The sequence below is a fragment of the Phodopus roborovskii genome, unplaced genomic scaffold (genome assembly GCF_943737965.1).
Source record: "Phodopus roborovskii unplaced genomic scaffold, PHOROB, whole genome shotgun sequence".
Lineage (NCBI taxonomy): Eukaryota > Metazoa > Chordata > Mammalia > Rodentia > Cricetidae > Phodopus > Phodopus roborovskii.
In genome coordinates this window covers 8958968-9029168 of record NW_026126578.1, presented here as the reverse complement: position 1 = coordinate 9029168, position 70201 = coordinate 8958968, and the positions used below count along the sequence as shown (strand labels likewise).

The 70201-nt window shown below is 47.6% G+C and overlaps 4 protein-coding genes across 8 annotated transcripts in view; 3 read left to right on the top strand and 1 right to left on the bottom strand.

The window, feature by feature from the left end:
• Tmem72 (transmembrane protein 72) overlaps window positions 1-2168 on the top strand; it is a 20309-nt gene extending 18141 nt beyond the window's left edge. The window contains exons 4-5 of the mRNA XM_051203639.1: window positions 153-292; window positions 1603-2168. Coding sequence (XP_051059596.1) covers window positions 153-292; window positions 1603-2081 — 619 coding nt within the window. The 3' untranslated portion in view covers window positions 2082-2168. The remainder of the gene's footprint in view (window positions 1-152; window positions 293-1602) is intronic.
• A 16789-nt stretch (window positions 2169-18957) lies between these two features.
• Window positions 18958-54702, top strand: Rassf4 (Ras association domain family member 4). 3 transcript variants are annotated; one of them, XM_051203590.1, is made up of 11 exons: window positions 18958-19090; window positions 31709-31802; window positions 33880-33955; window positions 44051-44193; window positions 45704-45786; window positions 46378-46535; window positions 49816-49917; window positions 50148-50199; window positions 51200-51321; window positions 52048-52145; window positions 53280-53420. In XM_051203590.1, exons 2-11 carry the CDS (start codon window positions 31741-31743, stop codon window positions 53338-53340), a joined length of 957 nt encoding a protein of 318 aa, XP_051059547.1. In that variant the 5' UTR covers window positions 18958-19090; window positions 31709-31740; the 3' UTR covers window positions 53341-53420. The 3 variants fall into 3 exon arrangements, with proteins under 3 accessions (XP_051059547.1, XP_051059548.1, XP_051059549.1); XM_051203591.1 differs by lacking the exon at window positions 52048-52145 and having other exon boundaries at window positions 53280-54702; XM_051203592.1 differs by lacking the exons at window positions 18958-19090; window positions 31709-31802; window positions 33880-33955 and adding an exon at window positions 37859-37937.
• Depp1 (DEPP autophagy regulator 1) lies at window positions 39175-41147 on the bottom strand. Its single transcript, XM_051203593.1, has 2 exons — window positions 41068-41147; window positions 39175-40267 (listed from the first exon to the last, which is right to left on the bottom strand). Exon 2 carries the CDS (start codon window positions 40260-40262, stop codon window positions 39645-39647), a length of 618 nt encoding a protein of 205 aa, XP_051059550.1. The 5' UTR covers window positions 40263-40267; window positions 41068-41147; the 3' UTR covers window positions 39175-39644.
• Window positions 54703-63339: 8637 nt separating the features above from the next.
• Window positions 63340-66800, top strand: Znf22 (zinc finger protein 22). 3 transcript variants are annotated; one of them, XM_051203716.1, is made up of 2 exons: window positions 63340-63444; window positions 65178-66800. In XM_051203716.1, the coding sequence occupies exon 2, from the start codon at window positions 65264-65266 to the stop codon at window positions 65975-65977; it is 714 nt and encodes a 237-aa protein (XP_051059673.1). In that variant the 5' UTR covers window positions 63340-63444; window positions 65178-65263; the 3' UTR covers window positions 65978-66800. The 3 variants fall into 3 exon arrangements, with proteins under 3 accessions (XP_051059673.1, XP_051059672.1, XP_051059671.1); XM_051203715.1 differs by lacking the exon at window positions 63340-63444 and adding an exon at window positions 63451-63672; XM_051203714.1 differs by lacking the exon at window positions 63340-63444 and adding an exon at window positions 63451-63684.
• Window positions 66801-70201: the final 3401 nt, after the last annotated feature.

The following is a 70201-nucleotide window of genomic DNA, read 5'->3' as shown; positions in this document are numbered from 1 at the left end:
TCAAAGTAGACAATGCTTGTCTTCTCAGACAGGAGGCACTGCAGAGATCATAGATTCTGCCAGGCTCAGCCCCAGGCTCCCACAGCCTTCTGTGGAGCCCGCACTTTCCTGGAATACTTTCTACTAACCTGCTAACCTGATCCCCTCCCCAGGTGTCAGCCGGGGTCTCTGGCACACAGAGCAAGGGAGAGGGCCCACTGGCTGGGCTGCTTCCAGAAGTTCCTAGCCTACATGCTGCTGTCTGTGGCCTGCTTCCTACACCCCGTCCTGGTCTGGCATGTGACCATTCCAGGTAGGAGCACCAGGGGTAATGGAAGCGTGTGGGCCCTACACAGATGTGCTCTAAGCAGGAGGGTCAGGTCCTGTCTCCCAGAGCCCCCACCTGCCCCTCTGCCCTCTCTGGTCCAGTATGTGAGAATGACTGCCAGATGTCCACTGTGCTGGCCCGCCAAGCAGCAGGGGCGTCCTGAGGTGCAGCCTTCCTGTACACAGCCATCTGGAAGTTGGACACTTGATGGGGCCGTGGTTGTCTTCTCACTGGCCACTTTCAGGGAATGAGGTGGCTAATCCTCAGCCCAGACCCTTCTGCATCTCCCCAGCATCTGCCCATTCAGCCCTGAGCTCCAGGCTTGGGCTGGGAAGGCACTCTGTGGGACCCCCAAACAGCATGCCAGCCTTTCTCCCATTCCTCCTCCTAGTCTTGCATGATGACTCAGTTTCTCACCCCAGAACCTCTGCACTTGCCTCTTACCTTCTTTTCTGCAACACTCCTCTTCCTTCTTCATTTATACAAGCACTGTGTCCCTCCCAGAGCCCATCTGAAATACCAAAACCCTCCCCAGACTAAACAGAAGGAGAATAAGCTGTGCTCTTCTTTAGCATATGGACCATGGGTCCTGAAGAAAGTCATTGGAGGGTTCACCCTGACATTGAGTGAGCCACAAACCCTGCCCCCTGAAGAGGCAGACTTAGAGACCCTGGAACTGGTGGGCATTGGCAGTCAGGTTCCTGGATTCCCGTAGGTGGGCTGTGCTCCTTGCAAGAACCATAGCAGAGAGTCCACGGGGTAGTATGGATGAGCCATGGCCAGTATTCTCTGTGCATTCTCCTGAACATGAGAGATTCATGTTTCCCCAAGATTACTAGGTGGGGACTGGGAATATCCACATATCTAGGAAAAGACAGCCAACAGGTTCGATATCCACAACAGCACCCTTGTCTAGCAAAGCACGACATGCCTTGCCCCATGACGTGCCTTGCTCCACAATCCCCCCTGAGAGTAGTGATGGAAGTCAGGCAGTCAGTATCAAGACCAACTCTCCATACGAAGGGACTTGGGGCACAGAGATCAGAGGGATCCCTCAAGAGGCAGACAGAGCCCTCTTTGGTACCCTGATCCCATAGCACTGGACCTATTTTAACCTTTTAGCCTCGCCATGTCGTCATGGTAGCCTGAGTCTGATGTGGGTGTGTAAAAGGTGGACCCATTGGGGTGCTGATCATGGTACAACAGTGGCATTGTGGAGTGAAAGGCTTTCCCAGCCTCTAGGTTTCCTCCACGGCCGTCTCTGCAGTTATCTTGACCTCCCAGATCTCTTGCAGGCTCCATGCTAATCATCACTGGCCTGGCCTACTTCCTGCTGAGCAAGCGGAAGAAAAGCAAGGCTGCCCCAGAGGTGCTGGCCCCCACCGAGCGGTACACCGACCCCTCCAGCAGCACTGTGAGCACCACAGGCTCTGGGGACACTGAGCAAACTTATACTTTCCACGGGGCCCTCAGGGAGGGCCCTGGCTCATTCTTCATCCACATGACGAGCATCCTGAAGGGAACCAAGAAGCCACGCGTTCCGCAGCCCCAAGACACCCTATTGGAACTGTCGCTGGAGCCAGCTGACCCCTTGGCCAAGAAGAAGCAGGTCCACTTTGAAGACAGCACAGTCAGAATCATCCCATCCATCACTGAAGGTCCGGGTGATAGTGACAGTGGGCCGGAGGAAACGGCCTCTGACACCACCCCCATCATCGCTTCCTCCCGGACCCCGCTCTTCCTGCCTTCTCTCATGGCCACTGACCTGTGCTGAGCTTCTCAGCTAGAGTCCACAGATAGATGGACCTGCCAGAGGACTCCTACTAGTCATGGTCCCTGTAGAGAACTCAGGGTATCCATTGGCCAGCGGCTGTACACTTCTCAGTGGCGACTGGAATTTCAGAATTACTAGATAGTGTACCAAGCCAGATCTGTGGAGACCTCCAGGATGGCACAAATGAGAATTAGCCACATGGAATCAACACAGGCTCCTCCTTCTTGGCCAGGGGAAGGAAAATAGATTATGGCTCCATTCTCCACATGGCTGCAGACCCAACTTGCTAAGCCCTAAAGGAACAGAACACAGAAGCTCCACTTCCCTTGCACCAAACAGAGGGCTCAGCCTTCAGTAAGGACCCTACGGTGCATTTGGGTGTGATGCAGCCTACTGGGGCTGATGGCCCAGGGATGTATTGGTGGTGTAAGCATCTCAACAGAAGGTATTGGGTGACATGGCCATGAATGCTGAGCAAGATTGCTCAGGGTAGATACGGGAAGGTGAGAACAGCCTGGCAGCAGGCTGCATTCTCAACATACTCTGGACCTGGGCTGGGCAGCAGGCATTGCAGAATCACCCAGGGAAATATTGCCACTCTGTGCTCACTGCCAGGAAAACTGGCCAGAAGAGCATCTCATTCCAGAAGGATCACTAAGGGCTTCTTCCCACCCCCACCGCATCCCCGCTACGTGGGCAGCGTTCAGATTCCAAGTAGATGGTACAAGCTAAAGGGGTCTGAGAGCCTGTAGCAGGAATTACCAGGATGTAGCTTGGAGCATTCACAGTAGGTCAGGACCCAGGGGTACTGTCCCCAGAGAGCCACACAACACAGGGAAGTACATCTGTCGTGCATAGGTGCCAAGGGATGGGATGAGTGATAAGCAGATGTTTAAAATAAGGAGGAGGGAAGGGAGAAGAGAGAAGGGCACATTGGGAAAGGAGAGTGAGCAGGCAGTCATGCTCTCCATCCCGGGTGCAGGCCGGGGGGAGATTTGAGTTAGGTATCTCTCAGTAAAAAGATATGCAACATACCTTTTTGTTCTAGATAGTATGTTTGGTCCACAGAAATAGGAAGAACAGACATGTTATTCCTCTTAGCTGACCACAGTGCATGAACAAAAGAAAGGAAGAGTCCTATAGTTTGTGTCTGGGGAGGGGACTCACTTCAGGGTTCTCTGAGGACTGAGCCTCAGAACACACACATTATAGTACCGTAACATGTTCATTGTATAGTTTTTAGCATCTACGAGATTTTTTGGGGAACTGTGTGGAAATGAGGTGGCATCAGCCTGGTACTTAGCACAGCCAGTGTTCCAGACAGTCAGAAGGCTGCTTGTAATAGAGGATGTCTTTGCTCAGACTGTAGAGTGAAGGCAGAGAGCAAGCTAGGAGGGCTGGAGTAAGTAGGCAAGTCAGACGCTAGGTGTCTGATGGATTACTATAAGCCCACAGGGGCATTAAAGCTGCCTCTTTGACTTTTACCAATGAGGGCCGTTAGATGTGCGGTCGGTCAGGGGAGAGTAAAACATGGCATATGGGTGAGGGTGGGAGTGTGCCTTTACTACAGGACCTCATAGTGAGGGAAGAACAAGGAAACACCATCATGACACCCTGAACCAGTCTGAGGCCAGGCCAATGCAGACCCAAGAGACCACCTTAACATTTCAGGGCCGGAGCCCTGGGAACAGAGCTTCCAGCTGACAGAAGACAACGGCCAGAGGAAACACATCCCATGACTGGGAGGGGCCACTGGCCTTGGTCCTCTTCCTGTGCCTCTGTATTAGTTACTTTCTGTTGCTGCAATAAAGAACCATGACCACAAAAGCAGCTTAAGGAAAAAAGTGTGGACGTGGCCTACAGTTCCAGAGAGCCAGAGTCCATGGATGCAGCAGGAGCTAGAAGCCAGTGAGTCACACTTCATCCCCACACAGGAAATGGGAGGGGGTGGCAAGAAGCACAAGAGGCTAGGAACCCTAACCCCCCCCAGTGATGCACTTCCTCCAGCACAACTGCGCCCCCTAAAGGTTCCATCACTCCCCGAAACAGTGTCACCATCTGGAGAACAAATGTTTAAACACATAAGCCTATGGGTGACATTTCTTCAGCCCTCATAGATTTCTAAAAGCCTTTGGTTCGTGCTTGGTTGGTTAGCTGGCTTTTCTTTCCTTAAACATCTTTATTAAAATATAATTCACTGTCATAAAAATTGACCAACTTGAAGCATACAGTTAAATGGGTTTTAGGGTATTTGTAAACTGAGTTCATTATACTCACTGCTAATTTATTTCATAATATACTCATCACACACCCCCAAAATGAAACCCAGCCTGGTAACCATTGAGACCTACTCCTCACCTCCCAGTTTGTCCTATGAAACCACTAATATGTCTGTGTCCTTGTAGCTTTGATGGTTCTAAGTACTCATAATTTAAATCATCTAATACCCTATAACACTGTCCTTTTCTTTCACAATATCTTCATCAGCTCTCTCTCTCTCTCCATCATTCTTTATTTTTAGTCTTTATATATCATTTATTTTAGTTCCCTGAGCAAATATATAATAGTAGTTTTGGTGTCCTGGTCAACTATATCCAACATCTGGGGCTTTTCAAAAGCTAGGTCTCTTGCCCTCTTCATTTGATCATGTATCATATTTTTCTTGGTTTTGTTTTTGTTCGTTTGCTTGCTTTGTTTTTGCTTCGTTTTTGTGCCTGAAAATTGTGTTGGCACCTGGACCTCTTGGCCATTGCACGCTGCAGCTGTGACAGCTGGTTCTGCCTTACTCCTCACCTGGTATCTGGCTTCTTTATCCATTTGGACTGGGCTTTATCTATTAGATGCATTAGTCCTGTAAAGTCAGTCTACTTTTTCCACAGTGTTCAACCTTTGCTGTCCCTATTTGGATTTTTTCCCCTTGAGCTTTCAGTGTGGTTACCTTGGCATTTCTCCTGGGTTGGCAAAAGTCATTTATTGGTTAATATTGGTTAATCCTGTGGACCAGTTAGATACCCTTTGTCACTGAAATGGCGGGGGGGGGGGGAGGAGTTTGGAGTCATTCTGTTATAAATCAGGTTTACACTTGCCCCTGCCTTTAGTCATGGACAAATAGCTCTATAGCCTCTGTCTGACTCCTAAGAGGACATAACCTTGTGTGCTGGACTATCGGGCAGTACTCAGTTTAGGTTTAATGTTTGTATTTTTAGGAATTGTTCCTAATCCATATTTGGCTAGAGACTGTGCTTAGCCTTTTTTGAGCCCAAGGAGCATGGACCCTTTGTTAAGGGATCTTCATGCAAATGGAATCATTTTGAGCCTACACACATCCTTGACCCATCTGTTCCAGGAACCGTACAGACTTCACTTAGCAGCAGTGTCCCCAACTCCCAAGATAAGCTGATCCCAAGGGGGTTCCCTTTGGCTCTCCGTGTCTTCAGTTCTCTATTAAGTAAGGGTTCCACATTTTGTTTATTGCTACCAGCACCATGGCATTCTGAACACCCCCTTTTATTTATAGCCCCCAAGATGTGTTTACAATGTCCTGAGAACTCAGTGTGAATGGACTCCTTCACTTCCTGCTCTGTCTGAATGAGGTCATTCCCCCAGGCAGAGCTCTGACTTTTCATTCTTTCTTCCTGGGCAAGCTCTCAGCAGCCATGCAGAGGAACAGCTGCCTGCTTCCCTGGGGGATACCCTTCCTGGATGGGTAAGCATAGGAAGAAGCAGGCTCCAATAGTCTGGTTGGTCCTTCCCAATGTGGAGCCTCTACCATAGGAGTCCCATGAGGTGGAGCCATCAAGGCTGTCATAGTATAAGTCTGTTGAGATTGCAACAAATTTTCCTAGCCATGATTAGGGGCTCAAAAGGCATAACACACTAAGTGAAGAAAGCAGCATTAGAGGCAAATTCTTGTATTAAAACATATTCTATAAACAAAGTGCCTTTTCCTTATGCTCAACTAAAACTTTAAACTTTATGATACAAGTTGAGCGTGCCCTGAAGTATTTCTGTTCCTATCCTTTAAACCCTTAAAACAGGTGCTAAGGGTCGGGGGAGGCTACAGCTCAACAGCTCCCTCCCTTGGGGGCTCCTTCCCTTGGGAGCTTCCATTCAGGTAAAGCCAGAGCATTGACTCCGTGACAGTAAAGAATTTCAGGACAAATCCTAGTGGAGTAAAGTTACCGAGTTCATTAAGTAGAGATAAGGATAACAGACACTCATACTTCAAGTATACATAAGCGCTGGCAGAGGGAGAGAGAGAAACATGGACAGAGAGGGAGGAAGGAGGGAGGGAGAGGCTGGCTGATTTAGGAAAGGGGCATTATATAACTGGTACACTATGGCTGGGGCTTCTCAGAAGAAGACAGCACTCCCCACTGGAGTGTCTTTCCAAGGCTGCGGGCAGGACTCAGCTCTCTCTAAGACCCATTGCTCAAAGAGCATCATTTAGAGCAATGCTTACTGAGTAAGCAAAGCTTAAAAATTAAAGTTCAAACTTGAAATTAAAACATATGAACTGGGTTACTTACTTCTTTTATTTTAAAGAATCCCTTTATGTAGTTGAAATTATAAGGTGAACTCATGGGGTGTGTCATTCAGGCTTAGGGAGGAGAGAGAGGAGCTAATAGGGCCTAACTCAAAGTTACAAATGCCCTGGGCCTTTATTTGTCGCTTTGTGACATTCTTCCCTGAGATGTCCTTAGGAAAGCCAGCATTTCTGAAAGCCATCTCGGTGTTTCTTTAAACACCAACTAGGTCTCCAGGTGAAGGCCACCTTTCCCTTCCTGATGTCCCCCTAGTTTTTCCCCATCTTTCTATCCCACCTTACCATGGCCTTGAACTGAACGTGCCCCCAAAATAGATCTACTATTTTTCCTTCTTATATCATGACCTTAAAGTGAGCATGTTCAGGGGTGTGTCCACCACTACATAAATGGATATAGGTTTCCTGGGTGAGGTCCTGTGCTCACTCTGTCTGAGTAGGGAATCGATTTTGAAATACTCTGATGCTCTCCTTGCATGCTGAAGGGAGCAAATCTTTCTCTACTCTGTCTTAGTTGTGTTTGTCTGGCTTTGTATTCACCAAGATGTGAAGCCCTTGCATTGGGTTATGAGGGATCTCCACCATCCTGCTAGGCCTCCTGGATTGGAACTTCAGAAGTACAGAGACAAGAGACATGGGGAACACAGCATCTTGCTCCTCTCAGAGTGGGACACGGCTTAGAGGGGACACTGGGGGCCGAGGGCGCAGCTGAGCTGACAGACTACTTAGCACGCACAAAGCTCTGGATTCAGTCCCTGGTGTCTTATAAAATCGGTTCCATTGCTTCTAATACAGCACTAGGGAGGCAGGAGCTGGAGACCAGGAGTTCAAAGTCAACCTCAGCATTGTATAATGATTTCCAGTCTAGCTGGATACGGGATACAAAAGTCCCTCAGATGGTGAGAGCTTCAGGGTTCAATGGCCATTGACCTTTTGTGGCTATTTCTCTATGTACTGTTCACCATTACCTTTCTCGGAGATTTAAATGATTGACATTTCAGGTTTTCTCCAGGATCAAAGCATATTATATTAAGCAGTTATTTTTACCTGGAAGAGGGTGCTCTGAGATACTTTGAGTCCATTCACTCACTTGCTCGCTCACTGGCATCTATGACTGAGAGCATGGAGTATGTTGGTGAGGATTTCCCATCATATACATACCTGAGCTCTGTGCTCTTTACCAGTGATGTCACCAGAGCTTATGGATTTCCTCCAAGCCTCCACTTCTCTGTAAAAAAAAAAAAAAAAAAAAAAAAAAAAGGTTCAAAGGTTCATTGTAGCATCTCTCCCTGAGATTGGCAGAGGCTTAGATACAATGGCATAAGTAAAGTCTTCACAGGATGCCTCTGTCCTCCACTGTCACTTCTCTGGGATATGGGAGCCTGAAGGTGCTCTGAGGACTTATGCTCCCTTCTTGGTCAGCTGTCCAGTCAGCTGGCCCCCAGCAATCTTTCTGGGCTTCAAGGCGTTCCTATCAAGTGCCAAGTACTGCTTTTATTCCAGCCAGGGCGTGTTTGTCTGAGAGAGAAGTATGCCTCTCTTCCTGGGTTCTCTCACACACTGTTTCTTGCTGAATTCTCAAAAAATAACCCTTTCATCGCATACCCTGTGTGCACAGAATTACAAGCTGTCTGTGTAGATGCTTCACCTATCACCTGGCCCTCAAAGCTCTGGGACCAGCTGCTGGCCTGCTGTTGGACAGTTAGGAATTTTACAAGCTGGAGACTGAAGAAAGGGTGAAGTCTCAAGGGCAAAGGACTTCCCAGTGGCTGGAATGTGGCTTCTCATCATTACCTAATGTATTGTCGTTGTAGAAGAAGAGGGAAAAGCTAAACTGTCCATGGAAACAAGAAATGGAGTTTTGGTTAAGTGGGAGTTCGGTTAAGTGGATGTTGTAGTCTGGGTTCCATGGTTTGACAGAGAAACAGCTGTGGAGAGACTGAGTCACCCAGAGCAAAAGGCTAAGAGCAACACAGGTCTAAGATTTGAGGCCTTAGGTCCTTCCTCATATCCCTAAGAGTCCTGCCACTCTAATACTTAGAGAACCCTATTGTAGGTATTAAAAGGAACTTGTGACAGGCAACAGAGCAAGCCCAGGGGAAATCCAAGACTAGGATGAGCTGTGATTATTATTATTTATTAGTATTATTAGTATTAGTATTAGTATTATTAGCAAGACCTTCTGGGACTTTGGGTAATCTCCTAAGACAAGCTGTGCAAGCAAAGACTATCCTGGGGCTGATTCAGGAGTCTTCTGAAGGGAATGTTTACCAGCTCAGATATGGAAGTGCCCATGAGTCTCAAATCAAACTTCAAAGAGCAGATAAGTGAAAGATTACTCATTTGTCCCTAAGCAGCTGCTCCGTTTGAAGCTACACTCCACCTCCAGACAGACCACTATCACTTGAGTGTCCGGCTTCCCGGAAACTGGGGCCGATATTTTCAGGCCCCAAGTGTTGGTTCCTCTTGCCAGCGAGGAACAAGCACATTCTTTTATTTTAGACCATCAGTCCAGTATAAGCTCGGAAAACAGTCTTAAGGAGAGAGGTCAGTTTAGCTCAGCACATATCTATCAAGTACTTACTATGTGGATTGGGTATCCCATGAGGTACTGAGGCTAAAGAGCTAAGTCTAACACTACCAGATCCCATTGATGTACGCTAAGTGTGGTAACAGGAGGCAGATAGGGCCTCCCAATGAATCTCAAGGCTATGTTGAGTGATAAGTTTGGGCAGAGTTTGAAATTGGAGGGAGGAGAGTTGGGTTGTATCTGTTGGGTGACTTTTTCTGGGGAGATGTGAACAAGGGCACCAACAACAAACATAAGGATTCCACACAGGTCTAGCCTCGTGAGTCAGTGGGTTTATTGACTTTACTTATAGGGAGGGAGTTGCTTGCAGGAGCACGGTGGGCTGCATCACCCCCTAGCATGGGTGAGGACTGGCTTGCCAGGGTTGTTTCCCCCAGAACTGGCAACTGCTTGTGTAAACTTGCAGTGGATCCCTGGGAATCTCCTGAGCTTTGGTTTCCCGGGACCTGGAAAAGTTTTGTTTCCTTCATGCACTTCCTGGGCCTCCCTCTAGTGCGAGAGGAGGATTCTACCCAGAAACACCAATCTCTGAGGCACCGGAAGTGTGGCCGTAAGGCAATACTCTGAAACAATCAGATTAGTCTTCCACGGAAAACAAAGACAGTTTCTTGTGTGATGGAGCAAACACACGGTAAATCACAAGGACTATAACCACGGATAGAACCAAGCCCCCAGTGTGTGTCCTGCTTTGAACACTTCATCTCATTGAGTCCTCGTGCCCCAGAAGTCTTGATCTGTTACAGTCCCATCTTGTGGACAGGAAACCAAAGCATGACGAATTTAGTCATGTGCACATTGGCCTGCAGCATTAAACAGGACAGTGTCTTCCCTGTTGGGCTCTGGGCACTAACACCAGCAGAAAACCAAAGGCTGAGGCCGGCCATAGACTTCACCTGCTGGTGGCTCCATAGCCCACTCAGAAACCCCTCCTGCTGTGAAGGAGTCTCCTTGGAGTTGAAGCCCTCCCTTCTAGCTGGGAGACTGGGGCTCCTAAGGCCCAGAGGCTACAGAAACTTAGAAAACCCCTCCCCAGTGTTGTGGGAGCAATGGTACTCAGGGAGAGGACTCTGCCCCAAAGCTGTGCCCAGGGATACAGCTTCTGTGAGTCTTCATTGATGCTAGCCTGGGTTTTGCAGCTGTCTTTGAGTCCACACTCCAGGAAGTAACCCTATAACCTCACTACTTCATTAAGCCAAACATGGTGGAATTGTTTCCGTGTCTGCCACTGGTGTCCTATCTGGGGTGGAGAGGCATTTGTTCTCATCTCCCTTCATCTCCAGGTGAAGAGAGTTTTGACCTGATAGCTGTCTTGGCATGGGCAGCAGAGGTGAACAGTGGGGACCAGGCTTAAGCAGCATACACTGATGTCTGGCTGTTCTGACAGCTCAAGGTCAGGACTCCAGCATGGACAGGGGCTCAGGAGGGCCTGCTTCCTGGTCCATGCAGTTTCCAAGGTAGAAACCATCTCTTTGTGTCTCTCCTTACCATGACCCTCTTCCTGTTCATGAAGGTTCCATGCAATCAACCCAGTCACTTTCCAGTGGCCCCCACATCCCAACACCACCACACTGGGGACCAGGACTTCAGTAGATGAATTTGGGGGATGGATACACAGATATTCAGTTCACAGTATTCACTTTCCCTCCTACTAAGTCACTTGTGGCCTCGTTCTCAAAGAGTGGAAGAAGAAGACAGGAAATGATTAATAAGGAGGGTGAGGGAAGTGAGGGGTCAGGATGCCAGTTTGGGTAGAACTAAGCATGCCAAAAGCTGTCAGAGAAGGTCTTGACTTCTGTCACATTTTCACCTCTGTGGATTATAGACACAAAGCAGGCCTCACAGGAAAGGTATAAATGATGGTAACCCAGATACAGAGGTAGGAGATGAAGGGGCGGTAAGGAGACTACAGACAGTCCAAGATAATTTTTGCTCTGGTTTTGCCACAGCCAAACTCAGCAATCATGGAGCTCTGTCTAGTCAGTCTTTAGAAACTTCAACATAGGTGTGGCCGTTTTGGGAACTTGGTTCCCAGACCTTTGTATTTATGCCATGCTGAGCTGTTGGTCCACACCCCAACAAGTAGAACCAGACCTCCTCCTGCTGTCATCAGAAGCCTCCTTGTACCTGCATGCTTGGATTGTCCTTCCCCCGTCCCTGATGGGCAGAAAGTGTTGTACCAGCTACCCCAGGCCTTGCTCCTGCCATCTCCTAGGCTAAGCCATCAACAAGGCTTCCTCAGCCCCATGCCTGTAAAAAGTAGCCTTCAAGGCCTGAGATCTCTAGCAAAGTTGACAGAGACACCAGCCTAAATAGCATCTCTAAGATCCCATTCTTCTGCCCCAGAGCTTGCAGGCTAGCCCCCACCCCCACCCCAACAGCCTCCCCTTAACCCCAGTGGCTGTTCCTCATTCTGCAGTAGGCATTTTCAGTTCCTAATGCTGTGGTTGTGGGTGGCTTTCAGTGTGCCCTGTGGTCATACTCCCTTTGTCTAGCTGGGAGTCTCTCAGTTCCCTAGAGCTGTGGTCCTTGGGCATGGTGATCTGCAAAGGGAGCACCTTTTGAGACTTCTGTCTGTCCAGCCAGTTCCCTTCTTTGCTCAGCATAACAGGAGTCCCAGCCTTGCCTCTAACTGGGCTTCTTCCTTTGAACTGCTTTTGCTATCCGTGGACCCTAAGTTTCACCAGGCATCCACCTGCCCCTGGGAAGGATGTGTACTTTGCCCAGCCTTAGAAAGCCACCATCCCTAGCTCTGGCCGGTAGTAATGAGAGAGAGAGGTTCTGGAAGATGTCCTCAGCACTAACAGGTATACTGCTACAGCATTCCCTTGCTCTTCTCCCTGTCCTCCTCCCAATGTGAATGTGTCTTCAGGAAGTTCAGCAGCCTTTGGCAAGCAGCAGGAGTCACTGAACCAAAACACTGAAGATGGCAGACTACAGACTACAGAGATGACTTTGAGACACTGAATGAACCAGGCTTCAGACTATCAGTATCTGGGCTTTTCATTACATGAGATAATGAAATCTTCTTCGTTTTGTTTCTTCATGACTAAAGGAATCTTAAGCCACAGTGCAGCTTGTGTGCCCTTCTGAAGGTTTGGCAGAGAGAAAAAAAAAAAAATGGACAGAATCAGGCTTTCTGATTGTTTTATAAAGTTTTATTGTCAAAGCAACACCCATTTGTTGCCTAATGGCCTATGGTTATTTTTGCATGAGTGGTTGCAATAGATGTGCAGTGCCTTGGAAATATGAAAACACTGTCATTGTCCCTTCACAAAGAACATTTGGCAATCCTTAATGTACTCTCATGATGCCCAGGAGGAAAAGTCCCCTGAATTGCCACAGGTGACATTGGTGGTACATTAAAGCTTGCTGTAAATTCCAGGTGCATGTGGTTGCCTGATCAGGAGTTCAAAGTTAGCCTGAGCTACATAGTGACCCCCTAGCCAACATACAAGGAAAGGAGGCTGGCTCCATCCTGGAGTTCTGGAAGGCCTGCTATAGCCTCACATTCTGCATGGAGTCTGTCCTCATGGGGACATGAGGCAATGTGAACTATTGGTCATACTCCAACATAGGTTATCACTGCCTATGATGGCTAATTTCAGGTAGCAGCTTAGCTAGCCTATGGGCCCAAAGGCCTAGCTGTTGGAGCAGATGCCAGTCTAATTGCCATAGTGAAGGCATTTTAAGTGATATTAACACAACCATAAAGGCCCTTGAATAAGGAGGTATTGCCTCTGCGATGTGGGTAGGGCCTCGCCTTGATCAGTTTGTGGCCTTCAGAGGAAAGACTGAGTGAGGTTTTATTGCACAAACATATCTCCACCAGCCATTTTGCTCAGCAGACTGTTAAATTCTCAGCTCACTGGAAGGCAGACTTGAGATTGCAACATCAAACCTATCTCAATCTCCAGCCTGTGGGTCCTGCCTAACAGACCTTTGATTCATCAGCCCATAATCTCCTGAGCCACTGGTTCCAATCCACTATGGAAGTCCTAATATGCAGATAGATACTCAAAACCCTTAATGAAATGGTGTGGTATTTCTATGTAAGTCACATGTATGTTTCTACATACTTTGAATGTTCTCATTCCCTAAAACGGTGTGGACACCATATAATTCTCACCCTGTAAAGCACAAGGACTAGTAATAGGGGAAATGCTATAGAGTTTAATACAGTTGCAATGCTTTCCCTGTGTATGTTTGAACTCCAGATGGTCAGATGTAGAGGACACAGGCACCAACCACGGGCTGCACACATGGGTTATTGGTACTATTTCTCTGGGGAATCCTAAGACACTGGTCATTCTGCTCTCAACAGCCGTAATGACAACACTTATCCCTTTCACTGAGAGCACTTCTGAGATGAAAAGCCAGCGCCCGTTCCAAAACAGAGACAAATCATTAGAAATCTTGCAAGCCCATGGCTCCGGCCTTCTCCCGACACACAAGTCTTTGAGATCCAAAGACTCTAAAGCAACTTGACAGGGGTGGGTTTAAGTGCCAGACAGGAGAGGTCAACTCAACTGAAGCATCTTTTCTTTCTTTTGGTGGCACGGCTCCCATGTCAAGGCCACAGGCTAGAGGGCAGCCTGCCCCTGCCCCCGCCCCAGGAATGTTTTGCATTCCTCAGAAGAATCTTAATTTTAGTGAATTCCCCAGGATGCACTGTGTTAAGAGGCACTCAGAGCTGGACAGAGGGCCCTTGTGTGTGTGAGTGCTCTGTGCTCCCTCGGGCTCCTTGTCTCTCACTCTGGGAGGTCTCTGAGTCCTTTGGCGGCTTCACATCCTGGCTTGAGGAAAGACCCTGGTTCCTATGTCTCTCTGGCAGCAGCTCGCTATTCTCAGGAAATAGGACTCCCAGGAAACCCCAGACTCTTTGTGAGGCACTGGACCATCCTCTCTGAGGATTTCTGTGAAGAGCAGTGTCCTCCTGCAAGCCTTCCTGTCCTTGAACTGTTTCCTGTGGCTCCCTGAGCCCAGTGGCTGTAGAAGGAATAACATTACGGAACAACATGAAGTCGCATTCGCAGTCACCCAAATGATAGTTCTGCTGAAACGCAGTTCCCTGGGGAGCCATGCACAGCCATACTATTACAGGAGTTCACAGCAACAGCAATGTCGGTAACAGTACTCAGTAGGCCACTGCCTGAGCCCTCCAGGGGGTTGAAGTGTGGATGCCTAAGAAGTAGCACAAGTGTGAGGAGGTGGGCCGGAGGGGAGGAGGGCTCAGATGATGTTAGACAAAGGCTTTGAAGGCAAGGAAAGCCTCAGAAAGAAAGCTAAGACATCCCTTCTAATCTGTACTCTTGGATGGAGCCACCCTCTCCCTCTGTGTGCTGCCTTTCCAGTATTGGGAAGACAAGGTGCTCTCTGAAGGCGACTATGGGCCAGCCCCCCCCCCCCATGCTTTGGGAGCAGCTATGGGTTCCACACCTGCCCCCTTCCCCAGGACTAAATGGAGAAAGGGCTCAAGGCATGCAGTTCTCTCTACTCTAAAGCAAGTCTCAGCAGCACTTTCTGGCCATGTGATCTGGTAAAGGCTCCTGGGAAACCGTGTGTTATCACTTAGGACATGTGTGGCTCAGGACAAAGGCATTCCCAAAGCATTCGCTGAAAGAAAAAGGACCATCAAGTGTGCGAGCATGTGCGTGTTTAATGAGAAGGCGGTGGCGCAGCATATACCGTTGAAATTTATGTTCACTTAGGGAAGAATGATCATTTCCACCCTGGCTCACCCTGGGGTGAGAGTATCCCAAATTAGCCCAGAGCTGTCATTTGCACATCAACAAATGGAGGTAGTGAGAACCATCTGACACAGAGAAGGCAGATAGGTGGTGTGCTGAACTTTGCAGTGATTACCTGAAATCTAAGAGCAAGCCTCACAAAGCCTCCGCACACGCAGAGCACACAGAGGGACGGCACCCAAGCAAACGGCACCAGCCACAGCAGATCAGGCACTGTCACCAGCCACACAAGTCCCTTTGGGATCACACTAAGTTCTGGAGCAATTGTTCAGGAAAGGCGTTTGTTCTGAATCTCATGTTGAAGATGATGAGAGGAAAGGATCACACAAAGTCATCTATCTGCCCAGGGCCTGAGGAAATCAATCACTAATTTTAATTCAAAAATCCAACTTAGTCTTCTAAGGGAATGGCCTTGAAAACGGTTCTCAGAGCCAAGCACTGTGGTGCACACCTATCATCCCAGCACTTGAGAGATGGAGGCAAGAGGACCATACTCAGCTACATAGACAAAATGAGTTCCAGGCCAGCTTGAGCCATATGAGACCTTGTCTCAAAAGAAGAGGATGGGTAGGCAAGATGGCTCAGCTGGGGAGGGGCTTGCCTCTAAGCCCCATGACCTGAGTTCTGGGACCCACGTGATGGAGAGAACAAACTGCCATCTGTTGTCCTCTCCATAGGTGTGTGGTAGGCCTTGCATGTATACAAGTGTATGTGTGTGTGTGTGTGTGTGTGTGTGTGTGTGTGTGTGTTTGTGTGTGTGTGAGAGAGACGTGGACATGCTCTTGCACAAGTGGACACACACACACACACTAAATAAATGTAGAATAAAGTGCTCAAAAGAAAAAGTAAAGTGTTTTTTATCTTAACATCATATATATGAAATTCTATTAGCCTATGCTTCAGAATCTATGTGCAGGTCTAAATTATATCTCAGCACACATACTCCCATGCAGAGGACAAAGATGATTCCCTAGTTGCTTTAGATGCCTCCAGCCAGCCTAGAGCACGGTAGGCCATGGGTGCCAGCCTTGCCTCAGACTGTCCTGTGGGTTTCATGAATTCCCTGGTGGCTTAAATTCTTTATTCCTGGCTCCTGTGTGAAAAGAATGGGCCCTTCAAATCGGCCTGGACTGTCAGGAAAATCATGACATTTCCTATGGCTATCCTGATGGTGGCATGCTGTGAGCAGGGGCATCCCACTGTGAACATGGCTTACAGGAGTTCCTCAAAGCCCCCATTGGCTGTGGTGCTGCAGATTTCTGTGAGGCCTCATCCCTGGGGCCTGAAGAGGTCTTTCGCGTCTCACTCCTGGAGGCACAAATACACCCCTCAATATAGGACCACCAGAAGTTGAACCCCAATCCCACCTGCCTCACCTGGAATGGGGCTAGGGCCTCTGAGAGTCTGTGCCTTTCCTGAATCTGGCTATGGAAGAGTAAGGCAGCAGCACATTGGGTGCAATGCATCACAGTGACAGCCCAGGTCAGCAGCTGAGGGAAGAGCGTCTCTTGGGTAGGTAGCCCAAGATAAAGGCATGGAACATAGAGAGGGGGTGAGTGGGTTGGGAGGGATGTATTAGGGGCAGGAAAGATCTGGAAGAGACAATGATTTGTGAGTCAAAACTCAAAGGAGGTGAGGAGTCAGCCTGGCAGTATCTGCAGAAGAAACTTAGGGATAAAGGACCACCAAGTACAAAGGCTGAGAGGAACATTCAGTGTGACCAGACCAGAGGGAGGGAGGGTAGGAGGGAACAAAGGAAGCAAGATCGATGGGAAGTAATTGTCACAGTGGCCTGTGTGCCACACATATTGCACCATCATTGTTGTGAAGTCTTACTGAAGACAGTACAGAAACTCTAAGACTAAGGCTGCTTTTTCTGTATATGCTCTCAAACTGACTGCCAGGTTCCACACATTGCATGTTATATCCACATGAGACAAGAAAGGAGGGCAGTCAGATTTTCTTTCAACTAAGAAAACTAGTTTTCTCCACCCTCCCCTCTAGTCCCTTCTTCCATGAATTCTTTCTCCTCTCTATATCCAGAAGTGAGAGTGAGGGCCATGTCTCAAACAGCCACAGGAAAGCCATGACAAGGGTTGTCAAGATTGACTGAAACTACTGTTTTCAATTCTTCCCCCACTGTGGTACCCATTTTACATCACACCGCTGAAGCATAAATAACAAAGCAAATGTTCTACAAAGTACAACATACAATGCGTACTGTACACTGCCATTTTACCAGTTGCATGTTGAAGTTCCAGTCATACCATTCTGTTGGGAGCTGTGAGTGTAGCAACAAAATGACAGGCAGTCATGAGCCATCACTAGATGCCAGCAAGCTGCTGTTCCTAATAAGCAGGCTTCCCTCTATTGTCTTCCCCTCTGCTCTCCCTCTCTCCTTCCCTCCCTTTTCCAAACAAGACAGTGGGTGTTCAGTAGGCAACTGTCAGGAACCAGGGCACTCACCAGAAGTGAGAGGCAGCCAACACTGGGCAGCAGGGCAGCTCCTCCTACTCCAGATGAAATGTAAGCAGTAGCCAGTGCAGCTGAGTGTCAAGAGCTACAGGAGACCAGACCAACAAACAGCGCGTGTCAAACCTATAAGGAATGCTCAGGACACTTCAGGCCTGTGCCAGGTGAGGCAATAGTGTGAATTGGGGCAGAGAGTGTGATTCATGCTAAAGAGCCCCAGGGAGATTTACCCTGTCATGTGCTGTTTACTGCCTCACTGGGGCTGGAATGGATTGGAGCAGTCAGGAGTTTTGTGGAATTTCATGCACTTGGTTTGTGAAAGCTTTTAGAAGCACCCAAATATTAGTCTTAGTTCTTAAGATGCCCAGCATTTGGACTGTGGAAAGAAACATGTATTTCAACAGGCCAGTAGTCATAGGAACCCCGAGTTGGCAGAGAATGGATCATTCTCTAAGAATACAAGCACGGGCTGAGTTGAAGAGGGACTCTGAGCTGGTCACCTTTAGCCCCCTGCAGGCAGGGGAGTAGACATGGATAGTCTGCCACCCAGGAAGGGAAGGACAAAGTGCAATCTCTATGCTCACAGTCACCAGCTACAATAACTAGCAAAATCCGCTGATTTTGGGTCCTGGGATTCAAATTCCAGGTTGGCTTTCAAATACATTTTTAGAAGACCCACACCATACTCTTAAAATGGCCATGAGACCCCAAGAGGATTAGAAATCAAGGACTGAGTTAGGCTGATTTACATTGCAGGGGCAGCCAAAAGGTCCTGGGGTCAGGACTGGGAATAGTGACATAAAACAGAGCCAACAAAGCTCCATAGCCAAACAGGCCGGCATCCATGCTGCCCAGCCCCCTTAAGCTCCCACAGAGCCTGAGGCTCTGCCTCAGCATTGGCAAATTGGTGCTCATTAGGCAGCGCCAGAGAGAGGAAACTAACTTTTTAAATTCACCAGCTGGATTTTTTAATGGAGCTTTCTGAGAAGCTTTTGCTTGCAGGTGCTATCTGTTCAATAAATAAATGTTGGGCGCGCGCGTACACACACACACACACACACACACACACACACACACACACACACACACACACACACACCCTCACACACTCCACCCCCCCACACACACACCCTCACACACTCCACCCCCCCCCCCCCCACACACACACAACCTCACACACTCCACCCTCCCCAGGACGCACACAGCAGAAGCTGCAGCGCCTGCGCAGAGGCCTTTGTTGAAACCCAAGGGTCTGTGTTACCCAGGATCCCTGGCCACTGCCTGTAGACCCGCTAGTCCCTAGGGCCCAATCCGGCTGCTTTCTCTTTGCCTCCTGAGGTGCCCTCCAGGATTAGGAATTTAAGTGACACACGGAGCGCTCGTTGTTGTCCATGGAGATCAAGCAAGCAAACAAGCAGACAATGCCCGGGGTCTTCTTGAGGGGCAACTGTAGCAAACGCCGTTGACCAGAGAGAGGGGCGTTCCCAGGGCAGAGAGGGCGTGTCCGGGGGCGGGAAGAGGTGTGTTTAGGGCGGGCAGGGGCGGACCTGACCCCCTGCAGCAGAGGCCAGGCTCTGGAGCCTGGTGCAGGCACAACTCTGATACAGGCGGAGAGACTGCCTTGCTGGTGGCCTCTGGACCACGCGATGACTGGACGGTGAGTGATGCCCAGGATACGGAGGTAGTGGACGTCCTCGGACCACTCTACCCTCGACTCTGAGGCGACGATCAGGCAGAGCGCGCTAGAGCCTGAGCACTTGTGCCCTTCTGCCGCTGTGCACGAGTCTCCTCCCCCTGCCAGCCTGGCGCACTGCGGGCCTCCAGCTAGAGCTGACAGTGGCACCGTATCTATCTCCTAGGATAAGGCACTTTAGGGGCTAAATCTTAGCAGGGCCAGTGAACAAAACTGCCGTCTACAGCTGTGCTCACCTCGTCCCTCCTCTCAGCCAGACTCCTAGAGACAAGGTCTTAGAGGCTGGAAGAGAGTTTCCAGCCCAACTGTCTGATTTCACAGATGGAAACCCAACACTGGGATGATAGCTTGCCCAGGCACTTGTTTCTCCGTCGCTGTTTGTGACAGTTGGCTGTGAGCAAAGGGCTTTAACGCTATATGCTGCTCACTCTTCACTGTGTGGCCACAATATTGCTTTCTTTATCCCCATTTTCAAATGTGAATCCGAGTCTAGATGCGTTACAGAGGTTGGGGTTCTTGCCTAGTTGATAGAGTGATTGTGTAGCACTCATGAAACCTAGAATCCATCCCTAGCGGAGCATAAATCAAGTCGGGGGTGGGGGAGGTGGGCTGGGTGGGGGTAGAACTCTGGGGAACAGTACCTCCATGGGGAACAGTACTTCCAAGCCTCCTTAACTTCTCTCTTTGGACTGTGGTTGGCCTGTGTTCCCAACTCCTACAGTGCCAAGGCAGCCAGAGCCTAGTTTAAAAAAAAAAAAAAAAAATCCTGTAAGGGAGCTTAAAAATCCCACCTCACTGGGAATTAAAGGAATTCATACAGCAGGTGAGGGCTGCAATCCAGGAATCGAACCCTGGCAGCCAAAGTGACACACTAAGCTGGCAGGAGAGATCCTTGCTGCCCTAGCTGCAGCTCAGCTGCAGGTACTAGGTTATCTCTCAGGACCAGAAACCATGGGAAACAAAGAGAGCAGCCAGGCACAGTGGAACAGGTAAACACAGACCTGCCTATAGCTTCCTGTTCCCCCAGGAGGCTGCAGGTGGGGAGAGGGACTAGAGAGGAAGGTGGAAAAGAGAAGATGAAATTCATCTTCGATTAAAATCTTGCTTGCTGGAAATTAGGCTGGGGTGTGTTTCAGCACGTTGTGGTGTTTGTTTGGCCTTTTATCAGCTTGAGTCATAGCCCTCTCTAGTGCTCACACTTGGGGACTCCATGCCCAATGTTGAAGTGTCCCTCTGAAACCCAGGAGAGAGGAGAGTGTAGTGGGTGATGTGAGGTTGAGAACAGGATTAAAGTCCAGTTCTCCCTGAGTCAGAGCCAACGGGACTGTGAGACAGAACAAGAACAGGATGTGGAAGTACAAGTTCAGCCCCTGTGCAAGCAAGTCTCAGAGCAGACAGCCTGCTTACCGGGAAGCCCTCGGCTCTGTGCCCCTAGCCACCCGAGTCCCTGTTTCAGGGCTAAATTCCACCTGTCTCCTGACTCTTAGGAGACCTTCTCCTCTTTGAGTTCTACATCCTCTTCTTAGAACCTTGCTATTTTCCTGGGGCCTGCAGCCTAATGTCGGCGGTGTTTATTATGGATGAACCCTTAGGAACATAATTTTTTAACTGGTGAGGATCTCCAGTTCAAAAATGGGAAGGATTTGATAGGGTCATACAGCTGGGGAAGGGTAAAGCTTTGAGTCCAGACTGTGGAGAGGCTGAGTTGTTTAACCTCTGAAAAGTACAATGAAGAAAACATTTCAAAATTGCTTTTATCTTTATTATTATTATTAGTGGTGTGTGTGTCCACACGCGTGTGTGGATTACATGTATATCTGCGTGTGGGTCACGTGCAATCCCATGCTGCACATGTGAAGGTCAGAGGTCAACTTTGTGGAGTCATTTATCTCCACTCACTTTTCTGTGAGTTCTGAGGATTGAACTTGGGTCCTCAGGCCTAGATGGCAAGTGCCTTTACACACAGAGCCACCTTGCTGGTGCTCAAAACTGTTTAAAAGTAAACACTCAACAACTAGGAAGTGGCTGCTTGCCCGGAGCCTTTTTAGTTTCCCCAAATCTCCTTCCAACCCAAAGGGACTTCCTCTGGGACACACGGGACATACCCTGGGACAGAATTGAAGCCATCCCCTTGCCTGACCTTTAGTATCAGACATGTGGGCTGCTGTATAATCCCCTAGCTTCAGTTCTGAGGAGTGGGTCACTCTAGACCAGCTGCCACTACAACGGACCCAGGACCTAGTGATGGTACACACCAGCTCAATGTCAAAGAAAAGTTCAGCCAGAATGTTTTCTGGGATGCAGCAGACATCCTCAGCCAGGGATCCAGGGCAAGAGGAGGCAGGAATCCTGACTCACTTATGGTAGTATGACAATCCATGTATGTACTTACATGTACACATAGGCACAACCACACTCACATTTTTCTTGGTTTGGGATAAAGGTGTTATGTTTTCAAAGAACCCATGTCCCAAAGGATTCTAAGACCTAGCGCCTTGTCTCCTGAGAGACTTCGCCAGCAGGTGCACATAGCACACAGGCCAGGGCAAAGGCAGCATGGATATAGCAGATACCAGAGTACCCAGGACAACCTGGCAGTAGTTAGCACCGAGTAGTCAGGGGGTCTGAACAGCTGTGCTGTACTCCGGGACCCAGGCCATCTGAGTACTTATTTGGCTCTCCAGCCATAGCTGTGTGGATAACAGTTTCCATGACTCCTCCCTTCCATAGGTAGGGTGTGAGTTTGGATTGGGGGGGGGGGCACGGCCAGGAAGTGTGAGCATATTGCATTAGGCAGAGTGGGAAGGTTGGAAATGATTTTATTGCCTCAGCTTACAGGAAAGAACACTGGAGGGCAAGGGCAGAAACCAGCAACCTGCCCTGCAGGTGTGTGGGTGAGGCACTGCCTCTGGGCTACAGTTTATATCAGGAAGTCACAAGGGAGGGAAGATTACAGCCTACAGTCTGCAAAGGGACCAAGGACAAGGACCAGTCGGTCTCTTCAAAGGAAAGGGGAACATTGTCAAGGAGGCCTATGTGGCAGACCAGGACTATAGGGGACTTATAGCAGAGATGGCCTGCATAGGGTGGCCAGCCATAGTCAATCAGGAATGCCAATGGCTGTGTATCTACTTTGTCTGTTTCCCTGGACCCCCATCATCTCCTACTGGCAGTGTGTACATGTTCTCAGGGCTGCCCTGCTGGTGAGACTGAGCAGCCTAGGACTGGGGCAGAAGGGATATGGCTGAGCCATTGGAACTGGACAATGGGAGAGGTCAGCAGCTGCTAAGTGGCTGCCTGCTGTTCATGCTTAAGTAGCTGGCTATCTAGGTGGCTGTCCTGCTGAGGGCAGACCAGACACCTGTGTCCAGCCAGATTCCCTCCACAGACAGCTGGCTTCCCTCTGGGGAAGCTCTGCCTGTGAGGGCTGACAGGTGCTGGAAAGGCCTTTTAGAGGCTCATTGTTTTCAGAGCCTGGGTTCCTATCCCTAGCGTTAGGAACCAGTTGTGCAGGGCAGTCTAACCCATTGTAGCCTAACAGCCCTACTGGAGGCTCTTGGCTGGGCCTGGCTGTGTCCTCCTTTGTCTTGCGGGTCACGCCACTTTGTTTCTTACTTGGTTTGAATCACGCTAAATATGAATTGTGCCAGGGAAGGGTAAGACAGAGGCAGCCAAGCTCTCCTGTTCCACTGACCAACTTACATTTTACTTTAGATGTTGACCCTTTGCCCATATTGCCAAGTGAGGACAGTACATCTCCATTCACGGTGTGGGGAGGACCCTCTAAGACTGAAAAGCAGGGCCACACAGAGATTCACAGTGAAAGGCTGTTAGGTCCACTCAAGTTCATTTCCTGAATATTCCAGTCCAGTAGTGTCCCAGTGTGCTCCTCCTGCAACCCATCCAGAGGGACTGGGTCCCACAGTGACCTAAAGAATCAGAACTGGCCTTCTTCTGTGAAGAGGAAAGGACAAGGCCTAGACCTCGGATTGAGGCCGTTGTCACTCCATGGCAGGCTGTGTGCCAGCTGTCGCTGCCTCCACAGGCCTGGTGGAACAGAGCAGTCGCTGAAGCGTGAAGTGGGGACAACTCACCCATTGTCGGTTCACTGGGGGAAGGTAACCAGGTACACTGCCTCCTGAGGCCCCTCTGAGGAGCAGAGGAAGCATCTATCAGCCCAAGGAGTGAGCTTGGAGGCCTGAGCTTTGTGTGTTGGGGGATGGGGTGGGGGTGGGGGGCAGGACCAGGACAAAGGCTGCTGGGGGAGGGGAGCAGCCCTTCTGTCTGGTCACATCTGTGGCTGCTTTTCAGACTTGGCAGGGTGGCAGGCCAGGACAGGCCAGCTACATCCTCTCTCCATCTACTTCTCCCAAGGAGCATCTATCTATCTGCACACTGAGCCTCCGCCTCAGGTTCAGGTCTAAGTTATGATCTACAATTATGATCCATAGTTTTTATTACAAAAACCAAGATCATGATCATAAGATTATGATCATAGTTCTTCACTACAAAGGGTTGAGAGTAGGTCACTGAAGATGTTTGCCAGGGCACAGGGAGATTCGCACTAGGGAAGCAGTCACAGGAAAATGAACCACATAGAGAGACATTCTACTTTATTCCCTAACAAGAGTGGATGTGCTCTCTCTTCAAGCTCTCCCTGGCAGCAAGTTTCCAGACCACCCCTTAGGTATACTGTGAAACTCACTAAGACACTATAAGGAGAATGAGTGACAGCAGATCAATGCAGTAAAAGATCTTAAAGGCAAAACAGTGTTCACATGTTATCCAATGTGGTAGTCACAACCTGTGTCTCAACTGGGATCTGGCCGCCCATCTTCTAATTAAGCTAATTAAAAAAGCTAAACTGGAAGTGGAAAACAGAACCTGGGTGTAGTGATGCACACTTTTAATCCCAGCACTAGGGAGGCAGAGACAGGTACATCTGACAGTTCAAGGCCACCCCCAAAAAGAAAGAAGGTGGAAAACAGAAAAAGGAGATATATTCAATGCGGTCACACTGGGAAGAAGGACAAAGAAAGCCTGTGAGCTCCACAAGTCCTCCATGTCAGCTGTAGTGGAACAGGCTTCCTTTTAGAACACCAACCAGCTCCCAAATCATGACTCAGAGACTTATTAGATTTGAATGTGCCTTAGCTTAGCTCGTATTTCTTGCTAGCTTTTATAACTTAACCTGTTTCTCTTCATCTACATTTTGCCTGGGGCTTTTACCTTTCTTTCCTTCTGTACATCTTTGACTGCTTCTCTGTCTGGCTGCCTGGCAGCTGCCTGGCTTCTGGTGCTGGGGGTGTTCCTCTCCTCCCTCATTCTCTCTCCTCCTTCTCTAGAGCCCTCCTCCTGCTTATTCTCTCTGCCCACTAACCCTGCCTATCCCTCTCCTACCTAGCTATTGGCTGTTCAGCTTTTTAGTTGACCAATCAGGTGCCTCAGGCAGGCATGGTAAAACAAATGCAGCACAAGCAAATTGATACATCTCTACATTGTCAACAAAGGCAGCAGAAACACATGTAACACACCTTCACGTATTAAAGTAATATTAAACAAATGTGACACACCTTCACATATTAAAGTAATATTAAACAAATGTGACACACCTTTGCCTAGTTAAAATACTATTCCACAACACCTCCAGGGTCCTGAAGTGCAGTGTGAGTTTGAATAGAGGGTCTTGGGTATGCACATCTAGCCAGTCCTGGTTAAGATGTGGTCCCATCCACCTTTGACCCAACCTTGTCTGGGCTTCAGTCTGATCTTGTAAGGTTGTGTGACAGGTTATTAGAACTGTATGAAATCTCTCTTTGGGAGACAAGTTCCTCTCTGCTTGTCCTTTTCTTCTCCCAACATGAGATTTCTGGGGAAATTCCCATTTATTTGGGGTTCGTTGTTTCAATAGTCCTATAGTCAGATTGAAACACACAAAATATCTGGAGAATATCTTCATTCTAGAGAAGGAGGCGTTTGACAGCTGGGGAAACTAAGTGACTCACCAAATGCCTTGTAGCTGAAGAAGACAATGAAATAACATGTTGCTCTAGTACAGAGAGTGTTTTTCTAAGGACCTAGGCTCCTTGCCCATGAGAACTATGACCTATAGAAAGTTGGAAGAGCCTGTTTTGCTGAGATGGCCCCTTCTTACTCTCCCACCCTATGATTACTGCCCCCTTGCCCTCCCTTGGATAGGATGGGCATACTCCTTCCCGGTCAAGCTTCTGTTAGCCCTATAGGAAACATAGTTCCCTCCTCCTTCTACCCTTTCTCTGAACACCTGATGCTATTGCACTGTGAAAGATACTACCAACTACTGGGGTGTGTCCTCAGGGACCTGCTGAGGGGAAACAGGGGGAAGGTAGTGTCTCACTAACTCCTTGGCGCTCTAGTGGACTGACAACTGCCTTACTTTCAACCAAAGCAGTCCCCTTAAATTTTACCTGCATAAGTTTCCCATTTGAATAAAGAGTTCTGCAGCTGAGGAAATGTCAAAGCCATTGACGGGCAATATTCTTAATGTACAGATTTGGAAAATCAAGACTCAAAAGACAAGACATGCATATGCAGCCACCTAAGTCTTAGTAGCTCTGAGCCCAAGCCCCTTAGAAAGGCCTTTCTGTTAATATGCAGCCACCGCTTGACTTAAAGGCAATCCCACTTAAAGGTGCTTCTGATGCATAGTAAAAGAAAGGGATTTTCTCATTCTGGGGGAGATAAAGACATTCAGGCATGAGTCTGAAGCCACAGACAAGTCCCATACCTAAGTGTGTTTGTCTTGCAAGTGTGTGCCGTGCTTCATTTCTTCCTCTTATCTTTACTTATTTACTTTTTAAAAATTCACTATGTAGCCCTGACTGCTACAGTAAGAAATACCTGAAACACTGGTGTCTTAGCCCAGCAGAGACTGCTTCTCTTTGCAAGTGCATATCCACTGTGGATGGGTCAAGGATGCAGAGCCACAGAATCACTCACCATCATCGGAACACATGGATTTCTGGCTAACTATGGCAATAGACAGGCACTGATTCTTTTTCTTTAAAAAAAAAAAAAAAAACAAGAATTGTGGGGGGCTGCAGAGAAGGCTCAGCAGCTTCAAGCCCTGGATGCTCTTCCAGGTGGCCCAGGTTTGATTCCCAACACCCATATGGTGGCTCACAACCATTTGTTAACTCCACTTCCAGGAGATCTGATACACTCTTCTGGCCTCCGTGGGTACTATGCCTGTGGTGCACATACCATGCATGCATGCATGCATGCATTCATACATACATACATACATACATACATACATACATACAGGCAAAATATTCATACATACAAAATATTCATAAAATTAAGTAAATAAGTCTAAATTTTATTTAAAGATACTTTTAGCTTTTAGGGAGGCTGGTCAGAGGGCTCAGTGGTTAAGAGTGTATGCTGCTCTTGCAGAGGATTGGGGTTCAGCTCCCACAACCCTTTGGACAGCTCACAGCTGTCTGTAACTCCCGCTCAGTTAGATTTGATGCTTCTGTTCTCCTCTTGCATGCACACGCACACACACGCACACCATTTAAAATAAAATTTTAAATTTTTATGTTAGCACATTGGGCAACGGGTTTCACTGGGCATCTCTATACACATAAGCCACTCTTTCCCCTCCCCACTGCCCAACCTTGTGCATCCTGCCCACCACCCAGCTCTGCTCCCTCCTTCCTTCCAGACAGTCCCCTTCTTTGTTGGTGTCGCATTATTCTATCACCCTCTTTTCTGTACAACCCTCCCTTGTGATCTTTCTCTACCTCATTCTAGTTATACAGAGAGACAGACAGAAAAAGAGAGAAAGAGAGAGAGTGAGAGAGAGAAGGGGGCTTTTAAATTTAGGCCCCATATATGAGAGAATCTGAGATAATGTCGTTCTGAGTCTGTTTACTTTCCACAATGGTCCCAGCTCCATCCATTTTCTTGCACAGTCACGATTCTTCTTTTTCTTACACCTGAATAAAATTCCACTGGGTGTACCACTGTGTCCATGGCCCGTGGCAATAGACAGGAACTGTTCTTTTTCTTCAAAGAACAGCAATGGCAAAAATGATTTTGGATACATTGACTTGGAACCCTCCAGGCATGTACACAGGAGTAGCATAATTGGGTCATATGCTACTTCGTTTATAGTTACATTTCTAGGAATCTCATATTGACTTTTATTATGAATGCACAGATTTACATTCTCACAGTGGTGTGTGAGTTTCTTTCCCCCACATTCTTGCCAGCATTTGTTTTCTTGATGATAGACATTCTGACTTGGGTGAGATGACTCTAAAGCAGTTTTAATTTTCATTTTTCTAAGGGCCCAGGATGATGAATACATTTCCAAGTATGTATTGGCTATTTGTGTTTCTGGGTCGTTAGTCCATTTGTTGATTGGATGAGTCGGATTTCTGTGTTTAAGTTTTTGGTTCTTTCTTTATGTATTCTAGATATCAGTCTATGATGTGTAACTGGCAAAGATTTCCCCTCATTCTTTAGGTGGACCTTTTACCGTTTGTTCCTTTTTCATGTAGCATCATAGGTCAGTTCTTGGGATTATTTTGTAAGCAGTTGGAAAGTCTTTTCAGGAAGTCCTTGCTTATGTCCTTGCTTATGAGGTGTTTTACCCATTTTTCTCTAGTGGTTTCAAAGTTCCAAGCTATTAGAAAGGGCTAGTTTCATTCTTCTCTACACATGAGAGTTTAGTTTTCCCAGCACATTTGTGAGGCAGGCTGTCTTTTCCGAAATGTGGTTTTGAAAGACACCTTTGTCAAACTTTGGTGGCCATAGCAGCATGTTTCATTTCTGGGTCGTTTATTCTGCCCACTGATATAATATCTGCTCTGCTATTTTTGTTATGATGGCTGTGTGACATGATGAGATCAGGTACAGTAGCTATGTGATCGACTGTGATCAGGTACAGTGGCTCTGTGACCTACTGTGATCAGGTGCAGTGGCTATGTGATCTACTGAGATCAGGTCCAGTGGCTCTATGATCTACTGTGATCAGGTACAATTATACCTCCAGCATTGCTCATCCTGCTGAGGATTTCTTTGACTATCTTTGTCTATATCAATATTAGAATTATTTTTTTCTAGTTTTGTGAAGAATGTCATTGAGATTTGAGTGAGGATTGCATTATATCTACACATAGCCTTTGGTAATGTAGTCATTTCATAAAATTGATTATTATGAAATAATTGTGAGTAATAGGTTGGCCAGTCCTTGATGGACATCCCATGACCAACACTGAACTAAATGGGGGGAAATTGAAAGCATTTCCAGAAAATTCTGTAACAAGATAAGGGGGCCAACAAACAGTAAGACAAGAGAAAGGGAAAAGGGGATACGAACTAGAAAGAAAGAAGCCAATTCGTTCCCAGTTGCAGACAATTTGACCCTGTCCTTGAAGGACACTAAAGACTCTTCAGAAAACTCTCAGAACTTATAAACACTCCCTGCAAAATGATGGGATAAGAAGTCAGGATAAAAAGCCAGCAGTTTTCCTATAGAATCATAGCAGACTTGCCAAGGAAGAAACCAGAGAAGGAAGAGCATAGCTCATGATAGCTTCCAAAAGTCAAAGCATGTAGGGAATCTCATGAAAATGGGTAGAACTGGAAAACATTACATTAAAGGTGGAAGCCCAGGTTCAGAGAGACAAATGCTGCATGCATACACATTTGCTCTCATATGCAGAACCTGGTTTCTAATTTTTACATGTGTGCACTCATGTTGGAGTGACTGTGGGCAGACATTGGGAAACTGCTTGCTAGTGCCATCAGGAAGGTGATCCGCACATGTCCCTTTGTAGCAGAAAGGCCAGAGTTGGAAGCATGACCTCACGTCCAGGGAGCTGGGAAGGCTGCTAATCATTTTACATAGTTATTTTGGGGGCAGCCAGTGTTTCTGTGCAAAGCTCCTGACTTTAAGTAGTGATGGGAAAACCCAGATTTCTGGTTTCCTATGAGTAAACCAGAAGATCTATGCTTCAAAAAGAAGGATATGTCCCCAACTCTCTGTGGGCTCTGTGAGTACTGTCCCTTAACTAAGCCATCCCCTTAGTCCCTGGACATGGTTACATTTTTGTTTTTCTTTCTGAGACATACTCTTACTCTGGAGCCCCCGCCAAACTTAAGTTTGCAGTGATCCTCCCGTCTCAGCTTGGGATTAGAGGAACTAACCTGACTTACACATTGCTGCATGTATGTACAGCTCTGAAAGAGCTGACTTGTGGGGGAGCCTGTGAATCTTGTACTCACTTCACCCCTTAAAGTGCTGAGCCATTATTGGTATGAAAGACAAGGGGTGAAGCAGAAAGGCATGGACGAGCATCCCCGGGGCGTTGGTGCCCCTGGGAGCATCGATTAATCAAGTGGGATTATAAATATTGAAGAGACCCCATGTGAGAAGCTCCTCCAGCTCACCCTTCCCTGGCCAGGGCTCACTCTGTAACTGGTGTGCTGGGGCAGGTAAGGATAGGCTGAGAGGAAGACTCTCCTGTAACACAGCAAAAGCCATCTGAGAGGAAAGGGCATCAAGCTCCAGCAAAGCTGGGGCTTCAGGCAAGAAGTCGGAAAAAGCTGGCTGAAGATGCAGAGGACAGCAAGGGGAAACCCCATTTCCTATCATTCCGGAGTTACTGCAGCCCTTCCTGTAATGAGCGTGCTCAAAACGTTTCACTGTTATGTATGCCTGTGCAACCAGTGTCAGCCCAGAAACCCCAACACAGGGTATTCCCCTGGGCGGAACACTTCTCTGCTTTGGCGAGTTTGAGGAACTACCCAGACATGGAGAACATCCATTCTTTCCATAAGCCATGCACAGGAAACCCAGCCCTATTTTGAAAACCCCGTTGCTGGGCCAACAAGAATACACAGGTAGCCCCCAGCTCTGATCCCAAGGGGCAATGCTTCATTACTATGTTAGTCAAAGCCTTCCTGCAAGGGGCCTGGCTTCTCTGTTGGTCTTGCTTTAGAGTGAGCAGAGCTGTGTTGATGAGATACTTCTAAGGTTGCCATTAAGCCCATCCCCCCCCCAATCCTTCCTTTCTCCTGGCCACCAGTAATTTACCTGCCTCTGTAATCAAATGCCTATTCAGGAATGATATCCTTCTGGTGGGTATCAGGCAGGGAAAGGAGGAGCACATTGGATGGGTCAGAGAGAAAAAGGGTAGAGGTTGCATCACTACTGAGGGTGTGCTGGGCTTCATCTTACTGCCCAGAAAATAGGAAGGACCCTCATGAAGGCCCTCAGCCAGGAAGCAGTAGCTCTAGTCTATCTCTACTTCCTGTAACTGGGGACAGCCTTGTTCTGAAATTATTAAGTGGACATAGATATCTGGTAAGTTTTAAATTGAAAGCCATTCCAAGGAGCATGATGCATTCTCCCTGCCTAGACACAAAGCAACCCGGTGTTAGAGCCTCCCAGTAGCCAACGATGTCATCAGGCTGACTGTCAAAGTGTCAGTGCTTGAGTAATGTAACCCTTGCTTTGCCTGTTTGATTTAATAATGTGGCTATTAATGTTCCACAGTCATGCTGTCTAGTCAGACACCAAGGAGAAGTGGAAGGGAGAAAATTCTCCACTCAGTAAGAAATAGTGGTGTGTTGTGTTGCTAGGATCTAGTAAAATTAGTCTTCTGCCCACCAATTTTCTGACAGAATTAGAACCCATGTGAGTTTTGTCTTCAGCTAAAACTCTGTAAGTTGTTTAAAAACTCTGTAGCTGAGAAGGCCGTCAGTCCCAGGATGTGGCACCTTTCACAGGAATCCGCTATATGCTAGGGGATAACTATAACTCAGAAGATGCCAGAAAGATAGAGAGAGGTTCTTGTACTTTATCTTCCACGAAAGCAGCGTGGGCAGGCCTGAAGACCCTCATGCTTCCTGACTGTGGGTGGAGGGAGACACAGAGAACTTCACGTGTGAGTCTGCCACAGAAACTGGATGCTGGACACGGCTCCACATGGCTTATAGGGTTAAGAACTTACCAAGAGCATGTACAGTGGAGGAGTGGAGGGGCCAGAATCAGGCACCCAGACTCTTACTCCTCTTCATTGGTTGACTTTGGACTTTACCTCTGTCCTTTTTTCTCACCATAAAATGGAAATATTGATTAATGCCTCGTACTGTTAGTGTAAGGGCTAGACAATTCATGGAACTGCTCTGTAGACCAGAAGGAATACGTGTGATATAAATTAATCCCTCCTGGGAGAGTTGGCCCAAGGGAGTAGACCCCAAAGTCATTGATGGATCACTGCCCCAGCTCAGTGGGAAAGGAAAAGAGAGGACCAGGGTAGGGGGAAACTTTAGAAAAGCCTTTAAGAAGGAAGGCTGAACAAGTCATGAGGAGCAAGCCAGTAAACAGAATACCTCCATGGCCTCTGCATCAGCTCCTGCCTCCAGCTTCCTGCCCTGCTTGAGTTCCTGTCCTGATTTCTTTCAATGACAAACAATAATATGGACAAATGAACCCTGTCCTGCCCAAGTCCCTTTGGTCATGGTGTTTCATCCGAGCAATAGAAACCCGCACTAAGACAGCACTCTTTGCTGTCTTTCTGACAGGTGACTTCTGAGTCTGAAGACAAGAGCTGAAAATGAAGGAAGATTGCTCGCCCAGCTCTCATGTGCCCGTCAGTGACAGCAAGTCTATTCTGAAGTAAGCGTGAGTGACAATGTTGGGGTTTAGGGGCGCTCTGTAACCACCTGTGGAGGCCAGGATGTGGGTGGCAGAACTCTTTAGATTAGCACTGTGCCTAGGGACAGCAGTACATGCTTTCGTTGGGGGGCGACCCTCTATGGAGATCAAGGTATTCTTCCGGATATGGGTGTGAGCAAGAAAGCGATGGCCATGGGCCCTACCCGGACAGTATTTAATTTATTTAAAGACCGGAATCATAGGAAAACTCTTACTGTATAAAAACCGTTTAAAAATCTGGTTGTGGGTTTTAATGGAAAAGGTGAAGTTTATTGATGCATTTTAACTTTGCTTAGTTTTATTCACTTGGTCTCATAATAACTACTTGGAATATTTTCTCTGAAGTAAAGAGAAGTGTCTTTTCCTTCACGCATTTATTTACTCATTTGTGTATTTGTCTGTCTGTGTGTCTCTGGGATGTGGGGTGCCTGCCACAGCAACTATGTGGAGGTCAAAAGACAACTTTTGGGAATCATTCTCTCCTTCCACCATGAGACCATGTGAGTCTCAGGGCTCAGACTCAGTCCACCAGGCTTGGCAGTGAGTACCTTTAGCTGCTGAGCCATCTTGCCAGCCTGAGAAGCATATTTTTTCTTTGTTTTGTTTTTCCAGACAGGGTTTCTCTGCATTGCTTTGGAGCCTGTCCTGGAACACGCTCTGTAGACCAAGCTGGCCTCCAACTCACAGAGATCTGCCTGCCTCTACCTCCCGAATGCTGGAACTAAAGGTGTGAGCCACCACTGCCCAGCCAAGAAGCATATTTTTTATTTTTAGAGATTTCCCCCCATTTTGAATCCTGAGTATGAATATTTTCCACACTTGGGTATGATTAACTTCACATACCTGTGTATTTCCCAATAATTTTGTGTCGGACCTTTAGCTATTTGTGGGCACAGGACAAATGCAAGATGGACCCTCCCTGGCTTGCTGCTGCCACTAAGCTGCACTTTGTTGCCCTTGTTAGTTCCTAGCATCTCCACATCGTACACAGAACACATGCCCGCCTGAGCCCCCAAATGTCCCTGTCCTCTTTTTACGCTGTGTGTGGGGTTGGGGAGCTCCTTGGGAAGGTGACAGAGCACTGGGGTCCAGCGGGGCACCATAGCCAGGAGGACAGAACATACTGGTCGCGACCACTTCACACACAAAAATATGCCAGCCCTCACTGATCCCATGTCGATAGTCTGAACACTCAAACCATGGTAGTTTCCCTACCTTTTCCCCCTTTCAACCTAATGGGAGACTGAAAATCACCTGCATGTCTCACACCCCATAATCCTCTAGCCTGTATCAATACTACACTTGTCCTGACCATCCCTAGGGCACTATGGCTTCCCGATGTGCTGGGAGAAAGTCTTTGGTCAGACTGGCCTGCTTGGGCGCTGTCACCCTCATCCCAGGATTGTACCCCTGGACAATCACGACATGAAAAAGGCAGCCTCCGCCTTTCTTGTGGTCCCACAATAGCTGGTAATCCAAGCCAGTAGGGTCTTTGGAGGCAACAGGTCAGAGGAGAGCAAAGGGAGGCTGTTAGCATTGCTCATAGCAATAGTGAGCATGTATACATACCCTAAGTGCTCATAGCAATAGTGAATGGTACACATACCCTAGGTGCTCACACACAATAGTGAGCATGTATACATACCCTAGGTGCTCACACACAATAGTGAGCATGTATACATACCCGAGGGGCTCATAGCAATAGTGAATGTGTATGCATCCCCGAGGGGCTCATAGCAATAGTGGACGTGTGTATATACCCTGGGAACCTCCCTGGGAATTGTGTTTCCTTCTCAACACCCCACCTTGACTGCCCTCCTCCTCCAACTCATACGAGGGCCCAGATGCAGAGGCTGCTGGAAGATGAAAAAGCAAGTGTTATGATGGGACAGTCAGGTCTCTTGGTTGAGCCAATGTGGTTGGCAAAAATGCTTTTCTGTATTTATTTTACCGATGAAGAAGGTAAGATCAGTGGTGGCAATGTCTTGTCCACCCTCCGCCCCAACCCCTCACGTGTACCGTGTCTGTGTCTTTTTAGGTCAGAACTGTTAAGCCTGCTCAAAACCTACAACTGCTACCATGAGGGCAGGAGCTTCCAGCTAAGATCCCGTGAGGTGAGACCTATACCCTTTGTGCTTGTAGGGTCATCATTTGCTTGGCTTGTGCGTACTGCTGAAGTGTGCATCCGTTGTCCCCAGGGTAGTTGTGCAGCCTGGCCCCTTCATGATTCACAGAGGCCTCTGCTGGGTCCCTGAACCTCCCTCATCCTGCGTATTCATCAGCCCCCAACCTTCTGTGGTACAAGACTAGAGCCAGCCAAACAGTGTCAGGCAGGCGCCATGGCAGGCTGTGAGCCAGGACCGTGGTGTTTGGTTCCTCCACTCACACAGAGGAGAGGCTGTAGGTTCCTGGTCCAGGCAGGGCCAAGTCACTTATGACATCTCTAACAAAAGCCTTGTGCTAGTCGGGTGTTGGTGGCACACACCTTCAATCCCAGTGCTCGGGAGGCAGAGGCAGGTGGATCTCTGTGAGTTCGAGGCCAGCCTGGTCCACAAGAGCTAGTTCCAGGACAGGCTCCAAAACAATACAGAGAAACCCTGTCTTAACCACCCCCCCCAAAAAAAAGCCCCATGCTCTGCCTTTTCTTCTTGTGTCCTCCTGACTCCTCAGCTCATTCCGTGTTCCCCTCTGTCTCCTCCTTTCGGTACCTCGTGGTTCCTTCTCATCCTCTTCCGCTTTCACAGCTGTCTCCCGGGCTGTCCCACCCTGCCGGCTTCCAGCCCCCCAGCCCCACAGAGCCTCTTACTGCTCTGGCCTGGCTCCTGTCCTATAGCCCTGCCATCTTGGGTTCCACTGTCTCTGTTCTCACCTGGGTGATGAACTTCTGGGAGTTGGGACTGGGTCCCACTTGGTTCTGCAGATGCCAGGTCAGACTCTGTACACAGCTGGGTGGGTGTAGACCTGGGCCATTCAGGAGAAAAGGATCCTGAGTCACAAGCTCCAGTGTGATGGGCAGCAAGGGAGGGAGGCAGACAAATGGGGTTTGAGGAGTTTCGGTCTTTGACCTGTGCCACCACGTGAGGGATTTGTGCCTACCCCAGGTCCCTGGCATGGGCACAGGGTATGGGGGGTGGGTCTTGGCTGGGTTTCCCTTTAGGTGTTCTGGGACTGATGTTACTAAGGCTGGGACCCTTGTGTCAACATCCTCAGTATCACGAAGGAACTGACTGGAAACAGAAATCTTCCATGTATGTGTGCCCATTCTCTCTCTCTCTCTCTCTCTCTCTCTCTCTCTCTCTCTCTCTCTCTCTCTCTCTCACACACACACACACACACACACACACACACACACACACAAACACATAGGGAGGGAGGGAGAGAGAGAGAGAGAGAGAGAGAGAGAGAGAGAGAGAGAGAGAGAGAGAGAGAGAACTTTCTCCCATTAGTGTTTTAGCAAAATTTTCAGGGCATTCTTATAAAAGGTCAAGTTTGAGAACAATTAACACACTACTCTAATCCTGGCATTCAGAACCTGATGCAGGAGGATTGTCGTGAGTTCACAGCCAGTCTGTGTCACCTAATAAGTTTCAAGTCAGCCTAAGCTCCATGACAAGACCCTGATTTTGTCACTTGGCATTGCCCAATGCAATCCTTTCTGTGGGAGTGGCTGTGTGGGATGAGGCCAGCTACATAGCCCTGAGCACGTCATGGTTTTTGTGAGGGACAGTCCTCTTTGAAAACCAGACAGCTGGGGCTGGAGAGATGGCTCAGCCTTTAAAGGCTAGGCTCACAACCAAAATCACCGAACTGTGCAGCTGCCGGAACTCATCCCTAACAGCCTCTGCTCCTGACAGAGAACTAACCACAGTTAGTTTTGCCTTTCTAACAGACCTGACCTCTGTGGAATGAGGAAATAAATACCTTTCAAGAGACTTCTGCAGTATTAACAGACTCAGGAAGCTAGCAGTCTGAGGAAGTGTGTGCTTTTTCAAGGTAACAACCATCATAGAAGCAAACCCACACATCTAAAATCCCAGAATTCTGGCAGACAGGCATGATTGGTCCCTGGGTTGATGCCCACTCATGTCACAGAGTCCCTGTGATTTACCTACCTACCACCCAGTGCAAGGGTCTCAGACCTGCAGTTGGCTGTCCAGGAACCCATGTGCTAAGCACTCACTATAGGACAAGCCTGATGTCCTTGGGCATCAGGACAGGCAGATGGAGGAAGCTATAGTTACCAGGGGGAGTCTGGTACACTGACCACTTTGCCTCTCTTCTAATTATTACCGTGGACCTATTCCTGAAAAAAAAAAAAAAAAAAAAAAAAAAAAAGAGGCTCTCAGAAGTTGCCCTAGTTGTATTGTTTTAGCAGCTTTCCCTGGGAAGATACAGCATATACAGATACCTACTCACCCCAGAAAAATAATCCACTATAGACCAAAGTAACAATTATAGCCATGTCCTGTTGTGTGGTGTTTTGCTCTTTTGGCTTTTTGAGGGGCCCACCACCCAGCTCCCAAATAAATAACACATGGAGGCTTATTCTTAGTTATAAATACCTGCCTTAACTCAGCTTGCTTCTTGCCAGCTTTTCTTAACTTAAACTATCCTGCCTACCTTTGGCCTCGGAGGTTTTCTCTTTCTCTATTCCTTCTTACTCTGTGTCTGGCTGTGGCTGGGTGGCTGGACCCCGACGTTCTCCTCCTTCTCTCTCGTTCCCAGACCTCCTTTTCTCCCAGATCCCTCCTCACATTTCTCCTCTCTGCCTGCCAGTCCTGCCTATTTCTCTTTCCTGCCTCACTTACTGGCCATTCAGCTCTTTATCAGGTGTTTTAGACAGGCAAAGTAACACAGCTTCACAGAGTTAAACCAATACAACATAAACAAAAGTAATACACCTTAAGATAATCCATGGAAGCTGAACCCTGAGAAGCTCTACACAACTTGTAGGTTGGGGAAACGCAGCCCTGTGCAGCTGGCTGGTGAGTCTCCTTCCCTTCCGGCAGCTGTTACTGCATCCATAGCCCTGGGGTGGCCCTGATTTCAGCTTTCCCAGTCTTTCAGTTTGTTTACTTCCAGAACATCTCGACCTTCCTTCTCCTTCCTGGAGGCCATAGTTCAAGTCACAGGACATGGAGTAAATGCGGCTGGCTGGCATCGCTCCAGAGCCCCAGTGCCACTGTTAAGGTGTAGAATCTGAACTGGGTCTCACTAAACAGATCTCCGGCACTGGGCAGTTTGTCACTCTTGATCCCCAGGCCGTCAGGTACCTCCAAGTTGCTGGAGCACTCACCACTTGGGCGTGCCCTGGAAGAGACCTTCCTAGTGGCCATAAGCCCCTTCCCATAGCAACTACAGGCTAGTGTACAGTTTGGAGACACTCCCGCCCTGAACACAGGATGCCTGTAGAGAGATGCGGTACATCTGTGGGTGGGGCCACGCCCTGGGACAACTGTTTCCCAATGACCTTTCTCTCAATTACTAAGAAGTAGGGGGAGCTCTCTGCAAGATGGTCAGCCAGTTTACTGTAAAACTGCTTTGGGGATAATTTTGCTTCCGTCACAATGAAAAGTGTAACTTCTAAGAACAATCAGTACCTTTTGAAGTTGGTGGCTTTCTGGAAATGCTGGTGCATAAACCGATCCATGAAAGCAGAACTGTACTAACCCCACCCAGGACATCTGATAATGTTTTCCCAACCACTAAACCTTTAGTGGTTCACAGTCTCCCCCTGGTGGCCGTGTGCCACACTGCATCCAGTTCTGCTGCATTTGAGGTCTACAGTGTGTGAAACCCACATTTCCCTAGAAGGATTGCCCCCCTCCTAGAACCCTGGAGTGAGTATGTGGCCTTCTGCACATCTGTCCCCTGGGAGCTGCAAAGTATCTATTACACCACCCTGTTCTCAGCCTTCCCCAAATCTTTAGTGGGCTTGATAGTGTGGGGGTGTGTAGGGTGGGGCAGAGCACCTTCTCAAGTTAACAATTAGCATCTTTCATATCAGAGAATATTGGAGCAAGTTCCATGACTGTCTGTGCAGTAGCATGACTTCTGAGCATGTGGGATATCCCCTCGTGCCGTGACAATCGCCAGGTATCTCCCCCTACCCAGTTTCCATACTGCTTTGCAGAAGGGATATAAAGAGGCGGGTGAAGCAAGCCTTGCCCACCTAGTCTACAGACAGGTACCCCCTCTGCAGTAGGTCAGTCTTCCTGTCACACATGGGGTCATTGTGCCTAAAGGATGCCTTGTAGGAGGCCGGGTTGAGGCTACTGAGGAGACCCAGCAGGCTGACAGATACAAACTGCCTCTCTGTCCATGTCCACTTATCCAACTTTTGCTAAGGGTGTCCTGATTTTATGACTAAGAAAACTGAACAGATGGCTTGTCTGAAACATTTTCTTTTGGGTATGTGGTTTATAATCAGTTTCTGGAAAAAAAATACATGCAAAAGAGGACAGCAAAGATGTTAAAATTACACACACACACACACACACACACACACACACACACACACACACACAGAGAGAGAGAGAGAGAAAGAGAGAGAGAGAGAGAGAGAGAGAGAGAGAATGTGTGTGTTTGGCAGTGCACTGAGCAAACCCAGATGAAGTCCCAAGTCCCAGATTTGTCCTTCTCCCCTGGACCCTTCCATCCTGAGCATGGCCAGCTGTCCTTAGCCCAGTACAAGGGACCTGGAGCTGGGCCTTGAGTCCTGTCTCTTTTCTGCTCTCTTCGAACACACCTGCCTCTCTGAGAAAGGAAATCCTCCCATCACAGACTCCCCATCTTCACACTCATGTTTGGTAAATACACTCTCCCCCCCCCCCCCCCCCCCCCGTAAGCTGGACTGGATTTCTAATGCCTTAGAGCATCCAGGCTTAGCTAGAACAAGGCGGTTAGACAACTTCCTCCTGGGAGTCCCTTCCTGTAAGAGGGGCTCAAGTGAAGAAGGTGGGTACACTGAAGGACAAGTAGAGACCAGGCCACGATGCAGCTATGTGGCAGCCTTTAGACTGTGTGCTGGGAATTCAGTTTGGGCCCTGAGCATGTCTCTGGTACTAAGAGATCTGGGCACTGCAGCCAAGACAGCAGGTTCTCGGAGTGCCTAGGTGACAGTCCCTAGCAAACATAGTGGGACATCTGCTGAGACCTCATGTCTTTTGTTGGGCCCCAGGAAATATAAACCTCAAGGTGGAGGATGAAGCTCAGGCTCTTACTTGGAAGCCTTTTGGATGGTGGTTCTCAATCTGGGTTGCAATGCTTTTGGGAGTCGAACAACTCTTTCACAGAGGTCGCCTAAAGCCATCAGAAAACACAGACAGCAAAATTACAGTAGAAGCAACAATAATTTTATGGTTTGGGGTCACTACAACACGGGGTACTATATTAAAGGGTCACAGCATTAGGATGGTTGAGGACCACTGCTCCAGGGAGCTGAGACCACCCCACCCCCCTTGGTCCTTGACTCTTGCTTTCACATGAGACTGTGGCAGCCACCCAGAGTACAGCACACAGTTCCTCATTAGCACAATCTGGGAGGTGGTCAGTCCTCTCACAGCCATTTAAACCATGAAAAGCCAAGGAACAGAGACACCAAGCCACTCCTTCAAGGTCACCAGCCAGCCAGTCACAGGCAGATGGTTCCAGGCAGGTTGCATTGTGGGAGCCAGGCTGTCATCACTTTAGTCAGTGGCTCTCACTGGGAATTGCCTCCTGCCAGGAGGCGCCTTCAGAAGAGGGGGGATGGGGTGGCACCGGGACCCACCACAGTCTTTATGAACTTTGTCTGGGGAGGGGTTAGAGTTCATGGATCACTGGGAGGTGCAAGCAGAGCGTGCTGAGGATACCGCTGGGACGAGAGCCGGAGACAGTGGCTAAGGCCTGGTGAGACTTTCTGGCAGTCCAGCTTTTCCGGTTGGAGGTCTGCTGCCTAGGCCCTGAGGTTCTTCCTGGAGAGTTCTCAGGTAGCCTGGTCTCACAGAGCCGCCCCGTGTACTCCTCCATCTGTCTGTGCACACTGCCGTGATCAGAAGAGCCGGGCCCACTGGTGGGATCTCTTCCGTCTGCCTGCTGCTCCTGGGACTTCCCGAAGAGCCAGTCCAGGGGGTTGTCAGTGCCAGGAGAGGACAGTGGGGGCGGTAGGCTGCTGAAGCAAGGAGAGCTGTCTGCTAGAGACTCAGCCTGGCATCTCTTCTCTCTAGTCCAGGCTGGCCGGTAGGGGCTATGAGGTCGGCTCCGGACTGCGACCTTGTCCAGCACTGAGGTGGGCTGAGCCAGCTGGCAAATAGACCTAATATAGTCATCCAGGCTGGGAGAAGTTGGGGGTTCCTGTCCAGCTGCCCCATGAGATAACTCTTCGGAAGTTTCCCGAATCGTTGGCAAGTGTGGCACGGGCAACAGAAGCCGGGACCTCATTGTTGCTAACAGAGCAAAAACAAGCTGTTGGCCAAGAGAAAATAGTGGCCTACCATGCTATCCTGACGCCTTCCCAACACCCTTCTGCACCCTCCCCATCACCGTAGAAGCCATGTAGAGCTAGGTTACCCAAAAGGCACGAAGGAACCTGTGGGTCTGAGACCAGGGCTCATCCCCCAGCCCTTCGTAACCCACATGCTAAGACCTCATCATTAGTGCAGTTTCAGGATACCCAATAATCGGGGCTGGAGAGATGGCTCGGCGGCTACTCTTGCAGAGGACCCGAGTTCAATTCTTAGCACATACATGGTGGTTCAAACCATCTATAAATTTAGTTCCAGGGAACCTATGGGCAAGTATGTAGTACACATACATTCTTGTAGGCAAAGTACATATATTAAAATAAACTCATTTAAAAATTTAAAACAAAGAATGAACAGATAAGAGAACTGAGGGTGCTAATGTGGGGTCTGAGAGCACCCAGGTTTTAAACCCATCTGTCACTTATGACCTGGAGACCTTTGGCAACTTCACCTCTCTAGACCTCTACTTACCCATCTGAAAAACAGGGTTATATAAAGCCCACTGTCAGGGACATTGGGGGAAATGCATGAAGTCATAGCTTTTAACACCACAGCCCCTGAGTTCTTTGTAAACACGAAAGCCTTGGGCAAACACCATATTATCACAGCGGTCAGTGGCACCCACCACCCTGGTCTCTATCCAGTAGCTAGGCTGTAAAAGCTCAGGGTGAGAAATGCCCTGTTTTAAAAGCATCAAGCCAGAGGGCAGTCGCTCCTCTTACCTGTGGGTCAGCAGACAGCATGGCAGGAGTCTGGATGAGAAACGATTGTCTAATCAAAAGGAAACACCCAGAGGTGGGCAGGCACAGCCAGGCTCTAGCTCTCAATCACTGGGAAGAAGGCAATGTGCCCCTACTCTGTCTGGCTTTGCTGCTTTTAAATGTTTCCTCCAGTCATCAATCACTGTCAGGAAAGCTCAAAATAGCAGTGCTTAGGAAGGTTCTCAGAGGAAAACAGCACCGGGAGGGCGGGGCTTGGCCCAGCTGCCAGCCTGGTATTTGTGTTTGTGCCTGTGGGAGGCTGGGAAATGTTTACACTGTGGGGTGAGGAGTCTGGCAGCCACCTAGCCTCCACTTAGACAGTTTCTCTATAGGTAGAGACCAAAGCTGAATTACAGGGTGCTGGGAGAGCCTGGGGGCACCACGGGACCTTCACAGGGAGCCCAAGGTCTGCCGCCCCTGCCTGGTGTGGCACAGTAGATATTACACCAGCACCTGTGATCCTGTGGCATTCTGGCCTTGTCCTAATTTTTGTTGAGCACCAGGACCTGCACTTGTGACCCTGATAATACATGAGCCTCATAGGCTCTAGCCTGGAGTCTTCCTGGGCCTGCTGCAAAGTGAGGGACACCCCCTTACTCAAGCACCAGAGCAGCCTGGGGGAGGGGGGCTGGCCAGCTCTCCAAACCTCTCAGAAGGGATGCTTCGGAGGGGAATTTTGCTTACTCATTGTTTGCCAGATGTGTGATGTTACTGTGTGCCCGGGACTGCTCAAGGCATAGCAAACTGTGGGACAAATCACCACCCCTGGCGCTTGTTTCTCAGTGAGAGAGAAGCATGCCATTGTGAGCAGGTGCAGTGACTCAGCGCTCATGATGGCTGCAAAAAAAGTACCGTAGGGATATGCGGCAGGGTCAAAGGCTGCTGCCGTAAGTGGGGTTGTCAGAAACACCTTCTCTAAGGGGTGACATTGGTGATGAACCCAAAAACAATGGGGCAGTAAATGCAAAGGTCCTGTGATGATGGTGTGCTGGGCACGCTCTGGGGACAGCCAGAGCCTGTGTGCTCAGCCCAGGTGAGGGGGTCAGGAGATAGCAAAGCAATGGCAGGGCACTGCACGTTTACATACAGGGCAGCAGTGTAGCTTCTGCCAGCGGCCATGCGCAGGCTAATGTCAGTGGCTCCGGGAACCAGGGGACTCCAGGGATGTCAACAACATAGCAGCAGCAGCAGGGGAAGTCAAAGTGGCCAACCCTGGGAAAGTTCCTGGTAAGGATCCCGCAGTCCGCGTCTCAGGCCTCTGTACCTCTACTTGCCTGGAACACATCTGTCTTCTGCCCTCGGGAGCGGGAAGAAGGGGAGTCACAGGGGACAGTACTGCTCAGGTCGGATATGTGAGGGCTGGGCAGACCCTATACTCTGGCAGCATGGAGAACTGCTGGTCCCTTGTCCATGGTTTCTAGGGTTGGCGTTAATGCCGAGGGAAAGATGTGGACACGGAGCTACCAACATCATTTACGTCAGGTGGCACTCCCAGCTTACAGCTGAAGGACTCCGTGGGACTTGTGTCTGTTTCTCTGGCTCTTAGAATTTATTAGCAGATGGCTGATTAGTTGAGTCCGCTGCACGGTGGTGCACACCTTTAATCCTAGCACTCCAGACGGACGCAGAGGCAAACAGATCTCCAGATCTCCATTAGATCGAGGCCAGTCTGGTCTACAGAGTGAGTTCCAGGACAGGCTTCAAAGCCACACAGAGAAACCCTGTTCCAAAAAACAAAAATAAAACCAAGCAAACTAAAGAAGAGAGGAAGAGTTCACTGCTCAGTTCAGGCCTCTCTTGGGTGTCTTTACCACAGGGGCAGCAGCCCTCACCAGTGTACTGTATCCTGGCAGCTCTGTCCTGGCCTCAGCTTTCGTTTGATTCCATCAAAGACTTCATCAGCAGGTGCTGGCTAATTGCGCGCTCCCTGCACCCACGAGCAGTCTTCAGGCTGCCATCTTGCCTCTTCTTTTGCCAAGGCTAGCCCTGCTGTTTGGGGCATCTGTTTACCCAATCACATCCCCATTAACTACCATCCAGGGCCCAGTGCATTTTCAGGTGCCCCCCCCCAGCCCTCCTCTACATTCATTTGTGAGCCACTCATAGTGAAGCCATGGCTTCGTTATCTCTCAATTCTCTGAGCCGTGGGTGGGACTAAGGATGGTGGGGTCTCCATGGATAGCTGCGAACTGAGAATTTCCAAGTGTGCTGCGGGCTTTTCTTACTTCCCTTAGAGACATTTTAAACTGTAGATCGACGCCAGCGAGCCTTATCTTATGGGAGTTGAGTTTCACATCTAAGCCTGTTTTTGATCATTGCTTTCTTACTTGCCTGAATATTAAAGCATTTTTATAATTATGTATTTTATTCTATGTGTATGAGTGTTGTTCCCTGCCTGTGTACCCCATGCATGCACCCACCAGCAGCCAAAAAAAAAAAAAAAAAAAGTCAGTGTAACTGGGAGTGAGCTCAAGCCAGACCCATTGGTGCTGCTGCTGTCGGGATGTCGGGATGGACAGAAGGACAAGGCAGGGCACACAGGGGGCACGAAGTCCAGTAGAACCTGGTGACTGTGGGATTCTCCGTCCCGGTGCAGTGTGAGCCAAGGAGCTTCGCCCAGCACAAGTGGCCAGGCCATGCTTCCCTGGGCTGGGCTCTTTCTGCTTCCTCCCGGCAGTGTGGACGTGCCTGCCAGACACTTGCCGTGTCCTGGGGGACTCCTGACTCAGCAGCTTCGTGCTGCCTCCCGCTCTGCCTGGGCTCAGCAGCGGAAAGAACAACTCCTGCTTCCTCCTGCGGGCCCCTGCACTCATGCACTGAAGCATGTGCACACGGCTTGCTCATCCCTGGGGGTGGGTGGGGCAGGCTGAGCCTCCTGTTTCTGAAGGGTCACCTTTAGGGCAGCTGCTGCTTGTGAAGAGGCTGACCCGTGTGGGCTTTACAGGAAGAAGGGGCTCTGATCATCGAAGGACTCCTCAACATCTCCTGGGGACTCAGACGACCCATCCGGCTCCAGATGCAAGATGATCGTGAGAGAGTGCACCTGCCGTCCCCCTCATGGATGCCTGAACAGTCCAGCTACCTCCAGTGAGTGCCTGGCACGTGGGGCAGAGCCAGGGACCTCCATGACATCCATGATCATGAGTGCCGCATAGCTTTTATGTGGAGTATTCTCAGCCTTGGAGAACAGATGCCCCACTGTGCTGTATGGGGCTTAGGCGCAAGAGCACAGATCAGTCACCCTCTCATATTCAGTGACTACCTCAGTCCTTTCTAACCTTGTCCACCCCAACACGCAGTCCCACCCAGGGGTGCCCTCCCTGTTGATGATTATGTCACAGTTCTTCCCTCCTCCAGAATAGTCATGCTCCCAACAAATGTTTTACACATGTGCTGTGGACTGAACTCGGGGCTAAGTACTATACCAATGAGCTATGTCCTCAGCCCAGTGGGATCGCCTCAGAAGGGAACGTCAGGCATCCACACAGATTTATCTTCCTGCTACTCCTGTCAGTGACAGCCTAGATTTATTTTACCGCCAGGGGAAAGGCAATTAGGTAGGCTGGGCTTTGCTTCTTCGTGTAATGACTTTTCAGAGGCAAACGTTCAGAATCTTGTTCCTGTTAAATATGCAGGTAAGAAAGGTGTGGTGACATAGGTGTGTCTGAGATTATAGCACTCAGTAAACTGAGGCAGGGAGATCGTGAGTCTGAACTCAGGCTACACGCTGAGACACTACCTTAAAAACACTGTCTGAAGGAGCTGGAGAGGTGGCTCAGTAGTAATTGCTGGGTTAAGTTTCCAGCATGCATGTGGCCGTTCAAAGCTGCCTATAACTCCAATTGCAGGGGATACATGCCCTATCTGGCCTCCATGAGCTTCTTGCAACATGTTTTGTATACAGACTCACATAGCCTAACACACATGCACATTAAATCAATCAGTCAATCAATGAATCTTACAAGATAATAGATGCAGATAAAATGAGTACTCTGGGAGCATGGAGAATGCAGACACACCAGCTCTTTTCACCAGATATCCCTGGTCACTGGTACAAAATGCTGAGCCACATAAACTTAAAGCATGCAGGCTCCTTGGAATGGCTGCCAGAGTGACTCACCCCCCCCCCCCCCCAGTAAAAGCAGCCATGTTAGCAATCCTGCCCACAGCCCAGGTCATCTAGAGTTCTCGGTTCTCATTCTTTCCACTTGAATGCTACCTACCTCTCATTACACTGTTCCTTCTCTAGCTTGATGCTACCATTTTTGGCTTGGGTGAGAATCAGTCCTTCCCAAGGGGCCTGGAGATTTGATCCTCAGGGTTAACCCTCAGGCCTGAAACACACTCAACAAACCCAGCAAGCTCTTTTGGTACCCAGCTACAAACACTAACCTGGCTGAGCCTGCATCCTAATGCATGGGCTCTATGACTCAGCCCAGAACAGTTACCCTTTCTAAGGATGGGACTCCCACTCCTTCCAATAGATGCTGTGGGAGCTTTCTATTATACTGATACAAGTTAACCACTCAGCCTCGGCTGCTCCACACAGCTCTTCCCTGTCCACAGCCACTTGGGAGCTGTACTTCTCTCTTTTCAGAAAGGACGCTTCAACTCAGGACAGCAAAGTCACTATGGAGAAGCCTAGTGCTCAGCCTGCTGAGATTTCCAGGGATAGCTCAGGTAAGCAAAGCTTAGAGAACCCCAGCCTGTCTTGGGGATGCATGCAGCCATGTGGAAGAATTGTCGTGCTGTCTCATGAGAGACCCTTGCTAAGCATAAGTACAGTAGGAGACAGGTGCCACACTGGTCTTCATTCCTTTTATGGGAAAGGAAGCAGAGGCTTGTAGAAGTGTCACCTTGTATCCTTGGCCTGAGTCTCCTGCAATGGGCTGTGTTATAAAAAGTAAGAGGCTCAATGGTGGGTTCTGTTCCCCTTTGTTCCAAGGCTGTAGGACCTCATCCTCATGTTCTAAGATCATGATCATTCATCTGTGCTCTCTGTCCCCTTTCCTTAGCACATAGAGAAGGACCTGTCCCTGACTGAGGGCTAGAGTGACCTCAGTGGGTACCATGAGATGCACTGTGTACTGACTGAACCCCTGCCCCATCTTCCAACCAAAGATCAGCTTTACCAGAACAATGCACTACAGTGTGCTGTGACTACAGGATTTCAGGGAGCCACAAAACCCAACAGACAGTGTCTGCTGGAGCCATCACACTTGCTACCACCGCCCTCCACCTTCCCACTTTTTTGTCTATTTCTTTCTGCAGGACCCCTGGAGGAGGAAGAGGATGTCCCCCAGCTCATGCGGACAAAGAGTGATGCCAGCTGTATAATCCAGCGGAGGCCCAGGCCCCGGGCACCGGGTGAAGCCCAGAAGATACGACGGCACCGGTACTCCATCAATGGGCACTTTTATAACCACAAGGTGATGTCTCTATCTGTTCTTTCCTGGGCCCTGAAGCTGAGAGAGCAGGAATTATTTCCTAGCACAGAAGAGCAGCCCCCATAACATTCAGCATTAGTCCCGATACTCCAATTGCCTTCAAGACAACTGTTGTTGGCCTGTGGGAAAGCTCGAGAAGGTGACCCAAAACCACAACAGCATAGCATTCCCACCCACAGCCAGGGCTCCCCATACAGCTACCATCTAAGTTCTCTAACTTCTGTAGCTTTGGGACAAGGAAGCCCTAAGCAGACAATAATGCCAAGTTTGTCTTTAATGACACCATTCTGTGAGGGTTCCACTCAGGGTCACTTGATCATTCCACGAGACATCATGTACCCAGCAGCCCCTCTATCTGGGAAATTAAGCTGGCTTGCTGAGGTGTGACCAGAGCATGCGTGTCTTTTCCCAGAGAACCTGGGGATCTCTGAGTTCCCAGTAGTTCTTCTTTTGTACAAGTATGCATTGTACTGACCTGAGGAAAAGATCACCTTCCCCTAATTACATCATTCCATTAACACATGAACTATAAAAGGAAAAGCTGATTGTTACTAAAAATGGAATGAGTGGCTGTCTGAGTGAGGCCCCGCCTGGAGTGTACTGTGACAGGCCGTATCCTGCAATGCAGGGGACAAAGATGGAGACTTCCAGTTGAAGCAGTTGTGCGTCTCAAAGGGTGATTCATAGGAAGGAAGCATAGACTACAGACAGTCTTTAACCAAAACAAAAGGACAGTTTTTCACCTTCTCTTACCTCTATACACAATTGATGTTCTTAGAAATCGGGGCACAGATTCCTTAAGCCACAGACAATGATGAAAACTACTAATCCCCAAAACTGATTTTCTGGGGTACTTGTTCTGGGTTGCCTTTCTGAGGACTGTGTACTAGTACTTCACTCTATCATGTCCCCACACCATTATGACTGACAACATGAATTTTATTCCCAGACTCATTGAATCATAGGTATTCAATTGCTTTGCCCTGCTATGTGGATTCAGATGTGATCCACTTGGTTGGCTGAGTTCATGTTCAGGCTTTACACAGAACAAACACAGCCTTGTTGACAAGACTTTTCTTCCCCTTGAAGTAGTTGAATGAACTTTCCGTGTTTCTTAGGCACTAAAGCAGCGGTTCTCAATCAGTGGGTCACAACCCTTTGGTTGGGGGTCGAATAACTTTCACAGGAGTCACGTAAGACCATTGGAAAACACAGATATTTGCATTATGATTCATAACAATAACAAAATTACAGTTACGAAATAGCAACAAATATAATTTTATGGTTGGGGGGTCACCACAACACAAGGAACTGTATTCAAAGGTCATATAGCGTTAGAAAGGTTGAGAAGCACTGCACGACAGGCCATTTTCTGTAGAATCTATAACCTGGAGTGCTTCTAGGTTTCAGCTAGTCTTAGCAGACCCACTGCAGTTTTGCTGGGAGGCACCAGCATTAACAGGGTAGGTAGCACATGAAGCTTCAAGCATTGCAGAATCCTTCATCATGGTGTTGTCCTTTCCAGATGGGTGACCGTGACTGGGTATTTAACCTCCCAACCCTAGCCTTCCTTTCTCAGAAAACAGGAATCATTGATGGTACTTCAGAGGGTTGTTGTGAGAATGAAGAGTGTTTGTAAGATGTTCCACAAGTTCAATGTGTGGTGGCTGTGTTTATAGGGCTTCCTGAGCCTCAGATGGTGTCCTGGTTAATTTCCTACACAGAAGATCTTGACTTACAGTCAGGTTGTGTCCTGATAAGCTCATCATAAGTTGGAAGCATGAGGTCAAAATGGATCTAGTTCCCAAGCCTCAGTACATCATGGCTCAGAAGCACAGTCCCCTGCAGAATGTGGGTTCCTTTTTCACATGCTTAGGTGGCCAGTTGGGAGTTGTAGACACTGTTGCTGCCCAGTGGTTGAGAGTGTCATTATACTCCACAATGCTTGCGGTGGAATGGGAGGATTGAAATTTTAAATTTAAGAAGTGCTTTCATGAATGTTTATATTTCTTGCTCCATCTTTAAAGTCAAAAGTGTATGAGTCATACCATCATAAACTAGGGTCTATCTGTATAGATGTGTTACAGGAAAAGACAAGATATTGGCAAAAGTCTAACATGCCTCTCATGCAAAATAACTGTAAATAAACCAGGCATGGTGATAAGGTACTGTAATCCTGTTTTGAGGCTAGCTTGAGCTGTGTAACTGGTTCAGGGCCTCAGAGTGAGACCTTACCTAAGAATAAATTAAAATAAAAAAGAGTGCTGGGGATGCGCTTCAGAGGGGCAGAGTACTTGTATCTTAGCATGTGCAAGGCCCCGGGTTCAATTCCCAGGACCACAGAAGAATAAACATTATCTGCTTAGCATGGCAATACTCACTTGTGATCTTGACCCTCAGGAGGCTAAGGCAAAAATGTCTTGGGTTCCAAGCCAGCCTGGTCTATATAGTCAGAACCTGTCTCAAAAAGTAGGTACAGATACTTACATAAAGAACTATAAAGAGAGTCATGTAGCTGGAGCACAGGGTGCTTATGGTAGTGGTGGGGTCTTGGCATCATCTGTGTCTGAGTGAGAGTTGATGCTTGAGGCATACAGGCCATGGGAAGCCTTCACACATTTTATAAAATGGGGATTCTGTCATTGTACGACACAGGTTACAGGCCTGGAATTCTTCTCCAGAGATAATTTCTGAACCAGTGGGTCTCTTTTGGAGTGAAAGATGTAGGAAGACCAAGGTAGAATTTCAGGAGGCTGGGCCAGACCACACTTGGTTATTCGGGGTATTTTAAATGGTGGTACCATGGGCAGCAGTATGGAGAAGATGCTAGAAGGTGAGAAGGAGGGGCCTGTTGGCAAACTGCACAGTGTGACTGGAGGCCTCTGCTTGGACAGCACGTGGGGACGAGCAGGTAGATGTGGAAGCTTTCAGCCTACATTCATGGATGTTTGTGATGCTGATGCAAACAGTGAGAATGAAGGAGAGCCCCATGTCATACCCCAGTGGACTACTTCTGGGGTCCTGGTTCCCAAGATTCAGAGCGCTGCTATTGATGGGTGTGTAGAGTGTGAGGCATCTTCTTCAGAGTGCTCTGAGGACACATATATAATTGCTCCCTGGATGTCCCCTGCATGAATGGACAGGGACAGGTGTTCTGAGAAGGAGCTCCCCTCCCCATCCCATTGCGTGGGTTTGCTTAGAACTTTAATGTAGACTGTGTCTCCTCTGGGCCCACCTTAAGCTATCCATCTGTCCTACACAGACCTCTGTGTTCACTCCTGCCTACGGGTCCGTGACCAATGTCCGGGTTAATAGCACCATGACCACCCAGCAGGTGCTTACCCTGCTGCTCAACAAGTTCCGGGTAAGTGTGACCACAGGGGAGCAGGCTTGCCAGGAAGCAGGAAGCGCTTCCATGAGTGGTGGGAGGAGTGGGGTTGCTGCCATTAGCTGCTGCCTTGGCTCTTGGGGAAAGTCTAGCACGATTTCCTCTGATGAGCCAGTGTCGCTGAGATTTTAGGCAAGGAAGGGTATGGGGTGCTCTGTTCTCTTTCATTAAAAATGTGGTCTGACTTCTCGTGCTGGCCTGGACAGGTAGAAGATGGCCCCAGTGAGTTCGCACTGTACATTGTCCATGAGTCTGGGGGTAAGTGCTATCTTCCGGTGTTCATTTGGTAAGCTTGCCGTCTTCTTCTCACACCCTCCTTTCCACCATTAGACTCTGCTCCATTCTGAGGCTTCCTCTAAAGCAGCGTAGATGAACCCTCTCCGGGCTCTTTCCATTAGTGGACCATTGTGTAGCTCAGTAGGGCTGTGTGCCAGTGGCTGAAGCCTGGATCGGCTCCTGTGGCACCTCTGGGTCCCTCTGCAGTCCATCGGCAGCCTCTTGTCACTGAGCAGCTCCAGCATCCCCAAGTCTGTGGTCCACTCTGCCTACTCTGTCCCTATTCTCTCTGATCTGAGTCTTTATTAAGTAATACTATAGGACAAGAAAATTATTTTCCCTATGTTTACCCTCACTAGATGGGCCTGCAAAGTACGTGAACCAAGTGCAGGTTTACAAGAGGAAAACAAACTGATTTGTTTATGGGTCATCACATATAGCCATGAGAGAGATGAATTTCTCAAAGGGATGCCCAGAACTTTTTTGCCATAGCAAGGAAATCAGCTTTTAGAGAAATGAGAAGATGAAGAGGGGTAGGCGGGACTTTGAACCAGGATGGGGAACAAGGTGAAGGCCAAGTATATGGAAGATGAAGACAGCATTCACTATGTGGATTTCTCTGTTGCTGCCTCTGGGCTAACAGGGTTCTAGAGTTGTGTCTGGTGATTAACTTCTGTCCTTGGTAGGAAGTAGATGAAAGGCTTCAATAGATTTATGTCTTGCTGTCAGACAAATGAAGGAAGGCATCTGGTTCTTTTCACTTCTGCTGCCACAATCCTGAGCCCAGGTAGCTGACCTAGGTTGGCCAGTTCTTCTACTCTTCAGAGGGATCACGTGTCTCCCAAGATACAGACCCACAGAGGTCTGAGAAAGATTCCCTGAACATCTGCTTTTTATCATGCCCTTGTCCTGGTAAAATAAATAAACAAGGGGTGGCTGAACCTAACATCCCATGAATTTTGTAAAATGCCCTCTATTTCAGAGCAGACAAAATTAAAAGATTGTGAGTACCCGCTGATATCCAGAATCCTGAATGGGCCTTGTGAGAAAATTGTCAAGATCTTCTTGATGGAAGCTGACTTGAGCGAGGAAGTACCCCATGATGTAAGTGGAGCTGAAGCTGAAAGCCTGCTCCATGGGGAGGGACTGGGAGGCAAAGAGGGGCCCCTTAGGGCCCTGAAGAAGCTCTTGGCCAGAGTCCTCCCAGGCAATGTATCTTAGATTTCCACACCTGACCTGTCAGCTTAGGGGACAGAAGAACTGGGGTCCTGGAAGACCTCAGCCCTGCCCTTTTCCCCATAAGTAAAGGCCCTTTCCTTCATTGTGGTATGCTTTTGTTGTTATCACATTAGAGACCCACAGAAGACTCCTCAGCTAGACCAATTCAAGGGCAACAGGCATTAAATCTCAATGGTCAAGCTATAAGCCTATGTCCAGACCCTACACAAAAGGGCCTGTGGAGTATGGGTCCCCAAGCCTTGTGGCTGTCTCCTTCAGCTTCCCAGGGCTGGTAAAGCTGCATTCCATTGTTAAGAACAATGATGTTCCCACTCCCCACCCATGCCAAGAACACTCAGTGTGACAATGCCACAGGACTGAATGCTTTTCCTAATATTCAGTCCAGCGTTTCCTCCAATGGATGATCATTGCCTTTGAGATAAGAGCAGCTCCCGTTCTCCCACCACACAGCAGAGCAATGCCAGCAGAGGCTGGGAAGGGACTGCTGCGGGTACAGGACTTTGGCTTTGACCACTATGTAAACACCAGGATGAGAAAACACATCTTAGACTTCTCAACTAAAGCAAGTTTTAATGTTCTTGGATTTTCTAGGTGGCCCAGTACATTAAGTTCGAAATGCCAGTGCTGGACAGTTTTGTTGAAAAATTAAAAGAAGAGGAGGAAAGAGAAATAATCAAACTGACCATGAAGTAAGCAGATCTTCATCAGCCAGACATGGTCCTGGCCATTAGAGGACATCTGCAGGGCATACCTCTGTCCAAGAAGGCAGGTTTCTCCCTTCTGTGGACACCAAGGGCAGTGGGGAGACCTACTGACCATGCTTCCCAGAACTGCCTCCTACCCACCTACTCATAGCATTCAGTACTGGGGTGGTAACCTTCTGAATTAGATGATACACCCATTCAGCCTGGGCCTCTTCTCCAGCGAGGAACTTGAGCTGTAAGAAACTGGACAGGAAAGGCAGAGGCAGGAGTTGGTGGGCCTGGGTTGGCTTTCTAGTTCTACTAGTGATCAGGTTCTGGAAAAGCAACCACATTGAGTCTGCTGGGTAGAACCTCAGCCTAGTCCAAGGCTATTGTGCTAGCAGGAAGTCTCTACCCAGTGGGAAGCAGTGATTATTGACATTCAATCTCTGGCTGCTGTTTGGTAGACCAAGGGTCAACAGTGAAGGACAGGCTGTTACATTAATGATGCTAACGATCTGTTTGTGCCTCAGAGATGTGTGGCACAGGGCAGGGTGTGTGAAGAACATTTACAAGGTCTGGGCAGGGAAGGGCATGCGGCTCTGGGACATGCCCTCGAGTAGGGAATGGTTTGGATTCTGGCTTCCCACTAATGATCCCTGGAAAGCCACATCTACCCACGGGCTTCCTTCTGTGCAGTTCGACCTCACTCAGAGTCAGTGAAGACTGGAGAGTGAGAGGCCCATTGGTGATGTCACTGTAGGGTTTTAAAGATGGACAGGACCTGGGAATCATCTGGCCAGTGGATTCATTGTGGGAAGAGCAATCTGGGGCCCGGACCAAGGATACAGCACAAGTTATTTGAATGGCCCTGGCTGGGACACTGTCTTTTTGAAACCTGATCTAGAGCCCTGATCAGCATCCCAGCACACCCGTCCTAGTAGAGTATCTGGAATGGAATTGCCAGCATTTGTCTTTAAGGCCCTGCACAGTCTGCAGTTCTGTTCGGCATTCTTGGTGAAGGACAGAGATGACAGTTTCTGGCCGGCCAGCTAAGAGTCGTAGTCCCAACTCTCACTGTTCTCACCCTCCCTGACACTCCAGCTTAAGTGAGACCCCTTGGCTTTTGTCTCTCCCCAGGTTCCAAGCCTTACGTCTGACAATCCTGCAGCGCCTGGAGCAGCTGGTGGAGGCCAAGTAACTAGCCAGTGCTTGCCTTTGGGGATGCCTGTGATACCAAGTGTGCATGGAGATTCAGGGACCCAGCCCTAACTGATTACTGACCAATGGCTGCTGCTCAAGGAGCCCAGTACCTATGCTTCTTCTAACCTGTCCACAGACCACATAGCATCCTGTGTCTCTAGTCTTATGAGCATGCATGGGGACACCCAGGAACTTGATAGCTAGGAATAATGTGCAAGGCCATTCTAGATAGTAAAGAGCCTTGGAACTGAGACACCAGCCACAGTGCATGGTTGAATAGCATGTCCAGCCTTGTTCATGCATATTTTCAGCTTAAGAGGGAAGTATTACACCCAGCCACTGGAGAATGGGCTTCATCTGCTTGCCCAGTGCTTATCCAGAGTTTCTGCATGGCCAAAAGTCCCCACCCTTATCATCCATGTGAACCATGAAGCCCCCATCTTCCCTTACTCCTTAAGGCCACTCAGGAACTCTGCTGGAACAGGAGCTGCCAACAGCTGTGAGGCATGTCCTGAGTCTAACCAACGCTTCACTATGGTATCCTGGCCCCTGAGCCTCCTTTCGTAGCCAACGGTCCTGGCCTAGAGGTTAGATCAGGAGGAGGACTATCAAGATCCCATCAGCTCTTGGCACAAGTCAGCCCTGGCTTCGGAGTGTGATCCAAAGAAATCCTTGAAAGGAGCTGTCTTCAAGAAATATGTCAGTTGAACCAATCATGTTGCGGAGTTGATCCGTGTAGCATTGAAACAATACTGGCTGGCAGTGGCTCCAGAAGGCGGTTCTCAGTCTCATTCTTCGCCATCTTGTGGATGGCTGTATGCCTCTTGCCTTCTTTGGAACTGAGCTTCTAGATAGTGAGTAGGAACAGCTTTCAGTACTTCCCATCAAAGCCTAGCAATAAGGGAAAATGTCTGTTTGGGGACAAAAGGCTTCTAATTCCCCAGGCTAGATGCAGAACAATATGTTTGCTGACTGATGGAAATTTCTGGAATGAATGAGAAAACTTCATTTGTAAAACTATGCAACATCAGTCATGGAAGTGTTTGTCTAACAGAGCAACCTAAAGGCCAGCTTCTGCCCCTGAGGCCTATGGACAATGTAGTTAAAGAGGAGTATGATGAAGGCCTGAAAAGATGGAGCTCCATCTTCAATGCAGTGCATATGGGAGCTGCTCATGGAACCCTGAAGAGTGGAGCTTGAGAACAGCTGTGCAGAGCTGAACCCCTGGGCAGGGCAGATGTCACAACTGGATTTCCCAGACCCAGCCCTGTCTTTATGGAGACACACTCCTGCCTCCTCTCTCCCTTTTGACACTGTACTCTCTTAGGTGCTTAGTAAAGATCATTTGTGTTGAACAGAAGCTGCAAGGGCCAAGCTTGCTTGTGCTTTTTCCTTTTGTGTTTATTGCCTTGGCCCACTCTCCTAACCCCTGACACTTTTATACCACACTATGAAGAGCTGCAGTTGGCAGAGAAACCATAAGCCCCTTGACATTGACAGGACTCCTTCACTTCATGAATGGCCTGAGGACTGGTGTAAGGCCTGAGGCGAGGCTGCCCTACCTTAGTACACAGGAAAGGACTAACTGGCGACTGACGATGGTGGGTGGGTAGCCTGAGCAAGAGAATCACCCTGCATTGCAGAATTTTAGCATCAGACGTGAACCAGGAATCTTCCAACAGGGGCTCATGAGTCAAGAAAATGAATACAGCAGGAATCCCAGGTGATTTTGCTGCCTGAATTTATAGTCTCGGGTCTAGGAAATTCTGCCTGTCCCTTGTTCAGAAGTAATTAACCAACTTGACTGTGTTATGCCAGGCCTGTACTGGATCCTGGAGGAACAAAGATAGAGCCATGGTGATTCCTCTTCCGGAGAAGCAGTCAGACTCTGAGAAACAGTTAAGTACCTGAGAAGGAGGCCAGATATAGAGCAGATAGCTAAGACTGAGTGCTGCTGAAGGACTAGGGCAGGACAGGGATTCAGAGCTGGGGAAGCCACTGCAAACAGGAAACCCTGGGAGCAGCAGCCAACATGGCATTTCACAGCTGTCCAAATATTATTTAAGGCTCCCTTAGATGTGTTACTTTTGAAATATTATCAAAACTTATTTCTGAATAACACAGGAGAAATTCTAGCAAAGGCAAGGAGAACTGTCTTCCGCTGCACCCTGTGAAGCATTCACAGATGTTAGACCAACTCGCCATTGCAGAGCATAGCGACTGGAGAACTTGAGGCTGCAGAGGCTGTGGTTTCACAGTGCATTAGGGCTACAGTCTGCTACGGAGTCCACAGCCTTTCTCCTGCATTCCTCCTTATCTCAGACAGAAAAGGTATCTGGAGACAAAGTGAAGATCCCACCAAGAAAGTGCTGTCTTCCAAGTTAGGTTTGTCTTCAGAGCTCAGAATAAAAACAGTACAGGGTGAAATGTGCATGGTTACATGATTGCAAAAGTTCTAAGCTCAGGACAAACAGGATTGTCTGTCCAGAACAAATGACCAAACAGATGGGAACAAGAGGGAGGTGGGGTAGGGGTGTGGAGAGACTTGTTTTTCTGAAGCGATAACCTTTAGACTTTCTTGGTGACAAAGCAAAGCCTTTCTCCCAGGATACATCTGGCTCCTTCGTCCTGGGGAAAGGGGAAGGGGCTCATGTAGTCTGCCCAGGTGATTTGGTAGGAATTGGAGATATGCCAGCTGTGCTGTGAGGCCCAGCTGCAGCTAGGGCAGGCCATGGGCTATCCTTATCAGGGGCAGTGTGACTGCCAGGTCTTTAGAGACTCTGGCACTCATCAAGCCTGGCAGGTCATAGCCAAGAAATAGCAAGCATAAAAACACCCAGGTGCTATATTTAAGCCCCAAGAACCGCACTTGGGTATTAGCCAGCTGTTGACATGCTGGGAACCTCACAGAGCCCAGGGTCGGGGGTGTCTTGTGCCAGCAGGGCTGAAACAGGTTTTCTGCAGGTTGGGGAGTGGGGAATTCCAGCGTATCCTTTTCTATCCAGTCCAAAGGAAACAAAACAACACCCGGCTTATCTGACAGAGCTATTGTTCAGAGTCCTGTGCGGAAAGACCCACTTTGGGATAAACAGACACTTGCTCCTATACTGAGGCCACCCATGACCAACCCCGCTGCACCTGAACTGTGGGTCATTCCTAGCAATGACAGCAGCATCCCCACGGATACAGTGCTCATTTATGTGTATGCATGTGCATCTGTGTGTGCATGAACACACATGTGTGAAAGAACAAAACCACAGGAAAGGAACATTGTCTTGCTAGATAGGCTGTTTCTCAGCTTCTGTTGTTGTTGCTGTTCTAGATTGTTTTGTTCTACAATGAACCCTTCAAATATCCAGCCCACTCTGGATGAGTGGCCCCTGTGGGTTGGCTCTCCAGAGAAGCTACAGCCCCTGACAGAGTCCATCTTCTCTCACTAAGACCCCCAGAAAGATCTGCCAAGTGCCAGGGCTGTGGCCTCTCCTCTTACCCTTTGTCCCCTTTCCCTTTTGTCGAAATACCACATGCCACTGCTCTTCATAATTTAATTTACTTAAACATGACATGACTCCAAAGCTTGACTCTGTAGGTGCATACATTCGGGTGTTTCCCAGAATCTGGTCCTCACACATTAACTGGAGCCAACAGCAGAAGGTGTCATGAAACTACAGAAAGGTACAGTAGACCCTGGAGTAGAGAGTGCGACTTTGTCACAGATTTACAGGCTTGCGTGACTTGAGCAGCAGCAAGGTGGAAGGATCCTCCTATCTCAAGTAGTAGATAGAAGTTTATACACTACTCCAGACAGGCATGGGTGCAGCTAGCCCGTTTATACCAGGTCCTTCTCCAAAGCTGTTGACATGTCCAGTGTCAGCTAAGAAATTAATGGGTGACCAACGCATGTAGAAAATTCATCTGAATTTTTCTGTATGCCACCAACTCACACACACACACACACACACACAAAAAAAAAAACCCACAGAGACATTATTAATTATGAAAGCTCAGCCTATAGCTAAGGCCTGTCCTACTAGCTCTTATAACTTAAACTAACCCATTTATATTAATCTATGTTTTGCTCATGGCTTTTTAACCTCTCTTCTATCTTGTATGTTCTGTTTCCTGTCCATCATCTCATGTTCTCTCTCTCTGCCCAGAAGTCCCGCCTACCCTCCTCCTGCCTATCTATTGGCCATTCAGCTCTCTATTAAACCAATCAGAAGCTGAGAAGCTGCCTTAGCAAAAAGATTATCCCACAACAAATGCAGAATGCTTGAACATCTTATCGGCTTTGTTTGTCTTACAGGGCTGGTGATATAAGCCTAAGTCAGCTGGTAGGCAACATGGTGTTCATGGATTACATGGATATGGTCATGTCGAACTAGATCCCATACTATACATGATACTTGCCTCACTTTCCTCGTCAGTAAACTGTGGGTATTAATGGCTCTTATCTTGAGGGTGATGAGGGTCATAGCTTTACTGCAGTAACAAACAATGCCAGAAGTCTCAGCAGCACAGTTTCGAGACTATACAGTGGCCATGATATGTTCATGTGGCTCACTTTCACATGTGTTCTCATTCTGTGTCCCAAGCTCCTTGGGCCATGTAATTATGGAAGCAGAGGGAAAGATCAGAGTGACTGCAGAGCATGTGTCTCAAGGGTGCTTCTGGGCCACTGTGTACATTACACCCATTCTTGCTCTTGGCCAGGGTGAGTCCCCTCACAAAGTCCTTATCTGCAGATGTACACACCCCTCACTAGGTTCTCAGACTTCCTAACACTGTGACCATTTAATATAGTTCCTCATGCTGTAGCACACAATAAACTATTATTACACTAACACATGACTTAGGGGATGGAACCTTGATTGTTCAAGCTCTATTCATCTTTTCCCTTTTCCCATGTCTCTTCCTGGCCAGGGTCTCTCTCCTTGCTTACCTCCCATTCTACCAACTTGCACTGGCTTTGTTCTTGTCATTCCTGACATTTTTCTCCTTTCAAAAATCCATCATCCTTTGACTAACTCCCTAATCTGAATACCTTTAGGCCTTCTGGAGCTGGTCCAGCTGTTTTTCTATGCAGGAAAAAGAATAATCTACCTTTAAGTTAGGCATCAAAAGAATTATAATTCATGACTGGTAGTTCCAGTGTATTTTTGCTCTTGATTTTTTTTCCTATCTCATCATCACCCACAGCTGTTGCCCCTCTCACCACCAGCACCAAGGACATGTAACAACAATTTAGTAATAAAATCAACAACAAATCATGTTTCTTATGATCTGTTGCTGACCCTGTTTCATAACTGCAAACAACTTAGCAGGACACAGTCCATCATGGAGGGAAGTCAGGGCAGGAACGTGAAGCCATGGAGGAATGCTGTCTCCTGGCTCTCTCGCAGGCCTATTCTTAGCTAGCTTTCTTATATAGCTCAAGAGCATTGCCCAGGGAATGGTGCTACTCACAGCCAGCTGTCTTCTACATTGACTAATAATCAAGGCAGTTCCCCACAGACATGCCCACAGGCCGATCTGATGTAAATTCCACAGTCAAATCTTTCCTATCAGATGACTCTAAACTGTGTCAACTTGACAATTAAAACTAATGAAGACAAAGCCACATACATTTCATATCACCTTTAAGAAAATCCAGGTAGTGTCTGGATTATTGGGTTGATGCCCTTGATGCATACATCACTAAGCTCAGCTGTCAGTCATCTGCAAAAGCAGCTCCTCCTGCTGGCAAGATCTCCTTAGCCAGAGATAAGAATTGAAGCAACTGTCTGGCTTTCATTAAGCTCTCTGCCATGACGGACTTGGTGATCCCAGCTTTGTGGAACTGTAGATAGAAGATGAACGACAAAAGAATTGACATAATGCATTTTGTATGCAAAGAAGCATCCTCCTGGCTCCCTCATGGGACAAATGTGTATTGCAAACCCACTGCTTGCTGAGCACAATTCTTAGCGGTGTGGATGAATACAAACAATACTACACACCACATATGACTCTGTGTGCCACAATCAGGTCCTCAGCTTCTTTTTGGAGATGGGAAGACTTTGGAATGTTTTGGACACATAAAGGCCATGATTTAACTCAGTTTTTAGAGGCTCATGCTGAACTGTGAAAGGTCTCTTATCAGGAAGCAAATGTACTAATTCCGACTTGGGGAACCAAGGCTCTGTGGAGGTTGTAGGAATAGAGCATTGGAAGGAGCTTGATTCTGAACATATTGTGCAGACAGGCCCAACAGAAGTTGATCCATGGAAGTAGGGGATGAGGAGCTAGAGAGAGGACAGGTACATAGTAAAAGAGTCTGTCTTAGTTAGGGTTGCTATTGCTGTGAAGAGACACCATGACTCTATTTTTTTTTTCTTTTTGTTTTTCTTTTTTTGGGCTAAAATAAATTTTTATTAAATGTCAGAAGAGATTTACATGTAATTCATTAAGTTCTTTACAAAACAATTGCTAATATAAGTCCAATTTTGTAAGTTTCTGTACAAATTTAGAATTTTTTTGTGAAATTAGTCTATAAAATATTTCTTTTAGAAAGCATTGGAATGCTAATTTTAGGCAAAATAATGTTTAAAATTAAGTTTCTGTGAAAGTAGGGTTCTCAAAGATTCTCACTCTTTATCCCAGTGATAAGAAAACAGATATTAAACACAGAACTAGTTAAGTTGAGTGACTGAGGAAACAGTAAGGAGTCTGTAAACTTCTGGTAATTCACCTAAAATGTTTTGCTTCCTTTAGAAGCAGTGCCATTACAAGTACCATTATCAACAGGCATAGCAAGGGGAACCCTGTGACACCTGTCCCAGAGGCACTGATATATGCAAATAAACTATCACAAAGAGATGTTGAGACCTGTCTAACAGGAGACAGACTCTCCACTATCTCAGAGCTGAAAAACATTGCTTTAGTAGGATCACAATTTGTTTTATTAAAGTTTAGAATAGGACAGAACATATAAATGGCCATTAGTTTGATGCTGAGTGCACCCTGTGGTTTAACAAACTGGCTTTAAATTCAGAGTAAAGCTGTTCTCCAAGGACACCCACCCAACCCATGCAGCCTAGAGGGCAGAATCCTAGCTGCCAAATGACCAACCTACCTCAAAGATGGAAAGCAACCAGCAACATCCTTGTGATTTGGGATCACAAGGAATTTTAAAATTCAGTTTTCAGTTTCTCCCCCAAAGTTTGAGTGCTTTTTACATAGTCTCTAGGGTAGCAAATACATTAAATTGTTTCAAGGACAACTCTTATAAAGGAAAAACATATAATTGGGGTGGCTTACATTTTCAGAGGTTTAGTCCATCATCATCAGGGTGTAAGATATGGAATAAAGGAAGACATGGTGCTGGCAAAGGAACTGAGATTCCTGCATCATTTCCTGCAGGCAGCAGGAAATGGTCTGAGGCACTGGGTGTGCCTTGAGCATAGGAGACATCAAAGCCCACTCCCATAGTGACACACTTCCTCCAACAAGGCCACCCTACTCCAATAAATCCACACCTCCTAATAGTGCCACTCCCACTGAGCTTATGGGGGCCAATGACATTCAAACTACCATAGGGTCTGTGGTGGTTGGAATAGAAATGGCCTCTGTAGACTCATGTGTTTGAATGCTTAGTCCATTAAGAGGTGTGGCCTTGTTGGAGTAGGTGTGGATTTGTGGGGGGGGGGGGGGATGTCACTAGGGCGTGGTCTCAGAAGCTCAAGCCAGTTCACTTCCTGCTGCCTTCAGATTTTGGTTTCTGAATTTCCCTTCTACCTTGTGGAGAGTCTTTCTCTCTGAACACCTCCTCCATTATCCTGCTCCCTCACGCTCTCCCCGTCTTTCTCCCTCTCTCTCACACACACTAAAGTTTTTTTTCCCTTTTTTGTTGCTTCCTGTTGTGTCTGAGATTTTGTTGTTGTTGTCTTTTAATTTGTTAATTGGTGAGAAAAAAATGCATCCAATCAAGCCCCCTAGATGGTAACAGAAGGGCTGTAAGCTTGGAGTGGGGGAGAAATATAACAACAATGGCATTGAGGATGTTGGCTTGTGTAGCTTAGATGACAGCATGACTGAAGACCATTGTGGGTGGATGTGTTGGATGTGTCATACCCACTGAACATTCAAATATGGGGCCCAAGAAGTTACCCAACTGGATATATGAGCTAGACTTTGATAGTGGGCAACAAAATGAGGAGGTGGCCAAATAAGGGACTAGAACTTGGTAGCTAGCTTTAGCAAGGCAGAGGGGGTGGGGAGAAGGGCAAGGTCTGCTAGAGCCATGCCGTAATGGGCTAGTCTCCCTTCATATTCCCGTATTTGGCTGCAGGCTGACTACCAAGGTCCAGCTATCAAAGTATTGAAACCCAGCAATCAAAAGCCCATTTTGGCTCACCTAAATAACACGCCCAACGAAAATTAAACAGCTCATCCCAACACAGGATTTCCCCCTTTATCTTCACAAACTGCCATTTTCCTATGGGGCACGCCTATCTCCTCTCTATCCAGAAGCCGTCCTTTGTTCCCCTCTGTGACAAAATCTCTTTCCGCTCTTCCTTGTTCCCTTCCCCTTCTCCCTTGTCCTCTATCTCCTGTCTTTGTCTCTTATTCCCTCTGTCCCTCTTGGGCAAATAAATCTCCTTTGTGCTGAGAACTAGATCTTGGGGATCCTTTCAGGATCCAAGTGAGGTCGCCAGTGAGGGAGTTGTGACAGTGAAAGCTTTGCCCCAACCCCTGGCATCCACATACCCAAAGAGTCTGGGATGTGGTGGAGATTCCAGTCAAGCCCTCCTCCCTTATCTCCTTCCAAACCCTGCTGCATCTCAGAAAGCCAAATTACGATCTCTCCCCCAGAGATGCTCAAGACCACTCCCACAGAGTATTTAAACTGCCCCCCAGAAAACAGACTCAGGGTTTTTCTGGTCTCTTTCTGGGGGGGGGGGACCTTGTATCCATTAAACGCGGGCCTTTTCTAATTCTGTTTGATTTGGTGGGATTTGGGTCCTTGCATCGGCAGAGAGGCCTTATGCGATGTAGAAACTTTTCCGGAGTCTGGAAACTTTTCGGGTTGGATCCGAAATCTTCAGACTGGAAGGACTCCTCAGGAGAGGAGTTAAACCAGAACCTTTCCAAACTAGACTGTTACTCACAGGGTGAACTTCAGCAAAGTTCCTCTCCCAGTTGAGGTTCCTGCCCAGTAAACTGGATGTATTTGTTCCCTTCTGATAGGAATGGCTGATGCAAAATCACAGATGTCACTTCAAAGGCCTTTAACAGTTCACCCTGGAGTCAAACCTGAGTGACCATGGTCCAGGGAACAACCATTTAGATTACCCAAATTTCACATTCCAACCTGCAACTAGTTTTATGAAGGTTTTGCAGTAACAGAACAAAGAAAGTCATGACACTTCTAAATATATCTGTGGAAACATCAGAGATGGGTTACGCCCGTGAAGCAATCTCACCTGTAGATGTTACCTGATAGCATTCTTGGCCTTTTGACTGGAAATGGGATTTCATGTAATACACTGCAAAGGTATTCTATCTGTCAGCATGTTACACGTACATCTGCAGAGGTGGGCAAGGAATAGATGTGTAAAGGGCTAAACACCGCCCAAGGTAAATAGTAATTAGGCTCCGGACCTGCAACATCCCAACTCTCTTTATCACTGCAGTTTTAATCACTCAATCAGCCTCTTCAGACAGTGTCTCCAGAAATTCTCTTTCACAGGGCCTTTTCGTGATAAAAGGCGACCCATGAAAAACATGACTATAACGCTGACGTTATTTCTCTATACTAGATATACAGTACTAGGAAGGCAATTTACAAGTTGAACAGATTGGTCTGAAAATACAAACAAACACCTAACAACTGCCAGGTTCTGTGTAGGTCGACCGGATTACACGGAGAGCCCGTAACAGGCCTGGCGGTCCTGGAGTGGCGGGAGAGGAATACAAAAGGACCACCGGAAGAATCGGCACAACTCGGTGGTGCGTGCCATAGAGGGTCCCTCCGCCTCTTCCTAGAGCGGCCGGCAGCGCCACTAACAGCCCGCACTTCCGGCGGGCAAGGCGGGAGGCGAGCACCGTGGCGGCCTGCGCGGTGAGTGCGCCTGGGCTGTGGGTCGGCCTGGGCGGGTGTCCGGTGGGGCAGCGCAGGGCACGGAGCCGTGCGAGCGGCCAGGGCGAGCGGCCCCGGCCTGGCGTCAGGCTCGGCGCCTCCGCTCATCGCGGAGACAGACTCCATTGTAGGAACTCTTAGGCTGCACCGGGCCATTGTGAGCGACTTAAGAGGAGCCGGTGGACGCTTTGTTGCTCTCCTTAATGCACGGCGAGGAAGCAGGTGCGTGGCGGCTAGACAGGTTTCCGGCACCGGGGCTCCATCGCCCAGCTTTACCGAGCCTCTCTCCTGCTGGGGAACTCACAACACCGGACTTGGTGTTGGAGGAGGGGGCGATGTCCCCCCAGAACTGCCAGTGAGAAATCGGGCCCCCGCGGCGGCTCCTGGCTTGGGATGGGTGTGCTAACTAGCTTTGTGCCTGTGTTTGCAAACCCACAAACGGAGACGACGGCATAAAGCTGCATAAAACCCCTAAAAATAAGGTAGGGCACACAGGCTACCAAGAATGGTTACTTCATCCAGAGGTAGATTTCATAATCCATCAGCTTCCAATCAGTTGTGACTTCCTCAGAATTTAAAAGAGATGTGCTTTAAAATGTATGATTAGCATCATAGCTATTTATTGAGTACCAGGTACCCCACAGAGTCTCTTGTGAAATAGGTGGTCTGTACATAACTGAGACAGTTAATGGGCAGTGAATGTTCTTGCTTAGTGTTAGATGCAGGTTGCTCTTTTTTGTTGCTGCAACTACAGCGGATAAAAATGATTGAACACACAGAACAAGTCCTGTGCACTCTTAAAACGTGGAGAGTTATTATACAACAAAATGAAAGGAAAAAAAATCTTTTGTGTTTTTATTTACTTACTTTATATGCTTGTATGCAAAGAAACTCAAGACAATCACGACTTGCAGGTGTAGGCTTTCTAACCCAAGACACCATAAAGGTTTGGCTTTGCAACCCCGACTTCTCCCACATTGCCACCCATTTGGAAGTGTGTGTGTGGGGGGGGGTATTTTTGACTTTTTAAACAGCCTCCCTCCAAACGACCTTAAATGTAAACAAATAAAATTAATTTAAAAGTTAGAATTGTGTCTTCTTTCTTGGCTCTATTGCAGTCCAGGGAAAGAAAAGTAAGGCATCTCCTTCGATTTTTCTTACCTAGTACTCTATTCTTTTTACAGAGTAGCTTCCATCTCCAACACAGTTTACTAGGTAATCATCGACAGAAATAACCAGACAAATAAAAATAGGAATCTATGGTAATGTAGTGTAATCTGTCATTCCTTTTGAATTTGAACATCTAAGGTAACTGCTATTAAATGAGAAATTTAGAGTGAACACTTGAAACAGATTACTCTGTGGTAGAAAGTGTGATGGTCTTTGGCAGTTATTTTTCTATCCCCACTGAGACTTTGTCTTGTTTTTCCTTTCTAGTCCTTCAATACTCTGCGTTGCTGCTCCCTAACGCAGGTATGATTTTCTTACCCTTTCTTTTGCCAGCCCAAACACAGTAAAATTGCAAATTAATGATATTTTTTAAGTTGAACTTGTGGAGTCAGAATTATCTGACAAGTATTTGTCTCTTAAACTTGTATTTTTTTATTTGCATTAGGTGTGCTTTGATTTAAATATGGATGCATTTTGGATAGACTAAAGAGGTGTTAAGGTTGAGTAACAGCGGATCTGTCTTTTCCTTTTTCTTCTACATGCAGAAAATTCTGAGCTGTGTTCCTCTAGGATATGAGATCTTAGTTCAGAAGACAACAGAATCTCTTGACAACACATTTGGCTATTCAGCATGAAGTTAGGAAAGCCTAAAGGGGCTATTTCTCGAAGCTCGAACCAAGGCAAAGCCTATGAGACCAAGCGTAAGACAGCCCACCAGCGCCAGAAATGGGGGATGACCATTCGATTCGACTCGGGCTTAAGTAGGCGGAGAAGAAACGGGGATGAGAAGCCCTACAAATGTACTAGATGCTCGAAGAGTTTCAGTCAGAGCTCCACCCTCTTTCAGCACAAGAAGATCCACACAGGGAAGAAATCCCATAAGTGTGCCGATTGTGGGAAAAGTTTCTTTCAGAGTTCTAACCTCATCCAGCATCGGCGGGTCCACACTGGGGAAAAGCCCTATAAGTGTGATGAGTGTGGAGAGAGGTTTAAGCAGAGCTCCAATCTCATCCAGCACCAGAGGATTCACACCGGAGAGAAACCTTACCGCTGTGATGAGTGTGGCAGGTGCTTCAGCCAGAGTTCGCACCTCATTCAGCACCAGCGAACACACACTGGAGAGAAGCCCTACCAGTGCGAGGAATGTGACAAATGCTTCAGCCAGAGTTCCCATCTGAGGCAGCACTTGAAGGTGCACAAAGAAAAGAAGCCACATAAAAGGGGGAAAAATGCCAGGGCCAAAACTCACCCAGTGCCCTGGAAAGCTGGTAAAGGAAGAAAGGCGGGGGCGGGGCTCCGCCAGGTGAAGGGTGCCGCTTCAGGCCGTTTTAAAAAGAAAAAGTGAGAGCCAGAGGCAAACGCTGTCTCTCTTAAGAACGAGGCTGCTTTATAGTAGAGCATTTAGGTACTGGATCCTTCCCTAGCATGGAGACTTGAGGAGTTTCATGACATGGGGCTGAAACTCTTGAGTCGAGCTGCCCTCGTTTCTTTAAAATAATAATAACGCTTATGTGACATGGAGCACAAAGAGCTGAAAAACATGTTTGGTGAGAATTAATGTCCCTGGCCTCAGTTGAAATTTCTCCACTATAGTTTGATAAAAAGTATCATGTTCTCATGATTCACAAGTGTGCCAATGATTACTCTGTTTTTTAGGGATTTCTGTAGGAAATCATTAAGGAAGAAGGAATGAGTTTTCAAGTTGTGGGATGGGCTATATTTTTTTTTTTTAATGTTTTGTAGTCTATTAACCATTAGTATAAGTATTTGACATAAAATGCATTCAAGTTCATAGGTGTTTTTTTTTCTTTTTTATCAGTGTATGTTGTATGAGGTAATGAGTTTTGTTTTTTTCAGTGTGTATGATGTATCTATATGATGTATCCACCCTTCCTACCCTCTCCTCCACCTCCTGGTTCTCTTCTTCCTCCCAGACAGCTCCCTTTCTGCTTAAGATGTTTGCCCTAGACCCTGTAAATGGGAGAAAATGTATTCAGTTATTTTCTTGAGTCTGACTTACTTGGTTTAACATAATGATCTCCAGATCTTTCCATTTTTCTCCAAACATGATTTTGTTGTTTGGGGACAAATAATAGTTTATTGTAGCATTCAAAGGCTTTAATGACAACCCATTTATGTTTGTTTTTTTCCATCCTACTAAGTGGGTAAAGGGGACAAAAGGTCCCCATGTGGCTTTTCTCTTTTGTTTTATTTTGTTTAACATATTCTTAGAGATTCTAAATCCAAAATGAGAGACAACGAACCTCCCGTTCCTAACACCGTTTGTGATCGCGTCATTACCATGAACCTCCCGTTCCTAACACCGTTTGTGATCGTGTCATTGCTGTCTTGAAATTGGACTGGGTTTATATTGAGTCATGCCAATGTCCTCTTGGCATTCCCTTGTTCTCTTACACAGCACCTGCATGAATAAACTGTATTTTACCAAGAGAGCCTCAGCTTGCTCCTGGCTGAAGCTCTACAGTGTCATAGACTGCGCTTTGAATAACACTGACTGTCTGAAGCAAATGTTTGTCCACAAGTTACCGGCCAGCGTACTGTAGCCCTGTTAGAGTTCACCTCTGTTACGTTATATATAGCAGCTGTTTAAGAAGACTAGCATACATCCTTCTTCCATCTGAACGATACCAAACATGCATTCTTGATTGGCCTTGAGCTCGGATTTTGGTTCAATGAATGCTAATGTTTTTCTGATTTTTATAATATCAGTCCTTCCTGTATTAATGACAATTATCCTTCAAAATAAAGAATGAGATATTTTTGCATACTACCATCTTCTATTTTTCTTGTGAGAAATGGTTTTCAGTGAGTTAGAAAACAAATCACAGCTTTTAGGAGACCCTTGTTCTGTTCCTCTGATTTCCTCAGATCTGAACTTCACCTCCCTCCTGCCCCAATGCACGTAAGTGGAGAGTCATAGCATGCAGCCTGTTGACAGTAGTTATATCCAACAGGATACACAATATGTCTTGTAAGTATAAAACTATTGCAGTCATCTTTTACAAAAGACTTGGTCCTTCACATCCTGTTATAGCCAAATCGTTACAGCCATGGAGCATCTGTCAATGTTAGATTTGTTTCTGAGATGCTTCTGTGGGGGAAATTTACACCGTTTTCATTAGTTCTGGGGATAGCCCATTCTGGTGCCAACCATGGGGTTCCTGCAACAATAAGGCCTCTCTATTACACTATTACCTAATAGATCTACCTATGCTCCCTATTAAAACAAACCCTTCAGGTTTTGTATATATTCTGAAAACTCTGAAGTTGGTGGGCGTCAAAGACAGTGATTTCTATGAGTCTTCTGTGGTAACCAGTGTATCTGTGTTTCTTTTTAGACACTAATAAAATGGAAAGATCACAAATGTGTAAAGTTAATAAGGAAATATACTAGTAGAGACTGGATACTGACTTGAGTCTAGTAGATACCACCTCTGAGAATGTAGATTCATTGTATAAAACTCTATGTTCCCCAACTCCTGGATTCTGAGTTTCCAGTGTCAGGTGTTTACCAGCACAATTCTTGTCATACTGCAGACATCTTCATCTAACCCAGGAGCCACATCACAAGCTCCACCAGACTCCTTAACGTGGTGCTTTATTGGGAAAACAAGAAAAGCTCCAGGGGTTTTGTACTTGTTTTCTATGTTGTTTAAGTATGCCCAAAATGTTTTCTGCCCAGGGAGTAAGGCATGGAGTTAAGAGTGACTTGGCTTGAAACCAGTGGCAGAAACTACAGAAATAGGAAGGTAGTTTAGAAGCCCAAGGTAACCATGCATCTTGGCTGTCTTCAACCGGCTGAAAGGACCGACACCACGGACTCCTTTTCTGTTGGCGCTGTGGTAGGGTCTCAGTGCGAAGCCCAGGCTGCCTTTAAATTCATTCCCTTGCTTGAACCCTCCGAGACCAAAAGCACACATGAGTGCTGCCAGGCCCAGCTTGACGTCCTTTTTGACTCCAATACCCAAACACTTTACTCTGCAGACATAATTGGTTAATCATCATGTAGCTTGACCTAGATGATCCCTTGTCACAGGAATGAGATCCACCTTGGTTAGTCTGTCTAGTCTCACGTGGGAGGGTAACAGAGCTAAGAATTAATACCACATTCAAGCAGCTAGAGGTATGCAAATGTTAGAGGTGTGCAGATAGGGCTGCTAGGCTGTCTACCTGGAGCCCAGTGTTAAATTCTTCCTGTTTGTGATACCCTAAAACTAAAAAAAGAAAAGAAAAAAAGAAAAAGAAATAACACTGTTGAGTCCTTTTGATAGAAGTTGTACTTCTATAGACTATAACAAGCAGCAGTTACAAAGTTTCATGGGGAGCATATAAAATAACAAGAATACTTAAGAAAACTAGTTTAAATTAATGCATGAACAGAGACCTGGGTAATGTTATCACTAAAACTTCTAGTCCAGAGGACACCAGCTTATAGAATACACAAGCATGTATAGGAGCCAGCAGCTACAGCATCATTACATGGAACTACACAGAAGTCCTTTATGTATTTACTTTCTACCTCTGAAGCAAAACTTACTCTTTGACTTAGTAGGACAGTAAATTTATAGCTGGTGAAAATCAAAACCTTAGGATGCTTGCACATCAGGGAACAGTGCTGGTGATCACAAACATTAATTTCTTACCTACAGGTGGCCTCACATACAAAATCAAAATAAGGCAAATAGATGTCGGCCAGGTTTTTAAATAGCAGGACTCTCTCTCTCTCTCTCTCTCTCTCTCTCTCTCTCTCTCTCTCTCTCTCTCTCTCCCTCTCTCCCTCTCTCCCTCTCTCCCTCTCTCCCTCTCCCCCCTCTCTCTCCCTCTCCCTCCCTACCTCCCTCCCCCTACCTCCCTCTCTTTCTCACTCTCTCCAAATGGAACTAATTAAAAAGAGCAAAAACCCGTTATGGAAGCCAGAGAACAGAAGCTCAAGGTTGTCCTCCGCTACAGGACACATTTGAGGCCAGCCTAGTGTTTGCGAGAGCCTGTCTTAAAAACAAACAAACGTAGTCAAAAGAATTCCACTGTCTACTTTATGTGTTGAAAATCCAGACAGGCCTGTTGTATAAAATGGAGCACAGGTTACTTTGCTTTCAGTACTCGTCTTTAACTCTGCAAACTCCCATATAATAAGTATCAAGCTCGGATATGCATATCTACACATTTCCATACAGTATTAAATGAAGGAAAATCACCTAAAGTTGTTGTTTGTAAAGTAGCCATCTAGGAGACTTACGCAGATATCTTAAGTGAACTTAGACTTTTAAGATAAGTTTACTAAATCATCAAAAGTCTAGCAAAATTAGCACGGAACAGCAATTACTTTAATAAGTAATCAAATCTTTTCTGAGAATTCATTTATATTTCTAAGAGCAGAATAGCATTTTAAAGGCTCATTGCTTTAGATAACAGAGGTAGTAGCCAGTTACACTGTACATTGAATTTTGACCTTAGACAATCCTTAGAGGGCAGAGGTAGAGACTGGTTAGAGAGAAGGTAGAATGTGCCACATGTCTATAATCCCAGCACTGTAACCCTAGGCAGGAAG

Coding starts and splice junctions, on each gene's coding strand:
- Znf22 (XM_051203716.1), top strand. CDS start 65,264: ATGAAGTTAGGAAAGCCTAAAGGGGCTATTTCTCGAAGCTCGAACCAA.
- Rassf4 (XM_051203590.1), top strand. CDS start 31,741: ATGAAGGAAGATTGCTCGCCCAGCTCTCATGTGCCCGTCAGTGACAGC. Junction 45,787..46,377: donor GATTTCCAGGGATAGCTCAG/GTAAGCAAAGCT, acceptor TTCTTTCTGCAG/GACCCCTGGAGGAGGAAGAG. Junction 50,200..51,199: donor CATTGTCCATGAGTCTGGGG/GTAAGTGCTATC, acceptor CCTCTATTTCAG/AGCAGACAAAATTAAAAGAT.
- Depp1 (XM_051203593.1), bottom strand. CDS start 40,262: ATGAGGTCCCGGCTTCTGTTGCCCGTGCCACACTTGCCAACGATTCGG.